The sequence below is a fragment of the Colossoma macropomum genome, unplaced genomic scaffold (genome assembly GCF_904425465.1).
Source record: "Colossoma macropomum unplaced genomic scaffold, Colossoma_macropomum, whole genome shotgun sequence".
In the NCBI taxonomy this organism is placed as follows: Eukaryota; Metazoa; Chordata; class Actinopteri; order Characiformes; family Serrasalmidae; genus Colossoma; species Colossoma macropomum.
The window spans coordinates 30,076,869-30,148,957 of NW_023494806.1; the positions used below are offsets into that span (position 1 = coordinate 30,076,869).

Sequence of the window (72,089 nt, forward strand, 5' to 3'; positions counted from 1 at the left end):
GCACTGACCAGCAGGATATGCGTGTAGGGCCGCACAGCTTCAGAAATGGAATGTCCCATCTGTCTGGAACCCATTATCATGCCTCGTTTGAATTCCCGATAATTCATGTCGCCTTGCCATGAGCATGCTGGCCAGCGATCAACCTCACTCACAAGATAACACCTCACAACTTATGGCGCAACTTACGGTGTGGGCTTTCTCAAGCCATCCCTGAGGTAACGACACTTCATAATCAATTTATATACTGCTATCCAATGCCTTTCGGCACGTCAGTATACTTACTACTTTTAGAAACGAGCAGTACATGAGCAGTATGTGGTAGGCTATTTCGAACACATCCACTAAAACAGTGTTCTTCAAATATCTTCCTGGAGTGCTGCTTTCCTAAAGTGCCTAGTTCCAACTACATTCTGCCACATTGACTCCAGCAATTAAATTCTTCAGAAGTTCCTGATTGGCTGGAACAGATGCATTAGTGTTAGGTAAGGGGGTGTAGCAGTGTGCTTGATTCAGGTTGGAACAAAACTCTGCAAGAAACTAGCTCTTCTGGAAAAGGGCTCGAGACCACTGCACAAAAATATGCAGGGCAGATTCGGTAATACTGATGTTGATACGTGTAGGATAGTTTTTGTTTCCTGAAAAATGAATAATATATTTAATATATGAAAATGAATATAAAATAATAAGATAAAAATAACAATAAAATAAATCTCTCTCTCTTTTCTGAATTACCTACACTCCAGGTGTTCCCCTTCCCTTATTTTTTTCTTCCCCTTTAGACATTATTTGGTATATTTAGTACTAGTGGATGCTTTGATGAATTAAAATTATAATAAGTGTAATATCAAATACATTATTGTCTTTGATAGTATTGCAAATATCTCATTATTTCAACAACATGTTTGTATTTCAGTTTCTTTCTTTTGGTCTTTTCAGGGAATCTTCCTGTCTGCGAGGAGAAAGTTTCAGAGAGAGAATCCAGAAGCATCTGAAGCAACACCATGGAGAAATAGACATGGATTCCCTGACTCATTCCTTTTCCATACTCTTCATTTTCCTGATTCTAACTGTTCCATCTTTTCCTCCTTAAGCTTAGTCCCTCCTCTTTCTGTATACACTGCGAGAACAAAGCAATCATTATGCATAGCATGTAAAACATTCTGTTGTATTTTGAGAATATTAAAATCCTTCAAACAGAAAATGTGAATTCTTGATGCTGTGTCAGCATGTTGGACAAAAGTGCTTACATGGGGCTATAGCATGCAGTTATCTGCCACTGATGGGAACATATTCAGCTTATGTGAACATATGTGAGAAAAAAAGACATAAAGCTAAATATACCTCTATTTTTATTTTCATATGCACATTTATGGATTTATATACAACTATATATTGGTATGTTTTGCAATGAATGATGATTTGTGAGCAAAGAACAAAACAGATTCCTTTATGAAGAGACTAGAGCATTCATGAAAGTGAATGTCTTCTGTCTCATTATTTTAACCCTGTTTTTCAGGAGTATTATCTGTAATATTATCTGTCTCACACCCAGTGGGATCAGCATCGAGCCGGTGATGCTGGTCTATAAATCGACAAACCCTGGGATGAGTGGCAAAACCAGTCATCAACACAGGTTTGTACTTTCCTTTCAGTACAGACAGGTGGTCCTCAAACACTTGCATGATGATATGGGGCATGTAGGCACAGGGAGAGTTCTCAGTCAGGCCAAAGAACATTTTTATTGGCCTTTTATGAAAAGAGAAATACAGGCATATGTGATGAGGAAGCCAGTCACACATGTAAGACCCATGATGGTTAGCATTATTACCAACTCACCCTTCAAACTTGTGTCCATTGAGTTCCTTCCCTTGGAGCCAAGTAAGGATGGCTACGAGTACTTGCTTGTAATTGTGAATCACTTTGCAAGGTTTGCACATGTGCACGCAACCAAGAACAAGTCCGCTGAGAGAAGCTTTAATGATTTTAGTCCTCGATTTGGATTTCCAGCAAGGTTGCACCACAATCAAGGTTGGGACTATTCTGAACTTTGCAAAAAGTGGTGCAGGGGTGGGGCTCTCAAGAACAACCTCTTACCACCCACAGGCCAATCCTGATGAAAGATTCAACAGAACAAATGCTACAAATGCTGAGAACACTAGAGGAGAAGGAGAAAAGCTAACAGGAGGAGCATCTGCCACAACTTGTTTATGCCTATAATTGTACGTAGTATGAAGCTATTGGATAGTCTTCATTCTTTCTGTTATACAGATAGCATCCATGTCTCCCAGAAAATTTCCTGTTCTGTTTTGAAATAGATGAAGAGCCTCTGACCCCAAAGGGTCATGCCAAGAAATGGAGAGAGAGGATGACCAAAGCCTAGCGCATTGCATCCAGAAAAGTAAGACTGTCCAATGCACAAGCGAAAAAGAATTACAACTGATAAATGCATGACAGCTCTGTCTACAAGGTAGCTACTGAAAATGATGAGTAAAAGTCACATATCCTACACTGAAACCTGCAACACTTACTTAATGCCTTTTTACTTTACTGCCTTTTTACTTTACTTACCAGTGTTCCTGCTAGAAATTTTGTTAATGCCAAACCTGTAAGAAAGAGAGAGGTTCCTCAAGGGAAGACACCTTTAAAGGAAATTCATAATCCTGGTAAAGAAAGTGAAGCAGAACCAGACCCAAGACTGATAGATGCTTAGAGAAAGCCTGAGCTAGAGGTTGACCCTGCACTGGTGCCTAGTTTTCCCAGTCCATTACTGAGACTCAGTCTCAGACAATTAAGATATCTATATGTGATAGGAGGCCAACATTAGGTCAGCCTGAAGGCCATACAACTCTCTTAACACCATAGGAGCTTTTGAGGCCACACACTAACTATTACACTCCCCACCCATATCCAACGCTTCACCACAGCTTCATTTTACCCAGTACCTGTGTTAGTATACTAGAAAGTGGGATCTGTTCATAAATCTGCATGATTATTGATGTACAAAGTTAAGAGGCAGAGATTTTTATTAATGTCAGGAGCCATTTTGTTTTGTCTGTGAGCATGTGATGCCTAAAACGTGTGGTCAAATTTGTGTTTTTATTTTATTACTGTTCTTTTATTTCTTTAAATCTGCCATTGTAATCCTTTTGTTAATGCGCTTTAATTCTAAGCTGTCGAACAGAATGCAAGTATGGCTGCTGTTCCCTAGTGAAGCACTGGCTGTATAGTGATTATGTACTGTAGTCTCCCACACCTGGGACCTGTAACATGTACCAGTTAGAATTTATAACACGTCTATTTCAGGCTCTACTTTTGAACTGTGAACTTAACTGTCTGATTATAGCATGTCTTGTATTGTACGTTTCCATTGGTCTCTTTCATGAACAAGTCATTTCTAAAGAGCAAGCAGGTCTTCTCTGTGTTCCCAAAATAATTGTATTAACTGTATCAGATCTAACCATTAGCTCAGACCAGCGCTCATTTGGAAAGATTACTGAGTAACTCCTGAAGTGAAATTAGTGTTACTTCAAAAATAATCTGAACAAAATAGGAATTCAAGATGTTACCTTACATTGCAGTCCACCCTTGTGAAAAAACCACTCCTTCTCTCTCTCTCTTTCTCTCTTTCTGTCTGTCTCAAACCAGCCTCCATGACAGACTCAGACCCATAAGGAGATCCCAGCCAGCTCTACTCACCTTCCGCACGCTGAGCTTTTCCCCACAGGACTGCCATGGGGGCCTAGACACAGCCTAGACACAGAGCCATATTCTTTTTTTTTCCTTAATGCCTCAAATGAGGCGTAGTTTTGTTTTTGCACCCTATTCTTGCTAAACTCTCTATTTTGAGTTTGTAATGAATGTCTCTGAGACCCTGTCTCCAGTGTGTGTGTCCAGCCCAGCTGTCGGTTCCATTCACACTTGTAGAGAATGTGGGCATGAGCCACATTTTGGTGCTAACCCTCTCTCTGATCACAGCATCCAGGTACTCAAAGAAAAGCAACCCACATGCCAAAGAACAAAAATGTGGCAGTGGTTATAGGAGAGAATGTTACAGGAAGGCAGCTGCCCACAGAGTACTTCCTGGTGAGTGGTGGGCTACTTTACTATACGGCAGTCAGGAGGAGTGAAGGTACAGAACTGCTGGTCTTTCCCCATTCCAAATTAGACACTGCCATGTATTTGGCACAAAAGCATCCGCTAAGTGGGTATTTAGGATATGAAAACACTCTCAAGAAATTAAGACAGATTTCACTGGCCTTCTATGGAGGCTGAGGTCAGAAGTTTTTGTCAATGCTGTGCTGTCTGTCAGTCTCCTCCCCCCAGGAAACCGCCTCTAGCTCCCCTCATTCCATTGTCCATGATAAGAGTGCTATTCAAGATCAGGCATGGACTTAGTTGGACCACTGCAGAAATCCACCCAGGGGCATGAATACCTCTTAGTCCTTATTGATCACGCTACATGCTACCCAGAGGCCGTGGCCCTAAGGAAAGCCAATACCCAGAACATCACTTGAGAACTCATGCTTCTCCTCAGTCGTGTGGGCATTTCAAAGGAGATACTGACTGATCAGGGCACGCCCTTTTTTGTCCAATCTAATAAAAGAATTATGTCATCTCTTGAAAGTCAAGCATAACAATCAGACACTGAACAGAATGCTGTGACACTTGGTCGATGAGGACGCCGGAACTGGGACCTCCTCCTACCATACGTTCTCTTCACAGACACATCCCAGGCCTTCACAGTCTTTATGCCCTTTGAGCTCTTTAATGGCAGAAGACCATAAAAAATAAGATGTATTCTTGAAAATCTTTCAGATGTTCATTACATACCTCACTCACCATATTAATAGCTTTGATTTTTTTTTCTGTGATTCATTTTTTATTATTTGTCCATTTAAAGAACAACACCCCCATTCCAGCCCCGACCCACACACACATAGGACTTACAAGAGGTGGGAAAAAAAAAAACCCAAAAAACATAGCTACAACACAGGAAGCTTTGATTTTTTTTGATGACTTATACAAAGTAGATTTAAATCATCTGAAGATATAAAATGAATAATTATAAAATAATCTTTTTATAGTAATTTCTTGTGAGAGTTCAGTATCTGTTTCAAAATTGGTTCATGATTTGATCACCGCTTTGCAAATAAAAGGAATACTGGATATTAAATTTTATCGCAACATTGCTACCTTACTCATTCTGCAATCATCTAACATTATGGATACATCTAACATTTCTTCATTTTTATTTCTTCAGTTCTGCACCTCCCTGAGAAAGTGGCAAGCTTTAGGAGGCTGGAGCTTCTGAACTGAAATCAATAGTATCTCCAGTGAGCTGAGATCCTAGATGTTTTCTGTTCTAAAGATTTGGTATAAATGCAGAATTATTAGGTAGAAAAACTAGGTAGAAATGGAGAAATAAAAATCTATAGTGAGGGAATGTAAGAAAAGCACAAAAGGAAGTACTGTAGAACTAACCCACATTTGCTTCATGTGTCATTTGTTTAATAGGCCAAAACAGAAAGGCCTGTAGTTAATTGTAGTGTTAGTTCTTATCATCAATCGTATTTTACTATGTCTTTCACTCAGGTTAATGCTGCTTTTGCAGTGAAACATCTTGCAGAGCTGCATCTGCACAATGTACAAGAGCAAAGAGAGGCAGAGAGAGAGAGAGAGAGAGAGAGAGAGAGAGAGAGAGCACTACATCACAACATTCACCACTGCAGCTCTTTACGAGTGACATTATCAACTCAACCAATCGAATTGATGATAAACTCTTTTTGCAAATTCAGGTCATCACTCACTGTAGTGTTTCCTCTTTTTGGGTGTTCTAATACTGACACAGCAGCTGTATCAGGTTCCACTGTTCTGGGAAGCTTACTACAAGAGTTTAGATGTGCATGTGGGAATTTTTGCCCATTTGCCTAGAAGAGAATTTGTGAGGTCAGACACTGTTAGAGAGTGTGTGGCTCACAATCTCCACTCTAGCTGAGCCCAAAGGTGTTCAAAAAGGTTGAGGTCAGGGTTCTGTGTGGGTCAGTCAAGTTCTTCCACACCAAACTCACCCAACCATGCCTTTATGGACCTTGCTTTCTGTACGAGGGTACAGTCATGCTGGAACAGAAAAGGGCCATCCCCAAACTTTTCCCACAAATTTGGAATCATACAATTGTCCAAAATCTCTTGGTCTGCTGAAGCATTAAGATTTCCTTTCACTGGAACTAAGGGGCCTAAGCCAACCCCTGAAAAACAGCCCCCTAGCATTAGCCCCCCTGCCACTCTTATCCCTCCTCCACTAATCTTTACAGTTGGCACAATGCAGTCAGGCAGGTAATGCTTGTGGCAAAGGTGGCATCCTATAACAGTGCCATGTTTAGTCACTGAGCTGATCAGTACAAACCTTTCTACTGCCAGTGATTGTCTATCGAGATAGTAAGGCTATGTGCTTAATTGTATCCAAAAATGACCAGGGATAAACAGGACAGCACACCCAAAAAAACACCCCATACAGTGGCAGAGGGCAGGATGCTGTTTTACTAATGTATAACTTAAATACTAATGTATTTAAGTTATAATGAATTGATATCAATGTATTGAAAGGCTTAATACAAGGCTATTAAAGATGTCCAGGCGGTCACATCAGTGGTTACTCCCTCCTGAAACGGCCATGTTGCATTTTGGAACGCAGTATATCCTGAGGATAGCTCTGCCCGAATACTGGAATATTTTGCTGCAGCAGTTATCTGGGCATCTTTGGCATATTGGGGAAATTCATGTTAGTTAAATACTGCATACTACACTGATGTGCCAAAAGTCATGGGACAGGGACTAGTATCATGTAGGTACCCCTGTTGCCCAGTGAACCACATCCCATAAATGCCCCGTTTGTCGCAATGGTATCCCCAGAATCCTCAGAATCCTCCTCAAACCAATTCTGGACAACTTGGGCCTGATGGCATGGTGCATTATCCTGCTGAAATATCACATCCAGTGTACCCAACCCATGCCATAAGAACACACCCCACACCAGTATTGAAACACCACCAGTCTGCCCAGTGCCTTGTTGACATCTGGGGTCCATGTCTTTATGGGGTCTGTGCCACACACAAACCCTACCATCAGCCTGGAACAACTCATACCATAACTCATCAGATCACACTACATGTTGCCTTCTTCTTCTAGGGTCCAACCTCACAAGCCCAAGTGAGGCATTGTGTCCAGTGTTGTGGCATTAACAGAGGCAATATGGTGGGTCTTCTGCTCCCATATCTTATGGAAACTAAAAAATACTGCACTGACCAGCAGGATATGCGTGTAGGGCCGCACAGCTTCAGAAATGGAATGTCCCATCTGTCTGGAACCCATTATCATGCCTCGTTTGAATTCCCGATAATTCATGTCGCCTTGCCATGAGCATGCTGGCCAGCGATCAACCTCACTCACAAGATAACACCTCACAACTTATGGCGCAACTTACGGTGTGGGCTTTCTCAAGCCATCCCTGAGGTAACGACACTTCATAATCAATTTATATACTGCTATCCAATGCCTTTCGGCACGTCAGTATACTTACTACTTTTAGAAACGAGCAGTACATGAGCAGTATGTGGTAGGCTATTTCGAACACATCCACTAAAACAGTGTTCTTCAAATATCTTCCTGGAGTGCTGCTTTCCTAAAGTGCCTAGTTCCAACTACATTCTGCCACATTGACTCCAGCAATTAAATTCTTCAGAAGTTCCTGATTGGCTGGAACAGATGCATTAGTGTTAGGTAAGGGGGTGTAGCAGTGTGCTTGATTCAGGTTGGAACAAAACTCTGCAAGAAACTAGCTCTTCTGGAAAAGGGCTCGAGACCACTGCACAAAAATATGCAGGGCAGATTCGGTAATACTGATGTTGATACGTGTAGGATAGTTTTTGTTTCCTGAAAAATGAATAATATATTTAATATATGAAAATGAATATAAAATAATAAGATAAAAATAACAATAAAATAAATCTCTCTCTCTTTTCTGAATTACCTACACTCCAGGTGTTCCCCTTCCCTTATTTTTTTCTTCCCCTTTAGACATTATTTGGTATATTTAGTACTAGTGGATGCTTTGATGAATTAAAATTATAATAAGTGTAATATCAAATACATTATTGTCTTTGATAGTATTGCAAATATCTCATTATTTCAACAACATGTTTGTATTTCAGTTTCTTTCTTTTGGTCTTTTCAGGGAATCTTCCTGTCTGCGAGGAGAAAGTTTCAGAGAGAGAATCCAGAAGCATCTGAAGCAACACCATGGAGAAATAGACATGGATTCCCTGACTCATTCCTTTTCCATACTCTTCATTTTCCTGATTCTAACTGTTCCATCTTTTCCTCCTTAAGCTTAGTCCCTCCTCTTTCTGTATACACTGCGAGAACAAAGCAATCATTATGCATAGCATGTAAAACATTCTGTTGTATTTTGAGAATATTAAAATCCTTCAAACAGAAAATGTGAATTCTTGATGCTGTGTCAGCATGTTGGACAAAAGTGCTTACATGGGGCTATAGCATGCAGTTATCTGCCACTGATGGGAACATATTCAGCTTATGTGAACATATGTGAGAAAAAAAGACATAAAGCTAAATATACCTCTATTTTTATTTTCATATGCACATTTATGGATTTATATACAACTATATATTGGTATGTTTTGCAATGAATGATGATTTGTGAGCAAAGAACAAAACAGATTCCTTTATGAAGAGACTAGAGCATTCATGAAAGTGAATGTCTTCTGTCTCATTATTTTAACCCTGTTTTTCAGGAGTATTATCTGTAATATTATCTGTCTCACACCCAGTGGGATCAGCATCGAGCCGGTGATGCTGGTCTATAAATCGACAAACCCTGGGATGAGTGGCAAAACCAGTCATCAACACAGGTTTGTACTTTCCTTTCAGTACAGACAGGTGGTCCTCAAACACTTGCATGATGATATGGGGCATGTAGGCACAGGGAGAGTTCTCAGTCAGGCCAAAGAACATTTTTATTGGCCTTTTATAAAAAGAGAAATACAGAAAGATGTGATGAGGAAGCCAATCACACATGTAAGACCCATGATGGTCAGCATTATTACCAACTCACCCTTCAAACTTGTGTCCATTGAGTTCCTTCCCTTGGAGCCAAGTAAGGATGGCTACGAGTACTTGCTTGTAATTGTGAATCACTTTGCAAGGTTTGCACATGTGCACGCAACCAAGAACAAGTCCGCTGAGAGAAGCTTTAATGATTTTAGTCCTCGATTTGGATTTCCAGCAAGGTTGCACCAGAATCAAGGTTGTGACTATTCTGAACTTTGCAAAAAGTGGTGGAGGGGTGGGGCTCTCAAGAACAACCTCTTACCACCCACAGGCCAATCCTGATGAAAGATTCAACAGAACAAATGCTACAAATGCTGAGAACACTAGAGGAGAAGGAGAAAAGCTAACAGGAGGAGCATCTGCCACAACTTGTTTATGCCTATAATTGTACGTAGTATGAAGCTATTGGATAGTCTTCATTCTTTCTGTTATACAGATAGCATCCATGTCTCCCAGAAAATTTCCTGTTCTGTTTTGAAATAGATGAAGAGCCTCTGACCCCAAAGGGTCATGCCAAGAAATGGAGAGAGAGGATGACCAAAGCCTAGCGCATTGCATCCAGAAAAGTAAGACTGTCCAATGCACAAGCGAAAAAGAATTACAACTGATAAATGCATGACAGCTCTGTCTACAAGGTAGCTACTGAAAATGATGAGTAAAAGTCACATATCCTACACTGAAACCTGCAACACTTACTTAATGCCTTTTTACTTTACTGCCTTTTTACTTTACTTACCAGTGTTCCTGCTAGAAATTTTGTTAATGCCAAACCTGTAAGAAAGAGAGAGGTTCCTCAAGGGAAGACACCTTTAAAGGAAATTCATAATCCTGGTAAAGAAAGTGAAGCAGAACCAGACCCAAGACTGATAGATGCTTAGAGAAAGCCTGAGCTAGAGGTTGACCCTGCACTGGTGCCTAGTTTTCCCAGTCCATTACTGAGACTCAGTCTCAGACAATTAAGATATCTATATGTGATAGGAGGCCAACATTAGGTCAGCCTGAAGGCCATACAACTCTCTTAACACCATAGGAGCTTTTGAGGCCACACACTAACTATTACACTCCCCACCCATATCCAACGCTTCACCACAGCTTCATTTTACCCAGTACCTGTGTTAGTATACTAGAAAGTGGGATCTGTTCATAAATCTGCATGATTATTGATGTACAAAGTTAAGAGGCAGAGATTTTTATTAATGTCAGGAGCCATTTTGTTTTGTCTGTGAGCATGTGATGCCTAAAACGTGTGGTCAAATTTGTGTTTTTATTTTATTACTGTTCTTTTATTTCTTTAAATCTGCCATTGTAATCCTTTTGTTAATGCGCTTTAATTCTAAGCTGTCGAACAGAATGCAAGTATGGCTGCTGTTCCCTAGTGAAGCACTGGCTGTATAGTGATTATGTACTGTAGTCTCCCACACCTGGGACCTGTAACATGTACCAGTTAGAATTTATAACACGTCTATTTCAGGCTCTACTTTTGAACTGTGAACTTAACTGTCTGATTATAGCATGTCTTGTATTGTACGTTTCCATTGGTCTCTTTCATGAACAAGTCATTTCTAAAGAGCAAGCAGGTCTTCTCTGTGTTCCCAAAATAATTGTATTAACTGTATCAGATCTAACCATTAGCTCAGACCAGCGCTCATTTGGAAAGATTACTGAGTAACTCCTGAAGTGAAATTAGTGTTACTTCAAAAATAATCTGAACAAAATAGGAATTCAAGATGTTACCTTACATTGCAGTCCACCCTTGTGAAAAAACCACTCCTTCTCTCTCTCTCTTTCTCTCTTTCTGTCTGTCTCAAACCAGCCTCCATGACAGACTCAGACCCATAAGGAGATCCCAGCCAGCTCTACTCACCTTCCGCACGCTGAGCTTTTCCCCACAGGACTGCCATGGGGGCCTAGACACAGCCTAGACACAGAGCCATATTCTTTTTTTTTCCTTAATGCCTCAAATGAGGCGTAGTTTTGTTTTTGCACCCTATTCTTGCTAAACTCTCTATTTTGAGTTTGTAATGAATGTCTCTGAGACCCTGTCTCCAGTGTGTGTGTCCAGCCCAGCTGTCGGTTCCATTCACACTTGTAGAGAATGTGGGCATGAGCCACATTTTGGTGCTAACCCTCTCTCTGATCACAGCATCCAGGTACTCAAAGAAAAGCAACCCACATGCCAAAGAACAAAAATGTGGCAGTGGTTATAGGAGAGAATGTTACAGGAAGGCAGCTGCCCACAGAGTACTTCCTGGTGAGTGGTGGGCTACTTTACTATACGGCAGTCAGGAGGAGTGAAGGTACAGAACTGCTGGTCTTTCCCCATTCCAAATTAGACACTGCCATGTATTTGGCACAAAAGCATCCGCTAAGTGGGTATTTAGGATATGAAAACACTCTCAAGAAATTAAGACAGATTTCACTGGCCTTCTATGGAGGCTGAGGTCAGAAGTTTTTGTCAATGCTGTGCTGTCTGTCAGTCTCCTCCCCCCAGGAAACCGCCTCTAGCTCCCCTCATTCCATTGTCCATGATAAGAGTGCTATTCAAGATCAGGCATGGACTTAGTTGGACCACTGCAGAAATCCACCCAGGGGCATGAATACCTCTTAGTCCTTATTGATCACGCTACATGCTACCCAGAGGCCGTGGCCCTAAGGAAAGCCAATACCCAGAACATCACTTGAGAACTCATGCTTCTCCTCAGTCGTGTGGGCATTTCAAAGGAGATACTGACTGATCAGGGCACGCCCTTTTTTGTCCAATCTAATAAAAGAATTATGTCATCTCTTGAAAGTCAAGCATAACAATCAGACACTGAACAGAATGCTGTGACACTTGGTCGATGAGGACGCCGGAACTGGGACCTCCTCCTACCATACGTTCTCTTCACAGACACATCCCAGGCCTTCACAGTCTTTATGCCCTTTGAGCTCTTTAATGGCAGAAGACCATAAAAAATAAGATGTATTCTTGAAAATCTTTCAGATGTTCATTACATACCTCACTCACCATATTAATAGCTTTGATTTTTTTTTCTGTGATTCATTTTTTATTATTTGTCCATTTAAAGAACAACACCCCCATTCCAGCCCCGACCCACACACACATAGGACTTACAAGAGGTGGGAAAAAAAAAAACCCAAAAAACATAGCTACAACACAGGAAGCTTTGATTTTTTTTGATGACTTATACAAAGTAGATTTAAATCATCTGAAGATATAAAATGAATAATTATAAAATAATCTTTTTATAGTAATTTCTTGTGAGAGTTCAGTATCTGTTTCAAAATTGGTTCATGATTTGATCACCGCTTTGCAAATAAAAGGAATACTGGATATTAAATTTTATCGCAACATTGCTACCTTACTCATTCTGCAATCATCTAACATTATGGATACATCTAACATTTCTTCATTTTTATTTCTTCAGTTCTGCACCTCCCTGAGAAAGTGGCAAGCTTTAGGAGGCTGGAGCTTCTGAACTGAAATCAATAGTATCTCCAGTGAGCTGAGATCCTAGATGTTTTCTGTTCTAAAGATTTGGTATAAATGCAGAATTATTAGGTAGAAAAACTAGGTAGAAATGGAGAAATAAAAATCTATAGTGAGGGAATGTAAGAAAAGCACAAAAGGAAGTACTGTAGAACTAACCCACATTTGCTTCATGTGTCATTTGTTTAATAGGCCAAAACAGAAAGGCCTGTAGTTAATTGTAGTGTTAGTTCTTATCATCAATCGTATTTTACTATGTCTTTCACTCAGGTTAATGCTGCTTTTGCAGTGAAACATCTTGCAGAGCTGCATCTGCACAATGTACAAGAGCAAAGAGAGGCAGAGAGAGAGAGAGAGAGAGAGAGAGAGAGAGAGAGAGCACTACATCACAACATTCACCACTGCAGCTCTTTACGAGTGACATTATCAACTCAACCAATCGAATTGATGATAAACTCTTTTTGCAAATTCAGGTCATCACTCACTGTAGTGTTTCCTCTTTTTGGGTGTTCTAATACTGACACAGCAGCTGTATCAGGTTCCACTGTTCTGGGAAGCTTACTACAAGAGTTTAGATGTGCATGTGGGAATTTTTGCCCATTTGCCTAGAAGAGAATTTGTGAGGTCAGACACTGTTAGAGAGTGTGTGGCTCACAATCTCCACTCTAGCTGAGCCCAAAGGTGTTCAAAAAGGTTGAGGTCAGGGTTCTGTGTGGGTCAGTCAAGTTCTTCCACACCAAACTCACCCAACCATGCCTTTATGGACCTTGCTTTCTGTACGAGGGTACAGTCATGCTGGAACAGAAAAGGGCCATCCCCAAACTTTTCCCACAAATTTGGAATCATACAATTGTCCAAAATCTCTTGGTCTGCTGAAGCATTAAGATTTCCTTTCACTGGAACTAAGGGGCCTAAGCCAACCCCTGAAAAACAGCCCCCTAGCATTAGCCCCCCTGCCACTCTTATCCCTCCTCCACTAATCTTTACAGTTGGCACAATGCAGTCAGGCAGGTAATGCTTGTGGCAAAGGTGGCATCCTATAACAGTGCCATGTTTAGTCACTGAGCTGATCAGTACAAACCTTTCTACTGCCAGTGATTGTCTATCGAGACAGTAAGGCTATGTGCTTAATTGTATCCACCTGTCAGCAATGAGTGTGGCTGAAACACACACTCAATAATTATAAAGGGGTGTACCAATACTTTTGTCCATGAAATGTACATGTAACATACTCATCCAGAATTCTGATTCTATGGAACAACATCAAAAAAAAGAAAAGATATGCATCTATTAGGTTATATAGCATGGTGGAATACCTTGTTTGTATTGATGGTCAGTTTTTGCCACAGAAAACTGAGAAGGCCTGGTTTGATATTAGAAGCTAAAGAAAAACACCCATTTATTATTTGTGACGTGATATATTCTAAAAACTAAAGAATAGACCACACAGTGAATTAAGAGAAAAACAGATAAAAAATGTTATAGATTTTTTCACGTTTACAGCAATATAAAAACGAAATATTATTTAACAAATAAAAATAGAGAAAAAAAAATGGAGAAAAATAATCTCAACAAGTTAACATGTTTATAAAAACACCCAAAACCTAACACCAAAGGCTTAACAAAGACAAAAGTTTAAAGACAAAAAAATCAATCAAGTAAATCAAGTAAAACTAAGAGAGGGAGAAGAGAGACAAAGATAGATATATAGATATAGATAGATAGATAGATAGATACTCCTCTGTCACCCCATATTCTCATGTGCAAACATGTACATCAGTTTCATTTGTAAAAAGTGTTTAGCATCTTGTTTTAACACATATACAGACACGTTGCGTCATCATGATTAGATGGACATCGTTCTTCATTTCCTTAGGTTTAGCTCGAAAAGTCCATGAAATTCCATGATTTTTCCAGCACTTATGATGGAGATACCAACTCCTGTACCATCAGCTGACATATCTGGTGGGATAGACTGGAGATGGGTATAAACAAGTCCTTATCTCATGTCACTGCGACCATCTCAGGGAACAGTCACTCTCCAAGCATCAAAAAGAAAATCAACAGTCTCTAAAGTCTCTGAAAAGAGTAATGGAAAGTTAATGTGCTGTCGTCTGGCCTGTATTCAACTTTATGCAGCTAAAAACAGGCATACGTAGACCATACCGAGGAGAGGTCACCAGCATGTTACTCAGATAGCTTGATTTCTTGCAGTTTTTTATACTCCTGTGTCTCCTATATATAGCTGTTCAGTTTTGCACAGGACAGCAAAAACTTCACTGCCGCAGTCTTCAGGGTCATATCTCCTTAATTACAGTCCTCAAAAAGAACAATCCGAACATACAGCATACAGATAACATCTCCTAAAGATTAAAAAGGAAGACAAAGTGGCACCTTCACCACAACAAGCATTAACTAATTAACATAAAAATCAAAGGAGCAAAAGCCACTTTAGGGTCTCAAGAAGCTAAGCACACTATCAAATATTTGACATAACTTACATTATTGCAATAGATACACTATACAAGCTTAAATATACTAAATTAGAAAGTAAACAAAATATTGAATGTGGAGCATCTCAACTGTTTTCACCATATTATTAATATTCCTCATAAATATTGCTTTGTATGATCATGTATTAGAAACAGGGTAAAACAACAAAATGCAGATTTCTTCTCTAAAAAACAGTTATCAGGATTTTTTTAAATCTGAGCTGGAAAAACAATTCCCTGCAGACTTTTAGTCCCAGAATATGTTAAGGTTACACTCATTACTGCTAATTTCCACCACTGCCCTTAGTGCACTTGTGTGTCTTCACAGTCTTTGAATGCCTGAAACTCTTCCCACACTCCGAACAGTGATATGGCTTCTCTCCAGTGTGAATGCGCTGGTGCTCCCGGAGATGAACCTGTTGATTAAAACTCTTCCCACAATCTGAGCACTGATACGGCTTCTCTCCTCTGTGAATGCGCTGGTGTCGTTGGAGATGACTCTGCTGAGTAAAGGTCTTTCCACAATCTGAGCAGTAATATGGTTTAACTCCTGTGTGAATGCGCTGATGTTTTTTTAGAGTACTCTGATGATTAAAACTCTTTCCACACTCTGAGCAGTAATACGGTTTCTCTCCTGTGTGAATGAGCTGGTGTTGTTGGAGATTTTTCTGTTGATTAAAACTCTTCCCACAGTCTGAGCAGTGATATGGTTTAATACCTGTGTGAATGCGCTGGTGTTGGTGGAGATTACTCTGACGATTAAAACTCTTCCCACACTCTGAGCAGTGATATGGCTTCTCTCCTCTATGAATGCGCTGGTGTTGTCGGAGATGACTCTGTAGCTTAAAACTCTTCCCATACTCTGAGCAGTCATAAGGCTTCTCTCCTGTGTGAATGCGCTGGTGTTGTTGGAGATGACTCTGACGATTAAAACTCTTCCCACACTCTGAGCAGTGATATAGCTTCTTTCCCGTGTGAATACGCTTATGTTCTCGGAGCGAACTCTGACGAGTAAAACTTTTCCCACACTCTAGACAGTGATGCGGCCTCTCGCCTGTGTGAATGCACTGGTGTTCTTGAAGAGAAGTCTGTTGATTAAAATTTTTCCCACACTCTGAGCAGTGATACAGCTTCTCTCCTGTGTGAATGCGCTGGTGTGTTTTGAGAGAACTCTGATGATTAAAACATTTGTCACACTCTGAACAGTAATATGGTTTAACTCCTGTGTGAATGTGCCGGTGATGTTGAAGTGAACTCTGAAGGCTAAAACTCTTCCCACACTCTGTGCAGTGATACGGCTTCTCTCCTGTGTGAATACGCTGATGTTGTTGGAGTGAACTCTGACGATTAAAACCTTTCCCACACTCTGAGCAGGAATACAGCTTCTTTCCTGTGTGAATGCGCTGGTGTTGCTGGAGATGACTCTGTCGATTAAAACTCTTCCCACACTCTGAGCAGGAATACGGCTTCTCTCCTGTGTGAATGCGCTGATGTGTTTTGAGATGACTCTGATGATTAAAGCTTTTTCCACACTCTGAACAATAATATGGCTTAACTCCTGTGTGAATGCGCTGATGTGTTTTGAGATTACTTTGATGATTAAAACTCTTCCCACACTCTGAGCAGTGATACGGCTTCTCTCCTGTGTGAACGCGCTGGTGTTCTTGGAGATGACTCTGACGATTAAAACTCTTCCCACACTCTGTGCAGTGATACGGCTTCTCTCCTGTGTGAATGCGCTGGTGTATTTTCAGAGTACTCTGTTGTGTAAAACTCTTTCCACACTCCAAACAGCGGTGAGTTCTCTCCTTGCTGCATTTCTGTGTGGTACCAGATGATGTTTGCTCAATACCGGAACGTCTTCTGAACACCATCTTCTTATATGTAACCTATTTCAGCAGCTTAACATTCCTCTTGGTGCAATGTCCTAATATGTTTACAGAAGGAAATTTAAGCTGGGTAGGCAAGTGCAGGAGAAGAATTGAAATAGTGCGTATTCATTTCTGCAAGAAGAAAAAAAAATCAACACTCAATGTGCAATGCAACAAAAGTAGTCTCATCCCAATCATGAATGCTCCACTTACATCAACTGGCAGAAACTATAATGAAAGAACAAACTTCCATCTGATGCGGAAATGCTTATCACCTAATCAGCCAAACTCTCCAAATAGACATATAGACCACAGAAATCATGTTGTCATGCTGATGCTGATATTGAAAACTCTGGGGCTAAGCTGGACTTCTCCATGTCAAAAGTGGCTGGAATTATTTTAAAACCGCCACCATCATGTCTTGTGGTTAACCAAATGATATGTACATTTTTCCATTGAATATCACTGGATCCTCTGCTTTACAAGTTTATTAAGGACCTTAAATACGAATTCAGCTACAAGCATTTTTATTTGGTAAGGTTTTAGTGCTTATTTGACTTATAAATCCTGAGCAAACTTCAGCAAACAATATGGCATTTTTGCAGAGAAAACAAACAATTGCAGACGTTGTGTGGGGCTTTGCTTGCCATGTTGCACACATGGCAGCTAGATGAACTCCACAGACAACAAAAACTTGGCAGCAAAGCCTGTGATCGGTCAGTCCATGTTTTTATGACCCCAGCGTTTTGCTCTTGTGTTTGTCACTTATAGATACAAGCGACAAACACAAGAACAAAACGCTGGGGTCATAAAAAGGTACAGGCTACAGCTCTCAGCTCCTGTACATTTCATTATGTTTACTTTATTAATATCTTCCCATGTATTTCTGTTGTTTTAGTAAGCGTTGTTTCTGAATATAACAGTCTATAATTGTTGCTATAGTAACATAACAGAAAATGGGTTCTTGTCAGGCAGCTGCCTAGTAGATCATATCAAATCAGAATAAAGTGATATAATTTCATATTTTTACAGTATCTAATGTATACGATCACTCTTTTATGGTCACTGTCATAGGTGTTATGTGTATGGCAAGATGGAGCTGAGAGCTGTAGCCTGTACCTTTTTATGACCCCAATGTTTTGTTCTTGTGTTTGTCAACTAATAAACCTGGCAATACGCCTGAAACCAAAGCTCTTGTGAAGAATCATGACTCACATAAAGTGGTCACAGACTGATACAGAGGTGTTACACTTTTAAGGTGCACATACCAGCGCTGCGTCGACAACTCTGAACACTCTCAGCGCGTCACAGCATGCCACTCAGCATTTTGTCATTACTATGTTAAATTAAGCCACATCGAGACCACAGAAAGCAATGCTAGGTAATGTAGCTTAAAATTTACAGGAACAGTTCTCAGCTAACACTACAGCCTAGGCTTTTTCAGCTAACTAACAAAGAGCTGCTTGTAAGGTAGTAAACTGATGAAACTGATGCAAGCATGATTAATGATGGTGAATCAACTTTCACCAGCAAAAAAACAAACAAAAAACCCCAAAACAAAAACAAAAAGTAATACAAAATAAATGCAATGGTGATGGTAATGACCTTAACCCTACGATAGACATCACATGACCATGGTATTGCAGTAATGCAGTTATCGTAACAGCCCTAATGGGCCATCATTTCACTCACGAACAGGCGCTAAAGTGCTTCTTTAGAAAAACGAAGAAAATCTGATGTGTTCCCAAACAGTGACATATTTGTAAATAAATAAATAAACAAAAAAATATTAATGTATTATGTTTCACCATTGGCAGATATGTACATGAAGAATATCAGTGCATCCCTATATTTAATGTTTAAACTTGAATATTTAAACTAAATTTGTCCGAAAGCAAAAATGGAAATTTAAATTTGCCATATTTAGGTAGCACATTTTTTTGTTTGTTTATTTATTGATAATTTTGTAATATTAAAAGCACACTTTAGCAGCCATTTTGGGTAAGCCAGTGATAGATATTGCTTGGCCTAATATCAATCACACAGCTACCTCTAAATTCTATCTAATAAATAAAATATCTAACATATAACTTTGTGTGTAAGGCTCCTTAAGTTCAGAGGCATCAATGCAGCCAAGACCAAAGGAAGTGTCATTAGATTTGGACAATTTTCTAATTATAATTGATAATTAATAATAATAATTGATTCTGTGCCCCCCTTAAACTGGTCTGGATAAGACTGGCACCATTAGAATGCTTTTTGTGCTAGATTTTGTGTTTCATGAGAGTGATTCTTTGCATTCATGGTAGTGTGTCCTTATTTAAACATATCTTTGGGTACTCAAGTACTCCATTAACTCCTTAAATGGACAGGGCCTGCCAGCATGGCCAATAATGCCTGATTCCTATTCTGATTATTCTGTTGTCTGGGGTGTTGATTTGGAATAAATACAGAAGAGTCAAAGCTGGCATTAATATCAAAGTCAAAATATTGGTATCAATCCAACACAAATTACCACAAACACACCCACACACACACTGTTTTATGCACTTACCCATTAGCAAAGCTTTATCCAATTCTCTGCTGAAAATCAGTTCCTGATTCTGAAAATTTCAGCCTCTGAATCTGTGTCTGTGGAAAATACAAATCCCCATATAGTCCATATAAGTCCATTTTTATTTAGCTTTTAACACTTTTTAGCTAACACAATTAGTAATAAAGGTTAATAGCGGGAAACAACACACTGCATTGTAAAACTATATCATTATTACACCTCTTTGTTTATTCTGAGTGTTTTTCATTTACAAACTTTTGTGGAAATCATTTGAGTGCATCCAACCTGATTAAAGTGGATGGTGAGAGGCAGAGCTTATGCTATTGACACACCTAAACACATTTACATGTCTAGTAAAGCATTAGAGAAAGATCTAATGTGAAATCCAATAAAAATAATCATGATCAGTTTGAATGATAACAGTCAGCACAAAGAATCACAGTCAGCAGATTATGTAATAATTGTGAAAGATCTGGCCTAGACAAGAATTGTTTAGCTATTAAAACAACATTCCTATAAATTAACGTTCTTAAATCAAAGATCCGCTATGTCAAAAATTAACTAAGTTTGCCATGGCAACAGCCCTATTGACTACTTTAAATAAATGCACCTTTTCACCTCCAACAAGACTTTCAGCAATGAATCTGCATTCAAATCAGATGCCGTATACTGCTGGGACCACGAAGTTCACGAATATTACTACCCGCCCCATCACACTCTATTTACATTCATGCTGTCTGGAGAGAGAGAGTGTGAAAAATAAAGGACCACCAGTTTTCATTAAATACAACCAGACAAGAGGTTCCCATTTACAGGAGACCCCACACTATACAAACTGTTATGCTTTCTTTCACATTGCAGCCTCATATAACTAATAAATTGATCACGTGCTGAGATGTGTGTTAGAGGAGGGAAAATACAAAAATATACACAGCACTGGAACTGAGAACATCTGAACTAGACCATCAAGCTCCTGAACCGCTCTCACACACTACACCCCCATCTAAACAGACCTCAAACAACCACCACAGAGAATTGCTGATGTCACTCCTCCCAGCTCTTAATCTACCAGCCATTGACCAGAAACCCCCACTCAGACATTCACAGCTCTCAGGAAGCACTTCGTATTGTTCTAGAACAAACTGTTATTTTCTCAACACATTCACACAAATATGTTTACCCACCTTGGATATGACGTCAATCAAATCATTTTTATATCAATCAAACTTTATGCATTAATTAAAGCTACATGTTCAATTTGGCATGAAGTCTTTGCACAATTTTTATAAGTGAATGGTTGATAAGATCTGCTTTACATGTTCATGAACTGACAGTTGAACAGTTATGCACATAAAGACTCATCCTCATAGTTTGTTTAAAATGAATAAGTTAACTTGAAAGTATTTATACACAAAACAACAGACGCACATGAGATCTGCCAAAAACCAAAAAACTTGTTCCAAAAGTTGGCTGGAAAGCAAAAAAAGATCCACTCGATAAGAGCTTTATTAACACAATAAGTTAACTGACAGATTTTCCAAGTAGCATATATATCGGAAACAAACATGCTTTACGTTTGCCAACCTAGAAAAACATTATCAACCAAATATTCTGGTCCAACAGCTCACATCACTCAGCCACGTTTGAATGAAGCCGCTTCATCAAATCTTATTTTCAGACTCAAATGTGTCTCCAGCTGTTTGTCTCAGAGTGAATGAAGAACAGTGAGTGTTAAAGAGTCGGACAGCTTCCTACCTTCAACAGTTCAGCTCTTGTTTCTCTTTCTCTAACTATACTGTATGAGCGCGGAGGCGTGGACCGCTGACCACAACACAACTTTCTGCTTCTCCGCTTGAGTGCAGTTCGAGACAGTCATAGTTAAAGAATTAGCGCCACCACGTGGCCTGAAGCGGCTGTACACTGTAACCACGCGGTCACGGAAACAGGCGGAACTGTCGTTATTTTAAATCACACCCGTTTCCGGCCAAGCCCTACCTCCAGCGCTCTGATTGGGCAATAGGAAAGAGGATTCGTGAAGATTTCACACAGAATTCAGGACTTACCATAACATCATGTATAATCTTTGATTTGATATAATATCAAGATTTAAATTAGAGAACAAACACTTTAAATTACACTGTGCAGAAGAAAAGACAACCAGCAATGGACACGCATTTTGTATGTTGTACAGTCTCATTTGGACAGGATGATTAAAAAAAAGTTTTATGCTAACCGTGAATTTAAAAATTTAATGGCAGAAATTTTGAAACATCTTTGGGATTCCCCTTAACTGCCTTTGTGAAAAAATCCAATTAAATGTACCTTTCAAATGGATTTAAAATGAAAAGTATATACTTTAATATTGCCACTTTAAACAAACTGCAATACATATTGTAATTAAGTTATGATAGTTAGATGTGCATTTGCTCTTCCAATTTAAATTTCCAAAAAATTCAACATGAAGCATTCTTTAAACAAATGCTCTTAGGAAAACTGACACCCAGATTTGATTGCTAGTTAGTGATTTAAAAATACAAATAATAATAATAATTGGTCATGTTGTTTAAGGTAAAAAGATGCTTTGATTTAATCCAGTCCACAGGGCCATTGCTGTAGCCTTTGAAATACTAGGAGTGTCTTTAATATCCTTTGAGGTGAGAAGTGTTCTACAGTTCTGGTTACAGACTCATTCAGCTCTGCTGTGTCAAGGAACAGTACAGGAGGTCATTTTTACCAACAGTGATCGACCTGTACATGTACATTCTTTGAATAAGCTCATTGGATATCTGCATTTTTGCACTTGATGTCATGCTTTTATTGCTGCTAGCTAAACATATTTCACTATACTGGACTACTTATCATATATTATGTTTATATTTACTCAGAGGATTGGTGTTTATTTAGGTTTATTACTCTTACTTTTACTTGCAATACTTTTCCTTGGTTGCTGCTGTAATGTGTGAAGTTCGTTCTGGGATTAACAAAGTGATCTATCTTCTATCTGTCTATCTATCTATCTATTACTGTTTAGACGATTAAGTCTATAAAAGCGAAAGTCTGAGTTATTAATCAGAGTTTCCTCTCACATGGCCATTTACCAATGACAAAATCCTATTTTATGTGTGGATAAACTGTATGGGCTTACACGCATGCTATCTAAAGTGACTAGCTAAGGCCCTTGCAATTGATATATGTAATAGATTTAAAATTTAATAAACACCCACCATTGTAAACCAATATTTAATATATTCAATACTAATTTTATTCTAAACAAAGCAAAAGAGCCGTAAACAGTACATTTTTAGCTAGAACACGCTAGTAGTCAGCTAATGGCTGCTTCCTCAGGCTGAAGTTGAGTTGTGGAAAACGGAGGTTGCAGCAGGTTTCAGGAGGCATGTCCAGCAATGTCATAATGTCTCCTCTCTCTGGAGAGTCCACATGGAGTCTCCACAGAGGGAAAGTGTCACTTTGACTTGCACTGGCTCCACCCCATTTCCTCCATTACACACACCTAGGCAGCTCATGTCCTGGACTCATTAAGACTTTGATATATGCCTCTTTGTTTAATCTGTTTGTTTGAGAAGTGTCTGTGTTTCTAACCTTGAGTTCCAAACTGTTTGTCCTCCGTTTGTTCTTGTGTTTTGACCCCTGCCTGTTGTGATGTGTTGGATTATGCCTAATAAAGCCACAATCAAGCCTGTCTCCATAATGCCAGCCTAACCCCTCATCTACACTGGGGAGCCAGAGCTGCAGAGGGACTTCATGGGTGAGTTTCTCTGCTATTTGGCCCACTTTAGCGAGTCATTCTACAGAGAGCTCTGGCTTGTCAATGCCTGTTCTCAAGGCTCCGTCCAGTGCTCCAGAGAGCACTGACCTGTAGACGCCTACTCTCATCATGACACCCCTGAAATATCATGCCTGTGTTGGCTCACCAAGACACCTCATCATCAGTTTGAGCACCCCTAGTGAAACAAGTTAGCAAATAGTCTACACACTTAAACACAATTTCTTTTGCACATTTTGGAGCGCAATTAATATTTGCTGGACTTGAAAAAAAAATTAGAATATTGTATGTCACATTTGATGTTTTTCCAGATTTAAGTTCATCAACGTTACGACCCGTCTAGGGCAGGCCGCAGCATAAGTGTCTCCCCCAACTTCCCATTCCCAACTCGCCAGACCAATCACACTCAAACACATATTACCAGTCTCATGAGTTTTATTATGGATTAAGGAAGCTTAAGCTTCAGGAGTGGTCTCAGCCAAAAGAACAAAGAAAATGATACCTCCCCAATCCACTAACTTACCTATACAAAATAAAAGAAACAAAAATACAAAAACATAACCTAACTCCCTCAACAAAAACAAAGACAAACCCCAAAGAAAACAAGGCTGACGGTTATGACAGCCAGGAGAGCAAGGAACTGAGGAGAGCGAAAGCTTACGCAAGAGAGAAGAAAAGACACCTTGCAAACAATACATTGTTGGACGTAACAATCAAGGAAATATTACTTGTGCATAAAATGTGCAGAAGCATGCTCTCTGTAGATGTATTAACTTTTTTCACTTAAAATATCAACAAAACATTTTGTGGTTAAACCTCTGCAGTCTATAATAAATTCGTCTCTCAGTCCGGGATATGTACCAAAATCATTAAAACTCGCAGTCGTTAAATCCCTACTTAAAAAGCAAGATCTTGATCCCAATGAACTCGCCAACTATAAACCAATTTCCAATCTCCCTTTCATTGCTAAGATCTTAGAAAAAGTGGTCTCAGCATCAACTGTGCTCCTATCTACAAGAAAACCCTCTCCATGAGATGTTTCAGTCTGTCTTTAGACCCTTTCACAGTACTGAAACAGCTTTAACTACAGTACTAAATGATCTTGTGTCTCTCGATAGTGGCCATATTTGCATCCTAGTCTTTTTAGATCTCAGTGCAGCATTCGATACTATCGGCCACAAGATCCTTGATAAGCTGGAAAATCTGGTTGGCATGAAAGGACAGGCTTTGTCGTGGTTCCAATCTTATCTGACAGACCATTATCAATTTGTCAGTGTTAATGATAAACACTCTGATCGCACGCTAGTATAATATGGTGTCTCCCAAGGATCTGTGCTCAGGCTGCTGCTTTTCTCTCTGTACGTGCAACCTCTTGGTAACATAATTCGCAGGTTCGGCGTTAGTTTTCACTGCTACGCGGATGATGCACAACTTTACATATCTGCTAAACCAAATGAGGCTCTAAATCTAAATAATCTTGAAGAATGTGTTAAAATTATCAAAAGCTGGATGACCAACAATTTCCTTCTTCTTAATCCTAACAAAACTTAGGTCCTACTACTTGGACCCAAAGCAGAGATCTCAGCTCTCCAATTTTGAACTCAATTTAGATGGCCATACGGTCATTCCAAGCACTACTGTAAAAAATCTAGGCATCATCTTCGATTCCAGTCTCTCTTTTGATACACGTTTGCAACATTGTTAGAACCGCATTCTTTCACTTGCGTAACATTGCTAAACTACGTAATATTCTAGCCCTAAAAGATGCAGAAAAACTTGTGCATGCATTTATAACCTCCAGACTGGACTACTGTAACACCATTTTAGCTGGATGCTCCAACATTTTAATAAATAAGCTCCAACTGATCCAGAATGCAGCTGCTAGAGTCCTTAAGGACCAAAAAAAAAATAAATCATCTCCTGACCTCTGTTCGGGACTCAGACACACTCTCTACTTTCTTTAAAACTAGACTCAAAACTTATGTTTGCACAAGCATTTTGCTAATATCAGTTGTTGCACTATTAACTCACTAATATCTCTCCATAATTGGACCTGTCCTGTCAATCAATTTCTCTCTCTCTCTCTCTCGCTCCCTTTATTTGAGCCCCTGAGCGACATCTGACTGAGTCGCCACATGTGAGCCACCAGAGCTGCTAGAGTCACCAGAGCTGCATCTCTGTTGGCTGATCTGCACCTCACCTGCATGAACTGACCTTCCTGCTGATGCATAAACTCAAACTATTTAATTAACCATTGCTCTGCCTGTTTTGCCCGTTTTGTATTACAATATTTTATACTAGCACTGTTTGCTATCCGGTGTCCACCAGGGGAGGATGGGTTCCCCTTTTGAGTCTTGGTTACTCTCAAGGTTTCTTCCTCTTGCTCTTAGTGAGTTTAGTTTCCTTGCCACTGTCACCATTGGCTTGCTCATGGGATCTTGGACCCGGTTTGACAACACCTGTTGTAAAAAGCGCTATATAAATAAACTTTGACTTGACTTATTTGACCAGGGGTGCCAAAGTTTGGATATGACTATATATCTACAATTTCAAATTACAGCAGCTTTGCCCACCCACGTTGGAATTATACAGAATGTAACACATCTCGCACAAAAGGAGATATTCTTTTTATGCATCAAACAGGGTCAAAAATCCCATGGTGGTCTTCATGACATTTAATGAACATGGGAGTTATGACAGATGTCCCCATATGCAGAGGTGGTAAGTAACAAAGTACAAGTACTTTGTTACCGTACTCAAGTAATCTTTTTTTAGGTATCAGGACCTGAGTATTTCTGTTACTTAATACTTTTTCTTTTACTCACTACATTTCAAAAGAAAAATCTGTACTTTTTACTCACTACATTTTCCAAATAGACATGTTACTTTAGTTTTAATGATTTATTTATCTCTCTGTCTACTTATGTATGTATTTTTCTGATCAGACAATTGTATTCAGGCACCCATTCATGAAGCCCAAATCAGCACATCAGCTGTTTGATTAAACTTTCATGTCGTGACGGTAACCCGTGTTTTTGGCTTCAGTAATTACCAGGTTTAAGTTTGTACATCTTTACCTTTGTACATCTTGAGTCTTTATAGCTTATAAACTCTCTGAAAGTAATGATTAGAGACGTCCAAACTCACACACTTGGACAAAGCAGTTCATCTTTTATGCAAATTAAATCTAAATTAAAAACAATGCATACACTTCATACAACTGAATGACCATTACAGCAATGGACATGCTGGGGCCAAACCAGACCTTCCCAGCTCTCCATCATGTCCTCCAGGACTCAATTCCTGAAGGAGTAAGATGGAGGTCTATGCTACTCATCCAGAATAAGTGAGATGAAGGGCTGTCAAACCCACTTAGAGAGAGCAAGATGAAGGGTCATGCTATCCAGGCAGACAGAGCAAGATGAAGGGGCCGTCCTACTCACCCAAAGAAAGCAAGATAGAGCCTAGGTGATTCAGGATATTCATTTTATTGCAACATCGCTCTCATGTCAAACAGCAGACATGTCAAACTAGGGACTTATCAGGCCAAAGTGCTGTGGAGATTAGTGTTTGCCCCTGTCTAACACTCTAAATTCAGTTCATGAATGCATTGCTATGAACAGATGAGCTGAATCAGGTGTAATTAATGAGGCAGTGTGCTGAAGTTGTTTGGCCTGCGAGGACTGGAGCCTATAAATGATTGATATAAATGATGAAAGTTGTGCAGTACTCGAATCATATTACAATCATTTTCTAAATGTATGTATAGTTAAATTGCTTTCATATTACTGAAAACACTGACTGTAAACTTTTAAACTGTAATATATTTAAGAATAAGAGTTGCCCTGCTTCAAGGTTTTGCACTTGAACTGCTTCCTCTACAGTTCACCACGTTTCTGAGAAAATGGCAGGCTTCAGGAGGCTGGTGTGTTTGAACTATAATAAAATGTTATAGGAGATGTCACCAGTACTTCACTTCAGATAGCTTGATGTTTTGCAGTCCTTTATACTCCAGTGTCTTCATTACAAAGCTGTTCAGTTCTGGCCACCACAGCAAAACATAACACTGCTGCAGTCTTCAGTCATATCGCCTTCGTTACAGTCCTCAAGAGCACACCAAACATACAGCATACAGAGCACATTTCCTAAAGTTTAAAAGGGAAGACAAAGTGACACTTTCATTGCAATAAGCATGAACTAGTTAACATGTAGGAAACAAACACACAAAAGAGGGTCTCAAGTACACTGTCAAGTGTTTGTCAAAACATCCATCATTACATCGGAAACACTATACTAGCTTCGATGTCTGTGTTTAGCACATGAAATTATATTTCATTTTCCACTTATGTTTTAGAAACAATTTAAAACAACAGATTGTTTTCCCCTAAAAACAGTTTGAAACCTGGGCTGGAGGCACCATTCCCTGGAGAACTTTACTTTGGGAATGTGTTGAAGTTACACTCATTACTGACCATTTCCTGGTCTTGGTGCACTTGTGTGTCGTCACAGTCTTTGAATGCTTGAAACTCTTGCCACACTCTGAGCAGTAATACGGCTTCTCTACTGTATGAACACTGGTGTTTTTGGAAAGTACTCTGACGACTAAAACTCTTCCCACACTCTAAGCAGTGATACGGCTTCTCATCTGTGTGAATGCTTTGGTGATTTTCGAGATGACTCTGACAATTAAAACTCTTCCCACACTCTGAGCAGTAATATGGCTTCTCACCTGTGTGAATGCACTGGTGTTCTTGGAGATGACTCTGTTGATTAAAACTCTTCTTACACCCTGAGCAGTGATACGGCTTCTCATCTGTGTGAATGACCTGGTGGACACTCAGGGGCTAAGCTGGATCACAACTTGTGGTTAACATTTTTCCTCTGTACATTTTTTCCAACCCTGCATCGATTACCAGGGGGCTCAGTGAAGGAAGATGAATGGAAGACAGCATTCAACACTTTCTCAGGGCAATATGAGTACCAGGTAACACACTTCAGCCTCATGAACACATCAGCAGTCTTTCAACGCTTCATAAATGAGGGGTTGAGAGAGACCCTGGACAAACATTTACACGTCTACCTCGACAATACTCTATAGTCGGTTGATCGAGGAACACATAGGACACATCAGATAGGTCTCCTAGAGAATCATCTCTTAGTTAATGTTGAGAGGTCTGTGTGCCACACCAAGATCGTCACGTTCTTAGGGTTTGCTGTGTCCAAGGGTACCCTTCGCATGGATCCAGTGACGATCAAGGCCGTGATTGACTGGCCCTGCCCCTCCTCTGTTCAGCAGGCTTAGTCTTCTCCGGGCTTCTTCCAGTGGTTCGTACAAAATTTCAGTACCATGGCAGCACTCCTCACCTCTCTCACCCGGAAAAAAACCCAAGGCCCTTTTGCTGGACCTTGAAGGCACAGAATGCCTTTGATGATATAAAGACATGACTTGTGTCGCCACCGCTTCTTCAGCTGCCTCATCCTGAAGCGTCCTTCAAGAGCCCCGTCCCCCATGGTCTCATATCTCCTTGGACTTCATGTTGGGCCTAGCGTCATCAAAGACCACTGTGATGCCCAGCGATCAGGTATCTGATCAAGGGCCCCAATTGGTCAGCAGGTTCTGGAAAGTCTTCTGCCAGCTAATGGGGGCCACGTTGAGCCTCATTCTGGTGCAATAAAGGTGAAATAAAGACCAACACATCCAGTATTTTCTGCTGATTTCTGGGATTTATGCTTTGGGGGTCAATGAGCTGCTTGGTGACTGTACCACCTTCACAGCCAGACATCAGTTTATCTAATACTATATGGTGCGTTTTGGCTACTTTTGTGTTTAAAGCAAGCCTTTTATTTTATACACTTCCAACCCTTAAATCTCCTAACAGTTCTCCCTACATTTATCTTTTAAACACTGACAGCAGTGATAATGCAGGGCTTGTTAATACATGTAACAGAGTAGTGAGATTTAGTACAAAGATTTACAAACTGTAGGCCAATGTGGGGACAAGTTGTTTGTGAGGAAGCTGCATCAATGCATTTTTTTTTCCAAGAGAGAGAGATCTAAATGAAGCGTGTCTAAGTCATCGTGAAACAGAGAACAAACTACAATCATTACATTTCATCAAAATTTCTAATCTTTCCATTTTTGACGAGATTTCTTGACGTACATTTGATCAAAATAGCAGGAATAACTGTAGTAAGCGCCAAAGAGGGTAATGGACCATCTGTAAAGTGTGGGTATTGTTTAAAAACATAAAACATTTACCCAGATGAAGAGCCGGTCTGCACAAATAATATGAAAATGAATAACTATCATGAACAAGTTCTTTACTCTTAAGAGATTCAGTTATTTTTAGCAGTTTCGGTAGTCTAAACATGTATGTAGTGGACTTGTTGGAATTGTATCATATTTTATTAAGCCTTTATTAAAATTTACTGCTATTTTTACGAAGAAATACAAACATATAGTGCAAAACGACTTAACCCAAACCAGCTATAACTTTATTGAGATGCACCGCACAAACCTACTCGAGTCTCGAGTGAGATGAAAGGCCTTTGAAGGATCTTTATCATACCTAGAGAACCTAAATGATTGCGAAGTAAATTATTGAGTAACTTCTAATTTATCATTTGTAAATGCTGAGCCTAATAACTATAAACTGTTCATCACAATTTTGACAATCCTGCATAGCTGATTTCGTTGAATGAAGATATTTGTGCAAAATATCTCCAATTCAGCTGAGTGGGATCATACAGGTTGTGGTAAAGAGTTTATACTTAGTGGGATGAATGTTCATTAAACTGAAGACTGGAACATTTTCTCCTGATGAACTCAAGAAATCATTCCTTCATTTAGTTCTTGATCACTGTAGCACTCTAGATATGATCCTCAGAAGGCATTTGATCTTTACAGATGCTGGTAAAGCTTTCAAGATTTCATCTTGAAGTAATGTCAAAAGAATGTAACAAACTGCATAAACCATGATGTTTGATCACTGACATCACAGAACTGCTCAACTCCACTCCTAGAAATCTACCACCCTGCAGGGTTTAGTTCCACCACACCTGGGCCTACTATTCGTATTGGACTTTTTATTACTAAGAAATTTCCTCAAAATTCGAGTCTATTTTTTCAAACTAGATATTATAATAGGTCTGCTTTAAATCAGCATTTGTCAGATGTGTCTCTATACTACAAGCAATTTTAGATTTGTATATCATATGGACGCATCTCAGTAGGTACTTCTTATGAAGAAAAAATCATTATAATTCAAAAAAGGCATATCTTGTCCACTACCTGCACATTTAGACCGAAAAAACTACTAAAAACTGAAACGTGAATATGCACTAAATGTCCACCATAAGCCTTATTGTAACTTTACTGACCTGTCACAAGTTAGCAGACTTGCAGCTGTTCTGTTCTGCAGTGTGGCTCTTCTCCTTATTCAGTTAAATCTGTTATTAATAACTGTTTGGCAACTTTGTTATTTTGGCCTGTGTTTACACCCTGATAGCAAGACGATAGTGGACCACTGTCGGCCCACTGATGGCAAAGCTGGTGGTGCCCTGGCGTTTTGCTCAGCATTTTCTGGGCAGCTCCCCAGTGTTTAAGCAGAGTATTAGACAAAGTTCCACTTATCACTGCTCATTTTCCACTCACTGTCTAATTCACTTATTTTTCCTTCCTTCCTTTATTTAGTTATACTTTGTAAATTAGTTTAGTAAATCATTTTAATCTAGCACAGAGTCAGCAACAACACTGTAAAAACAAGAACTTGAAATTGTTCACCTTAATATGACTTTTAATTCAACTGAACAAAAAATATGTAATTGCACCATAAACTATATCAAAGTAATTGACTCAACTAACTTTATTAAGTTTCTTGTCAAAAGTTGGCCTCACTATGTAACCTATGTCGGCAAAATATACAAACTGTAGTTGAGCCCTAGTTGAGGCCAGGCCAACTACTTTGAGCATGCTCATTATGACTTCTTAGCCTAACGGGGTCTACGGAGCAATTCTGCAGGGGTTTTCGTTTTTTGCTAGAATTTTCGTCCACCATTTCGAGACTGATTTCCCGCCTGGCAAGGATCTCTTTGGTACTACTGAAGTGAACCTTCCAACGCCCAAATGGTGAGTGTTTGATTAAATAATATCTAGAAATTCTAGTTACCTTTGCCGTAATTACATGTTTACATTTTCACTTAACCGGTCGTGCTTCGGATATTCAACGCAGCACCGTAGCTTCCAGTAAGGAACGCTAACAGCGAGCTAAAGCTAGCTAACCTAGCTAGTTATTTCGCAAACGTAAACGTTGACTTAATTGGCAAACGTGATTGTGAATGGTGGGACTGAAAATTTACATGACTTCATATACAGTACACTGGTTAAATCCCCCGGGCCCCGGTAAGCGGTGATACCGGTAACAACGCACCGTATTCGGGTCATTAGTAGTTAATACTTAAGTCTTTATCTGCTAATACACACGCCGCCGTTAGCTAGCTACATTGCTAGCAGCTACGGTAACGAAGCACTGCTGCCGGAGCACCGCTCGCCACGGTCTGGACGTGTAATGTTATTTCTGTCATGTGAATTGAGTCGCCAAATTTTTTTAACGCGTTTAAAATCTAACGTAAATTATGTTTCGGACATTGAAATGTTAAGTTTACAAGCCCAGCCAGCTCCGTGGCTGCTAGTTAGCATTTAGCAAACGTTAGAAACGGGCGTCTTCAGCTAGCGTTAGCGGACTCCGGACCAGGTCCGGTGTTCTAACAGTTTGTCATACCCGTCCAGCGAACCTACCGAGCACGCGCATATCACTAGTTTTAGTGTTGTAACTCAGCGTTTTAAATGTTTTACTGTGTTTTTAATGTTAATTCAGTACAGACTCAGCTAAATTTTACTAATTACGATTTAGACGAGGTTGAAGTCAGTTTCTTATTCGTCAGCTTCTTCGAATTTTCCCATTCCACCTTAAATGGTGCCAGTATTCTGAACTCAAACATCACCATAATTTGCACTAGTGGAGCTGGTAATATGAACAGAAAGTGTAGATACAAGGATGTGGTAGAAATGAAGTGGCTGGTTGGTGTATGTTGTCTTTGCGCTTTATTTTTATTAGGGTGATTGTTGTACAGCAGTATTTCAGTCTGAATTTGGTACAACTTCCTGGTTTCAACAGGTGACCGATCCAGAGGATGGGCAGAGCAAAGGTGTCAAGATGGGTATCCTCACTGCCCACAGTAGTCAATATTGCCATTGTGTTGGAAGAGGCCATTGTCCTCACAGATCTTCCAGACCTCCCTACTGCGTTTGCCTACCTTTTCGGCCTCCTCTATGCCTTGAACATGGAGTTCCCGAAAGAGCATAAGTACACTTTGGAAGCTATTCAGCACATCTTCATGGAACTTTCCACCAGTTGCTCACAGCGTGTCAGGAGCTTGAAAACAAAGCTCTTACTCTAAGTTAGAAGCTGATCTTTTTCTTTTAGATTCATTTTCTTATTCTGTGTGACATTTCAGGACATTTTAGCAAATGAAGCTCTAGAAAATGAGTGATGGAGGACCCTCTTTGATTTTGACATGGTCAACATTTAGGTTTTTACAGTTACTGTCGTGCGGTTTTTGAGATGAGGGCATTTTTGATGAAAGGACATGAGAGCTTTTGTCTATATTGTGGAAGAGGTGAACATTTTGTGACCCTTCAAAGAGAGGTGCTGTTGTGCTCGAAGTTGCTGTTGTCTTGCCATTGTTTACTTTTGTGTTTATGCCTTGAACATTTCTCAACAAAAAGTATAGCACAGGGCACAATTCTACAATAATAGAAGTCAGTGAAATCAAACATGGTAATATCATTCGGGATGATTAGGTGTTTTACCTTAATCTTAAGTGGAATATTTCTAAGACAATATTGGGTATAGTACATGTCGCTGCTGTCGGAAGAGAACCTTGTATGTCCATTTTTGTAGTTTTTCAGTTTTTCTACATAATTTCTAAATGCTTGTTGCCCTTTACATTTGCATGTATGAATTTCATGAAAAATTGACCAAAAGAAACGGCCCAATATAACTTGGAAAAAATTCTGGTTCCATTTACTTACATTAAAAGTATTTTTTTTTTTTTTTCCTTTTCCTACTAAGTCATCATTTTGGAGATACAAGCTTTTCTTCTGACAACAGCTATATGCTTCAGCCCACATGCCATTTCACATGGTTAACCAGTGTTTTCAGCAGAGTTTTACTGCTTTATCTAGGTAAATATTCTAGTATTAGTATTGTGAATTTTGCTTATACTTTACACTTTGTAATTAAATTACACTGTTGTTTATGCTATATGGGCATGTTTTCTTGCAAATAATACTAAAACTAATAAGTCTGGTTCCATTGACTTGCATTAAAAGTAAAGTATATTTTTCCTTTTCCTGTAAAGTTACCATTTTGGAGATGCAAGGTTTTCTTCCAACAACAGTGAAATGTTTTCAAAGACTAGTAGACTAGTTGTCAGTCCTGTTAGTTAGTTAAGTGAATACTATTTTGGAAAGCCCAGCTCCAGAACATAACTTGATGCATAAATGTCAAGTGCAACACCATTAGCTAACATCGTTTTAACAGTTGGCTGGTGCTGAATTGTAGTTTGCATTGTACATTTTGGATTTGATTATTGTTGATCATAACGTTTGAGTTGCGCTAGGCTTATGAGCATGAACATAAGCCGAATATGCTGCTTTCACGAAAGCACTGCTGACAGGTTTTACAATTTTATTACTGTCATGTTTAAAATAAACATGTTAATTGAACTGTTGTTTTGTTTATTATGTTAAGATAATTAGGTGGCACAACTTTTGTTTGGAATTGTTAGTATGTTAAACTCAAATTTTTACACTTTTATACATATGAAAGATGAATTATCTGAACAAAAGACAGTAAGTTAGCGCAACTTTTGTGTTTTGGAGTTTTTAGCATGTAAAACTTAAAATTTGAAGGTTTTATACATAGGAAAGATAAATTACTGAACAAAAGCTAGTTAGTTGGCACAACTAAAGGTGTTTTTATTTTAAACTTAAAAGTTTAAGTTGGCCTCAAAACTCAAAAATTTAGTGCAGTAAGTTGCCTTGAAATTTTGAATTTTCTTAACTTTTTCATTTTTACAGTGAACATTCTCTATAAAACCATTTTACATCAGCCCTATTTTTTTTTTCTCTCAGTTGTTTGTATTACTTGTCTAAGTTTATTTTCTAAAATAAAAGTCTCTGTGCATTTAAAATCTGTTTGAGGAGATTAAAAACTAGCTAGAGCTTGTAATCTGACAGTAATCCGGATGGCTCTCACATGAGGGCTCTCCTCAAGATTAACTATGCTATTTTAGCAAAACATGCACGCCTATATCACAGCTGTACATAATACAACTCACTAATGTAATCATTTAAGCACTATTTGTGCACTCACTGTACTGCTGTGGTCGACTTCCAGCAGGAGAGGATCATCTGAAGGCTGCATCCTATTCAGCGCGCATTCACTCCAATAGGGGATCAGAAACCAACACCGACACGACGAGTACAGGCTGCTCGCCTCCCTTTCCGCCTTAAATGGTGCTGCACTTGCATTCTGACACCTGTAGATGGCATCCTAACACTGAGAATCACACGTCAATAAAATGCGGTGTATTTGAAAAATAAAATCCTGAAGAAGAAGAGGAAGAAGAAGAAAGAAAAAGAAAACATACTGAATTATTTTTTACCGTGTCTCTCTGAGCTTAGGCTGTAAGACTAGAGTGAGGGCAAACTGCACGTTGTTTATCCTAAGGCATTATTTGCTTATTCTTAAAACGTCTCAAAAATTTTACTGTATTTTTTTTTTTACTATTCTATGAACATATCTGAGAATACAGAGTGTGATCAGTTTACACTTTTGACTCAAATCCTAGAGCGTTGTCTCTTTATTCTCTTATGGTCTAAAAAGAATCTGATAAATCTGATAAAAGTACTGTAGCATTTACCAAAGGAAAAACATTTTTCAAATACACTACAATGCAATAAAAGAACTTTTACTGCAGTTTTTGTTCTTATTGTGACCCTGTTGACATAGCATGTGAGGGGATAGAATGTGTGGCCAATTATATTACTGCTTATTCTACTTAATTGTCATTATACCAATACAGGGTTGTACAGTATAATGAAAAATGGTTAGGCTACTTTTCTGGTACAGTGATAAAGATGCAAAAGACAAAAACTCAACAATAAGTGCATAGATAAATACAGAATATGTACATGAGCATATAGTCATAATAATATTCATAAAGTGTACAGTGCAGGTAGATAACAATTTGCAGCTTAATCTTCAAGTACAAAGTTTACAGCATAAATTTTCAAGTATTGAGAGTTTCAGCTAAATGTTCAATGTGCATACAGTCCCATGAGCTCGTGGAGCTTGGTGTGTAGGTATGCCGAGTACACTGGAATGAACAAGGTTTAGATCAGTAAGAGTACGTAGTGTGTTTATTCATGTTTAGGTTGGTTTTGCTGGTGTGACCAGTTTAATAACGTGTGGGTAAAAACTGTTCTTGAATATGGTGGTTCTGGATCTGATGTTCTGGTGCCTCTTTCTGGATGGCAGAGGTTGAAACAGGGAGTGGCTGAGGTGTGAGGGGTCAGAGGAAATTGCTGGCTTTCCTTTGACATCTCTTGAAATAGATGTCCTGTGTGGGCGGGAGAGCAGCTGCGGTAGTGTGCTCTTCAGTTTTCACCACCCTCTGCAGGGCCTTGTGTTAAGCAGCAATGGTGCTGCCATAACAGACGATGAAGTAGCTGGTCAGGATGCTCTCCACAGTGGACCTGTGCTGAGCTTTTGTGGCAGGTTGACTCTTCTCAGCCTTCAAAAGAAGTGGAGGCATTTTTGGGCCTTTTTGACAACGTGTGATGTGTTAAGTCACCAAATTAGATTCTCAGCTATGTCGACACAGAGGAACTTGAAGCCGTTCACCTTTTCCACCATCGTCCCTTCAATACTCAGTGGTACGTGCACTCTGCTCCACTGAGCATCGGGGGACGATGTTGGAAAAGGTTATGGTTACGTTCTAAGGTTATAGATCATGTCCTGTAGGGCATTATCTCCTTATAGGCTGTGGGCCAAACCTTGAAAAGTATAAATAAACAATCCCTGGTGAAGAACTGCATTCTTTTTCATATTTGCATCTGAAATATGTTTGTTAACAAAACCAACTATGAGAGCTTGTGGCTGCACAAGCACCAGTGTTAGTGACTGGCTTCGTGCAGAGGCTGACAGGACTGACGGAGGACCAACATGGCCAATGATGGATATTCCTATTAAGGAGATGCACAATGTTTCACAACCCTGGTCCAGAACACTGCCCTGCATATTTTAATGTTTTCACTGCTCCCAAAAAAATGGATTCAGCCAATCAGAACTGTATGGAGCCCTGGAATAAAATAATAAAAATTAATTAGAGTGAACATTTTGCAGTTCGTACGCAAAGTTTTCTTTTATTCATAGTTACGATTTCTTAATTCGTTCCCACAATTAACAATTTGTTCCCCCGTTTTCTTTTAAATGTGCTCAAGTTTTCTTTTTAATTGCACGTTGTGCACATTTTTTTTTGTTTTTTTGAATTCATGCAAACAAAATAAATGTGGTAGATAAAAGTTGTTTTACTTGTCATGTGCACAAGTAGCTGACAGCTTCCTGAAACTCTCACGGGTTTTGATGTCTTAGATTGATGAGATAATTATGGAGCCCTGGAGGGGACAGAGGTAAAAGTAAAAATTAATTCGAGTGAATGTTTTGCAGTTCCTGCACACATTTTATTCGTGGTCATGATTTCATAATTCATTCCCATGATTAAACCATTTTTTCTCGCTCTTGCCCCCAAATCAAAATCAGACCAATCCAACACATCAAAAACCTCAGACAGTCTCAAGGAGCTGTTAGCTACTTCTGCACATGACAAATAACATGGCCTCTATTAGCTACATTTATTTTGTTTGCACACAAATAAAAAACCAAATAACCTTCCCTCAATTAAAAAGAAAACATGAGCACCATTAAAATAAAACGAGAGAAAGAATTAAGAAATTGTGATCACAATTTTTTAAAAGATGTACCCACAAAGTAAACAAAATGTGAGCGTGATTAAAAGAAAACGAGACAATGAACTGTTAATTGTGGGAATGAGTTAAGAAATCATGACCATGAATAAAAGAAAACGTGTGTACGAACTGCAAAACATTCACTCGAATTCATTTCTGTTTCTCTGCATACTTTATTAGCCCTCTTTTACCCCATTCTTCAATAGTCAGGGCCCTTAAAAGACAGAGTAGATATTATTTTCGTGGTGGATCATTCTCGACACTGATGTGGTGATGGTACAAGTGGATCAGATGCAGCAGTGCTGCTTTCGGTCACTCCTGAGGCTCTGAGCCGAGTACATGAGTTCTGGCTCATGCCCATATGGGATGCATGCACACTTGGTTTGGAATTCCTAGCCGGTGCTGGGGTCACTCACATAACATACTGAAATGCTAATCACTATATACAACAAACAAACCTCCCTTACTGTATAGCTGTATAATTCCTCTGAACCACAATGCTTATTTATACAACTGTACAAACATTCATATCGTTCTACAGTGTACTGTCAATAATACTTTACTGTCTCAGACTCTGCATATAAGTACACATTCACATTTACCTTTTTAGCTCGTTTTATGTTAGCCATTTTATATATATTTTATTTATTTATTTCACTATTTTACTGTCTTTTTTCAGTTTAGTATTTCTTATCTGTGTACTTGTCTGTTTAGCGTGTTACATGTGCTCTCACTATGACAGATTTTTTGCATGTCTAACATACTGAAATAAAGTGATTCGAATTCTGAAGTAGATGACAATATGGAACAACAAATAAAAATAAGTCTACATCTATTAGGTTGTATAGAGTGGTGGAATACTTTAAACTGTTGTATTGCACCCATTCATAATAACTGTGATGCGATATACCCCAAAAACTAAAGAGAAGACAACACAGTGATTTTCAAAAGGAGAACACATTATAAAATTTAATAAGAAATGTTTTTTCAGGATTACAGGAACATAAAGAAATATTATTAAAAAATTAAGAATAGAAATGGGTTACATGTTCACAACACACATAACCTTATTTGCAAAGGATTAACTATGGCAACAGTTTTAAGGAGGCTAAAACTAAGAGGGAGGAAGAAAACATAAGTCAGCTGTCTTCCGAGGTTCCTTATTTCGACCAAACTGAAAGGCAGCATCGCACATACCCTTCATGAAGAAGGCATCCCCATAATACTGTTCACTGGCTGAGAGTTAGATCGCTTGTAACCAAAATGGTCACCCACTTGTGTTTGTTCTCGTTAGTGTATTGGGATGGTGGGGTGTCATTCCTCCGTTCCACTAGGGGGCTATAGGGAGGTTTCATTATTTGTATTAGAAATAGAGGCAGCCAAGCTAGGAACGTTTGAGAGTTGGTCAACGAACACATGTACGCTCCGCTTGGATCTCCTTGGTAGGAAACTTGTGTTTATGCTCATTGTAAGTAATATAATTTTGTTGGTTTAATTGTTTATACCTTGACTAAGTGCACTTGCTTGCAACTCCTTGGGCTAATGGTAAGGGTACTGTATTGTTCACATTCATCCATCTGTTTACACAGAGGAAGATTTTACATAGTAATGTTTGATGGACTGGTTTTGGGTGGGAAATGGGTGGTGTAATGTTGGAGACCTCAACACCCTCAAAAGACTCACCAGGGCATTGTCAAGGCCCACCATCTTTCTTCTAGGCCTACTAGGCTAGTTGGAAGCTGTAACTCCTTCCAACTCCAAGTTATAACAATGGACACCAAGGACCGCCATTCCTCTTGGTGGGATCAAATATTTACTTAATAATTATTTGAGATTTATCACCAACTCAGAGAATCTCACATCCAGATATAATTCTCTTGTACATAGCTTATGGGACTTTATTGTGGCCTGCTTGTTCATTGGGGATTTGTGTGCAGGTGGATTGGTATTGATATGATATTGCATTGTGAATACAACACAATGAAAAAACATGACAGATGGAGTGGTCGTTTCTGGTCACCAATGTGTTAACAAATGTAAGTTATTTCTGTCTCGTCTTTACTCTTTTGCTGTATTTGTTTAACACAGTTGTGTTCATGCAATGCCTACTAAGGTTACTTTTCGGTAAAATGCTCCCCAACAAGAGAGGACCCTTTGAAGGCAGTGACTAGATATGCAGATTCCAGAATGGAACGCATTATGGTTATGTTCAGACTGCAGGCAAATCAAACCTTTTTTTTCTCAAATCAGACATTTTGAGACGACTATCCGACCTGTAATTTCCAAGTGATCAGATCAGACTTGTGTGTCCAGACATCACCAACCTATCTGCATGCGTTGCTGTAGTAATGCCATAGGCGTCAGTAAATACGTAGCTGTGCTGGTGATGCAGAATTCAAACTCGGATGCAGGAGAGATCTGAAAAATTCTCTGGCATAGGCATGATGAATCTTTGGCCCTCTTTCTTGAATCCCAGCACTTCCATCACTCTGGATTTAACATCATTGTTTGTCATGTTGCAAGTGACGCAAAAGACTTGGAAATCCAATCTAAGCGGCCAGAGTGTCCAAACTTGGATTGGTTCAGAAACATAACTGAACATGGTGTCACTGGTGAGATTCAGTCAAGAAAAATCCCTTATGCACATCTTAATGATGCCAGCAAGACTCACTCTCGGTTCCAACTCCTATACCACTGGCTGCTGCCATGGCTGGTAGGAGAGACTGAAGATGGCCATAGAGGTTCTTATCTCATGTCATGGCACCCTTTTCAAGGAACAATCATTCTCCAAGTATTACAAAGAACAACAAAATATGTCAAAGTCTCTGAAGTGTGAAAGAGTAATGGAAAGTTCATGGGTGAGGGGAAGTCTGGCCTGTATGCGATTTTATGCTGTGTAGAACAGGCATGCCTAGGCCATACTGAGGAGAGGTCACCAGTACGTTACTCAGATAGCTTGATATATTGCAGCCCTTCATACCACTATCTCTCCTTTACAAAGCTGTTCAGTTCTGCCCAGCACAGCAAAAACTTCATTGTTGTAGTCTTCAAGGTCGCATCTCCTTCAATAATCCTCAGCAAAAACACTGAACGTTCAGCATACAAAAACATCTAAACATTAAAAGGGAAGACAAAGTGGTGCTTTCATTGCAACAAGCACTAACTAGTTTATGTGTAGGAGCAATGTGTAGATGTCAAAGGAGCAAAAGAGTTACTCAAGGAGTCTAACACTGTAAAATGTTTGTCAAAACATCCATCATTTCATCAGAAACGCTATACCAACTTATACATACATTAAATTACAAAGACCCTGTTATTATTCAATGTGGAGCTTCTCAATTGTTTTCAACATATAACAAATGAAACTAATCTTGGGGAGAATCTGAAGTACCACATCTCACTGGTTGCCTTAGCTGTGCGCTTGACATGTTCAGCACAGAGAATTATATTTCATGTTATGTTCCGTATAAAACATGTGGCTTTCCCTCAGAAACAGTTTGAAATCTAGGCTGGAAGCACCGTACCCTGGAGACTTTTACTCCCAACCATAATGTGTTATGGTTGCAGTCATTACTGCCCATTTCCACCACTGCTCTTAGTGCACTTGTGTATCGTCACAGTCTTCAAGTGCCTGAAACTCTTCCCACAATCTGAACAGTAATACGGCTTCTCTCCTGTGTGAATGCGCTGGTGTTGTTGGAGATTATTCTGTAGCGTAAAACTCTTTCCACACTCTGAACAGTAATACGGTTTCTCTCCTGTGTGAATGCGCTGGTGTTGTAGGAGATTACTCTGATGATTAAAACTCTTCCCACACTTTGTGCAGTGATACGGCTTCTGTCCTGTGTGAATTCGCTGGTGTATTTGAAGATTACTCTGTTGATTGAAACTCTTTCCACACTCTAAGCAGTGATATGGCTTCTGTCCTGTGTGAATGCGCTGGTGTATTTGGAGATGAATCTGTTGATGAAAACTCTTCCCACACTCTGAGCAATAATATGGCTTTTCTCCTGTGTGAATGCGCTGGTGCCGTTGGAGAGAATTCTGCTGAGTAAAACTGTTCCCACACTCTGAACAGTAATATGGTTTCTCTCCTGTGTGAATGCGCTTGTGTCGTTGGAGATGACTCTGTTGATTGAAAGTCTTTCCACATTCTGAACAGTGATACGGCTTCTCTCCTGTGTGAATGCGCTGGTGTGTTATGAGATGGTTCTTCTGATTAAAACTCTTTCCACACTCCAAGCAGTAGTGATTTTTCTCCTTACTATGTGTCTGTGTTTGTTTGTGAGATGTGTTCATGTGGAGGGTATCAGATGATATTTGCTGCGTACAGGAATGTCCTCTGGATGCCATATGTATCACCTGTTTTAGCAACTCAACAGTCCGCTTGGTAGAATGTCCTGACGTGTTTACAGAAGCACATTTAAGCTGGGTAGGAAAGTGCAGGAGAAGACTTGAAACAGAACATCTATGTCTGGAAGAAAAAAAAGGAAAAAAAAACTCAATGCAACAAAAGTAGTCTGATCGAAATCATGAATGCTCCACTTACATCAACTGGCCAAAAGTGTAAAGAAAGAATTCTGTCTGCAATTTTATTTGATGTGGAAAAGTCAAACAACTAATCACCCAAATTCTTCAAAAAGACAGAGACCTCTTAAGTTGTGTTGTCATGCCAATATTAGAAACTCCAGAGCTAAGCTGGATTTCTGCATGACAAAAATGACTGGGATCATTAGAAAATTGCCACCATCATGTCCTTGTGTTTTTCTTTTTTTTGGGTAAAGTCTCAGAGCTTATTTGATTCATTAGGCTTTGATCCAAGTCAGGAATAGACCATTTCAGAGCATAATAAATTATGCGATCCTTCAATCAAACCTTAACCCTTCACAGCCATGGGCTCATCCAAACAGCTAACTGAGGATCTGACACTTATGAAAAATAGACACTTATGAAACAAAAGAAAAATATAAAATACATCTGAACACTTCCTGCTTATAAACTTTAAAACATTAAGAAATCAAAGTAAAGAACAACTGTTGAAGTCAAGGCAAGATCTGGAAGACTGAGAAATATCTCTGAAAAAACTGCTTGTAGACTGTCAGATATGGAAAGCAAGACCCCTGCCTCACTGCCAAAGATTTGCAGGAAGATTTGGCTGACAAGCAAACAGTGATGCACTGGCCTACTGTGCAGTTTTGTTGTACAAACATCATCTACATGAAAGATTAGCAGAACGTAACCTTAACTGTGATCCCATCACAATTGTCTATTGCTGAAGTTTGCAAATGACTCCAGAGACATTTTAGATTCAAGTGCTGTGGTCTAATGAAACAAAAACTGAACTCTTTAGTTACAGAGACTACTCAAACCTTTGCACAAACACCATACTTCATTTTAGCTTTTTATTTTTCAATATATTGAATTTAGCACAAATGGTAACCTTGTATTAAAATTAGCTGCAATGTGTCGTTTATGTTTACTCCATACAGACTATGTATTAACCTTTCATTTATAAAAATCAACAAAACATGTAATTTGACCAGGGATGCCTAAACACCTGGTTGAGTTTTGACTACTCTTGTGCTAAAAACAAGCTGTGTTTATACACCTCCAATCCTTAAATCCCATAACAGTCCTCCCTACGCTTATCTCCCAAACACTGCTAATGCAGGGTTTGAGAGTATTTCTTGTATCAGAGTAGTTTAGTACAGAGTTTTCCAAACTGTGGGTCAGTGTGGGGACGAGTGGGTCGTGACGAAGCTCCAATTATGCTATACTTTTTTATTTGAGAGCAGATCTAAATTAAATATATGTTTTAGATCTGTAGGGGTAATCAGGCCTTTTCTGCACCGCACTACACCGCTGACGCTCTCAAAGCACTCCCGTGTTGTCAGTGTGACCTTTAACATACACACACACACACACACACACACACACACACACACACAACTGAAGTGCAATTATCGAGTGACATGTGGTCGTCACTTAAAGCATACAGTTTGGATCAGAACATAATTAAATAAGACATGTAATGTTCAACTACATATTAATGAACTGTTCATACTGAAGGTACGAGTTAAATGGATTATATCTAAATGCAGGACAATTAAGTGTTCTTATGGCATTCTTCCTATCCCACAATCTCCCCAATGTTTGTTTAGGCATGTATTGGGGAGAGAGAAGGAAAAAAAGACAGCGATTAGCTTTCTCCAAGACAGAATAAGTCATTTTCTGCTCATTGGTCTAGCTTAATCTTGGTGACATACAGTCAAATAAAATGGTTATATGATTGGCAAGTGCATGTTGGTCATTTGTAGCAAAATGATGAAAGATTTTTTGTGTCTAACTTGCATCTTCATTTTAGACATGTGCTTAATGTTAACAGCTTTTGCCAGAAATCATGGTTTTGTGTTTGCTGCAGGCAGACTATCACAGATAAAGTTTCTCCTGTCAGTCATGAAAGACTTCAATCTACTGTTTTCCCCTGCGCGATGTCTGTGGTTTCCCCTTCTCAGCGTCTATGGTTTCACAATTATAAATAAAATCCCCAGATAAGGTGTAGTGTGACCCTTATTTGAAGGGCAAAACTGACCTGAGAAACAGGCTGAAAGGGGGTCCTCTGGCAGCTTGTCTGCACATTATTTCCCTACCAATGGGCCATCATTTCCCCCATAAACAGGATCTGAATTGCTTATTTAGGAAACCATTTATTAAAGAGGTTATGTATTACGTATCAGCATTAGCAGATATGTTCATGAGTATCAGATATCAGTATTATCCCAAAATTCCCAAGTCAGCTCTTCCCTACATTTAATATTTAAACCTAAATTTTCATTGATCAATACCAAAAATTGAATTTCAAATGACATATTTAGCTAGTGCATTTCAATCTGCGTTTGTTTGTTCATTGATGTTTTAAAACTGAAAGCACATTTGAACAGCCAGTTTGGGTAAACCGGTGATAGTTGTTGGGCCTAGTAACAATCATTAAACCATACCTAATAAATAAATATCTAACCTATAACTTCATGTTAAATGCTCATTCGATTAAGGGGCTTCGAAGCAGCCAAAGGAAGCAGAATTAGATTTTAATGGTATAAACTAAACAAAACTAATTTTGGTCATTATGCAATAAACTAAAAGCTGTATTTTATAATATATTGGATAAAGTTTCGGTTTTGCAATGATTTAAGTATCACAACAAAAAAAGTTTATCTAAAGCTAAAGTTGAATTTACAACTATGACCGCCAGTGGTATCAAAACATAGTATTCCCATTTCAGCATTAAATAAACAGAGATAGCCAGATCATTCTGACTGACAGAAAGTTGTGATGTATTTTCATTTTTAACTAGCGAGAATTGACTGTTGCACTGTGGGTTTCAACTCCAGTCCTGGGGGTCCTCTACCCTGTACAGTTTCAGCTATTCACGGCACCTAACACACCTGATCCAGCTCATGAAGAGCTTGATAATTACCTGCTGAGCTAGATCAGGTGTGTTGGGGCAGTGAATACTTTGCAGGTCAGTGGACCCCCAGGACTGCATTTGAAAACCACAGGACTATGGTACACAAAAGGACAATGTGGTGCCATTCCAACAACAAAAGAGGTCAAAACAGCAAAACTATAGTACTGAAAAGAAGAACAACACTAATTACTTGACAGAAACCACCTATATGTATGAGATGTTCCATAGTTGACATAGTTAATGGGACCAAGTGTGGTAACGATGTCCTTTTGCATACTAGTTTAATAGACAACAAAACTGTTACATTATTTACGAAGTCAAATTACACAGATTTTCTCCATCTGATTCTGTGACCTCTTACATTGGTCTTGACACAAGTGGCACCATTCAATCTTGAACCAACTCTTTATAGGGTAGCTTTTGGTACTTAATGAGAGCAGTTTTTGTTTAAACGTGTTTATGCTTATGAATACCAGAAATGCATGGGTAATCGAGCACTAGATTAACTGCTTGAGGTGATTGGAATTTGAATACTGAAATCTCTATTTGTGTATTTGTTCTATTTCAGCACAGAACGACAGAAAATATATAGATTAAAAGCCACTGCATACTAAATGTGACGTGAATAAACAACATGAAAATGCAAAATATTCTGACACGTAACATTTCTTCTCAAAGAAAGAGCGAATGGTGACACTAGGCAAGTTACTTTCCATTTTGGACAAGTGAAAGTAGCATGAAGAGCTTCACTGTTTCATTTAGTAAGTCTGCACATTACATGTAGCCACCCTAAAACACAAGTGCTTAAACTTGAGTGTGTTGCTAATGAAGCATGGTTAAGGACGTAACTAAGAGGAGCCTTGCCACTGAAAATCTGGAGACCCTTCCAGCTGTTGAGCCAATCACTCCCATTCACACGTTCAAACCCTTGAAATTCACTCACAACAGAAACAATGTATCCACAACCTTCCACTAATGCACATCCTTCAAGCTCACAGCAGAGACCGTCTTACCACCTTTTATTTTCTGAAGGGAGCAGCAGCTAAAGCAGCGTTAGCTCAGTTATTAAAACAGTCCATCTCAGCTCGCTCTTTCTGTTTCTTCCAAGTGTCCACGGAAAGAATTCTATAGTTTAATGCTGTTCAAAAATCCAAACTTTAAATGCTTCCTGAAATCTTCTGTTAATGTAATTGCGGGAGCTTCTAAAGTCAGTTTTTGTGTAATTGTGAGCTTCTGTGTAACTGAAGACAAATTCCTTGTATGTGTCAAAATACTTGGCTGAAAAAGAATTTTGTTGCATGAGGTGTTGATTTGGAATGAATACAGAGGCATCAAAGCTGGCATTACCATCAATGTCAAAATACTGTTATAAATCCAACACAAACTAACACACTGTTTAATGCACTTACCCACTTAGCAAAGCTTTATCCAATTCTGTGCTGAAAAACAGTTCCTGAATCTGAAAATCTCAGCCTTGGAATCTGTGGAAAGTCATTTATCACCTGTAAGTTCATATAAATCCATTTTCATTTAGCTCTCAACACTTTTAAGACAACACAGATTGTACTAACGTGAAACGACACACTGCACTGTAAAACTGGATCACCAATACACCTCTTGGTCTCTTAGCTTTTTTCCTTTATAGTCTTTTGCAGAAATCATTTGAATGCATCCAATCAGAATAAAGTGGTAGGAGAGGGGCGAGGCTTATATTAGTCACACCTACACTCAATGACAATGAATCTGCATTCAAATCAGACACATGTACTGTTCAGACCACAAAGGGCTGCAAAAATAATTACTTAATAGTGAATGACTACCTGCCCATCACACTCTTCACATTCATGCTGTCTGGAAAAACAGTGAACGATCAAGTACCACCAGTTTTCAGTTTCATTTAGATCAGAGATTCCCAGTTCCACTCCCAGACACCTCACACTCTACATGTTTTTATACTTTCCCTTATCTAGCACTCCTAATTCAACTCATAAACTGTTCAGTGCTGGATTAGAGAGTGTTAGAGAAAGCAGAAAAAAAGGTGCAGAGCATGTAGTCTCAAGGACTGGGATTGGAAAAATCTGAACTAGACCGTCAAACTCATCTTTACAAAAACACACGGCCTAAGCCAACGATCATAAGGTACTTATGTAACAGATTTATATTGGATGTCTTTGGAACTAACTTGCCAAACAAATCAATATCTATACATAAGCAGATAGAAATCTTTCTGCATATGCAAGTCTGATGAGATATACTATAAAAACTACAGTCTCTAAAAACTGTCAATGTTACATATATGGATCCCATCAATTCTATACGATTAGAACTAACAGATTTTATTCCAGTTTGAATTAAATATGTTCTAAGCAATTAAATCACTTTTTAGCAAGAGACACAAATTTGTTAATAGCATAAGAAATGTTTTTGTAAAGCTGACAGACCATTTGGTACACTTTTTTCAGTGTATTATATACAGAATATTACAAAATGATACGAATATTTGCAAAAATTTAACATGTATACAGTTGTGAAAATAGCATTATGTTACAGAGGAGTTGCTGTAACACAGTAAGGAGGTTAGTTTGGTTTAAGTTTAAAGCACAAGGTGTCCTCAATCTTCTACCAGAAGAAAGTGGTGGCTGGAAGATGGGTCAGCTGTAATTTTGCTAGATCGCTTCATCACCCTGTTGTTATAGATGTCCTGAAATCCACCACCATCTTTGCAGTCTTTTGTGTGCTGAGCAAAAGGACAACAGCTGTTCAACTTGCTTTCTGTAGGCACTTTCATCCCCATTGGCTATGAGGCCCACCACAGTGATGTATCGGCAAACTTCAGGGTCTTCACAGCTGGTTCCTTAGAGACCCAGTCATTGGTAAAAAGACTGAAGGGATGAGAGCACACAACCTTGCAGGACACCAGAAGTGAGGGTCCGGGGGTCTGATGTGTGTGTTCTTAGCCATGCTAACCTGCTGTTTCCTGTTAGTCAGGAAGTCCATGATCCACCACAAACTGAACTCTAGCGTAGGTTCCAGGACCGTCAAGATGTTCAAGCATGAAGTGCAGGGCCAAGTTAACCGCATCTTCATGTTTTGCTGAACATGTTGATGAAAACTAGTGCTAGTTGGTGACAGCAGTGTTTTAGGGTGGACGGAGAGACCCTGTCTAGCCTTGAAGCTTTTCTCACCTTCTGTCTGCTGAGAAGCCTGTTAATGTCCATATCTTTGATGGTCAGATGAGCAGGGGGGCAGAGCTGGGAGAGTCAGAGTTGGGGATAATATGACATCACAGTGTCTGTATATTCATCTAGGCTCTCTGTAACCTCTTCAAAAACAGTCCAGTTTGTGGACTCAAAGAAGCCCTGTAGCTACTCTCTGTGGTTCTTTCAGCAATGTGTCTTTTTGTCATTTTTTCCATAGAAGTCTCTTTTTCTTGGGAGGCTAAAGTCTGAAGGAATTACTTTTCTAACCAGTGTCTGGGTGGTGTCATTTGGCTTCCACCATCTCCTTAGTAACCATCAGTAGTGATCATGATCATTAGAGCTAGTGAACTCAACAGGAGGGTTAACCCTCAGAACTGTTCGCACCTCTGTGCTCTCGAGTGTGTGTAGATTATGTTCTTACCTAAGAACAAATCCCAAATAAGAAAACTTTGTTGAATGTCAGAATCTTCGTGAAAACCGTGTAAGCTTGTTTTAAGAACAAAGTCTTCTTAAGAACGGTTGGTCAATGAGGTGCAGTGAGTGTTAAAGAGTCGGACAGCTTCCTACCTTCAACAGTTCAGCTCTTGTTTCTGCTCCTCCATCAACACCGTATGAGCGCGGAGGCGTGGACTGCTGACCACAACACAACCTTCTGCCTCTCCGCTTTAGTGCAGTTGGAGAAAGTTATAGTCACTGAATCAGCGCCACCACCTGGCCTGAAGCGCCTTAACGCTGGAACCACACGGTCACATAAACAAGGCGGTTAAACACCACCCGTATTCGGTTAAGCCCCGCCTCCAGCGCTCTGATTGGTAAGAGCAGAGTGAAGGAGGAGTCATGATGATTTACTATGACGTCAAATATGATAATTGATTTTATGTAGCATCAAGATTCAGATTAGAAAACAAACGCTTTAAAATACAATGTGGAGAAAAAAATTAACAGTAATAGATACGTCTTTGTCTGTGGTACCATTTCATCTGTACAGGATGACGTAAAAAAGTGTGTGTAAGTTCACCATTCTCTAAAAATAATGTTAAAACAATGTTCCTCAATAAACCAGCCCTGTCTCCCCATCCCATTGCCCCTACCAACGAATCAGCACTATTCCCAAATCACGAAGGAAATGAGCAGCATTGTGTTGAGTGACATGTCAATTGGCATAATTGCAGATGGTGTGTGGGAATTTCTTTCTCTCTTGTTATGAGAAAAAGAAAAATGATTAAATCCTTTGCAATGATAAGAATTCAGATTATTTTTCCATTCATCTTCAAATATACTTTTTTTTTACAAATTCCGTAGTTGTTGTTTATAATAAAGATACACACATGGCATCATATTTGCTAGTTTAGGTTAGTGAATGTCCGTTTTACAGCTTTTGGTACATTGAGGGATTAGCATTCTAATGTTAGCTAATTTTAAAGTTTCACATGAATATAACTTAAATATGCATTAACTTCTTCAACCATGGCTACTTAGCTACTCGGCTGTCTATTTTAGTTTTATTTATTAATGTTCAGAGAATTTTCCATCTAAGACTTTTAACATTGAAATTCATTTTAAACTGTAAAAGTTTGGCTTTAGCACATTTCTTATAGAGGGCATCGATTCTTGAATGGAAAATTCTTTGAACATTAATGAATAACTTAAATATAACTGAAATATACATTAATCTCTGTAACCTTGGTTACGTAGTTGATACTGGCTATTTTTTACATTTCCACTGTATGCAGAATGTTGCAGTGTTATATTTTACAATGTGGAAAAATGTTATGAAGATACCAGAAAAGATCAGGCTAACTGGTTAATCATGTTTCCAGCTACACAGTACCTGAAGGTAAAGTCTTTGTAACTACAGCTTTACAAGTTAGAAACAGGAACATCTGATGACCATGTGAAGGCAGTATCAGCTAGAAGGAATTTAGTCAGATCTTTGAAGACTGTCCAATGAGAAGGGTGAGAGACATTCCTCTTGGATAAACCTCAAATTCGGCTGAAGTTGTGCAGTATATGGAGAAATCCTCCTATATGGACGCTTATGGGCACACCTAGTTCTGGGTTTGGGCAGTCGAAGGATTACAATACTGGAGTTACAGTCGCGTGTTTATACTGTGACCCTCTAACGCATCACACATCAGCCTTTGTACACAACCAAAGGGTGCTTATATACTGTGAGCATGCCCTGAAGACCAAACTTTAGATTATTAGTCTGTGGAACCTCATATTAAGATTAGATATCATCTGTCACTGAGGTCAAACTTTAGAGGGAGTGTGCAAAAAAACATTAATTTGCTGTCACAAATTCAGTAAAACTGGACAATGTGTGCCTCCAAAAGTTAAAATTTGTCTGTGAAGCTACTTAATGTTAAATAACATTACGTAAAGGTTCTCTAAAGGTTCTTAAAGTATTAATATATTGTTTTAATTAGAGAATGATGAGAATATTTACTCAGGCTTGGTCTAAAAAAGGTGTTTTTACATTATCCTGTCCAGATGATAGAGTTTTTAAAAATGTCTTATTGCATGAAAGTGTGCCTTGCTTGAAAGGTTTACTGCAGATTATAATTTAAAGTATTTGTTTTCTAATCTGCATTTCGATACGGCATAAAACCAGGATCAAATATGCTGTTACCCCATCAAAGCGCTGGAGGTTTGACTGAATACGGGTGGGATTTAAAATAACGACAGATCCGTCTGTTTCCGTGATTACGTGGTTCCAGCGTGAAGCCGCTTTAGGCCAGGTGGTGGCGCTAATTTTGTATCTAACTTTCCCCAAGTGCACTAAAGCGGAGAAGCAGAAGATTGTGTTGTGGTCAGCAGTCCAAACAGCGCTCATACAGTGTTGATGGAGAAACAGAAAGAAGAGCTGAACTGTTGAAGGTAGGAAGCTGTCCGACACTTTAACACTCACTGTTCTTCATTCACTCTGAGACAAACAAGGGGGTGTAGAGTGTGAGCCAGTTCAGATGTTCCTAATCTGAGTCCTGGAGACCATACTCTCTGCATATTTTTTGCGTTTTCTCTACTCTAACACTCATAATCCAACATTTATTCAGTTAATTAGTTCAATTAGGGATGCTAGATAAGGGAAAGTATTAAAATGTGTATACAGTGGGGTCTTCAGGACTGTAGACCTCACACTATACACAGGATTCCAGTAATGGATCTTTGATTGTAGGAATGGGAATGTAATGTATAGGAATATCCTTTAATCGTCTTCCTATCTAGGGTAGAACAAGATCAAGATACAATTTGATTTTTAATATTTTTTGTGTTTAAAAAAAGGCCTTGATTATACAGAGCTATAATTATATAATATGCCCATTGTTTGGAAAAAGTATCAGAAAAAGTTCTTTAATAGAAATAAAATCCAGTTATTTAGGCCTGGGCGTTTCAGTAGCAGAAGCCCCTCCCCACCCACTTTAATCTGACTGGATGCACTCAAATGTGTAAGTTTGATCTGTATATGAGAGAGGCTTAAAAAAGAGCAAGGGGTGTATTGGTGATACAGCTTTACAGTGCAGTGTTTTGTTATGCTAGTACAACTTGTGTTAGCTAGTTGCTGGAAAAAGAGCTTGCTTGATGACGTTACAAATAGCTTATTTCTGCTCAGCAGACTTGGATGAAATTTTATAAAGTAAATTAATTTTTTCATTCATAAGCTGAGCTTCAGAATCAAGTCTGAAAATGTAAATGAGTCATCAGACATGTTTGATGCTGCTGCTGTGATTTTTTTTGTTTTTTTGTTTTTTTTTAGAGATTCTTGAGAGCTGTATCTGTTTGAAACATGCCCCAAAACATCACAGGCTCTACAACTGGAAGGGTTTCAAAATTCTTGGACATGCCACCATTTTTCACATGAAATTTAAATGAACCGTCACTTAGTATTTGCTGCTGAGGTTGTGTTTATCGCTTTTCACTCAAATATCAACAAAATATGCAGTTTGGTTATGCTTGTTTATCTCGTATGTAGTATTATTAGGAGTAGTTAAATTATAGTTTAACAGTGTTTAACTGTGTCACTGTTCCAGAATGGCTACATTTAACATTGAACCAGCATTCAAACCAGCAATCAACACTTCATTCAAACTTGAATGAACATTTGTAGCTTTTGTCTTTTGCTGTATCAGCAAGTTCAGTGTTTCTGTTTGGTAGCATGTAGCATTGGAGAGGTATTGTTTGGATTGATTGTGGTCTACCTGAGAGATTGGACTCTCTCCAAAGCTTTCATCAGATCAAAACACTGAACACTTAACAAATAAACCAGCTTAAGTATATTTATATTTTTCAGTGCCAGTTAGATGTTATTCTGAGCTATGGAAATATAACTTCAGGGAGAGGTCTACATGCAAATAATAAACAAAACCACTAATGATCTTACAGCTTAGTAAACCTGAAAATACAAAAGAAAAAAAATGCATCCAGCTGCCCTAAGCTTTGTTATCTGTTAGAATAGAATCATGGAATCATATCAGATACTTTTTATAGTAAGCCATTCACAAGAAACATTTGATCATCTTGACCATTCTTATAGAACACAGATTCTGATTCTGATTTGTCATTGACTACATACAACACTATGACAAAACTGTATTATATACCTAATATATATTTTGTACCTAAATAACACATTGATTATTGATTTGGATTAGATCACCTTTGTTGCATTTCACATTGTGTTTAGATTATCTTTTCTTTTTTTTCCTTCCAGAAATAGTGTCCTGGTTCTAGACTTGCTCCTAGTGTCCACTTTCCTACACAGCTCAAATTTTCATCCCTAAACACATCAGAACGTTCTAGCAAGAGTAACATTTAAGCTGTTAAAAACAGGTAAAATAAAAGAATATGGCGTCAAGAAGAAGCTGCAGTACCCAGCAAACATCATCTGGTACCCTCCACAAGAACACCTCTCACAGACAGACACAGAAACGAAGCAAAAAGAGAAATCACTACTGCTCAGACTGTGGATTGAGTTTTATTCAGCTGAGTCATCTTAGAAACGCACCAGCACATTCACACAGGAGAGAAGCCGTATCAGTGCCCACAATGTGGGAAGAGTTTTACTCAACAGGGTTCTCTCAGAATACACCAGCGCATTCACACAGGAGAGATGCCGTATCACTGCTCAGAGTGTGGGAGGAGTTTTACACGACGAAATACTCTCCAACGACACCAGCGCATTCACACAGGAGAGAAGCCGTATCACTGCTTAGAGTGTGGGAAGAGTTTTAATCAACTGAGTTCTCTCCATCAACACCAGCGCATTCACACAGGAGAGAAGCCGTATTACTGTTCAGAGTGTGGGAAGAGTTTTAATCAACAGAGTAACTTCAAAACACACCAACGAATTCACAAAGGAGAGAAGCCGTATCACTGCTCAGAGTGTGGGAAAAGTTTTTCTTTGCAGTGTAACCTCAAAACACACCAACGCGTTCACACAGGAGAGAAGCCGTATTACTGCTCAGAGTGTGGGAAGAGTTTTACTCTACAGAGTACTTTACAAAAACACCAGCGCATTCACAAAGGAGGGAAGCCGGCATTTAAATTTTCAGGCAATCAAATCCCTTGATGACACACATGTGCACTAAGAGCAGTGGTGAAAATATGTAATATTAAAGGCAGTGATGTAACCTTATCACAAGTGTGCCCAATCCCTGGGCCTGGAGGTCTACCACCCTAGAGAGTTCAGATTCAACAGACCTGGCTGTTTTATTCAGATGCCCCTGAAGGCCTTCATTATCTGGATTAAGTGTGATAGACTACGGTTTGACCTAAACTCTGCAGGGTGGTAGATCTCCAGGACCAGGATTTGGCACCCCTGCTTTACCACATTCCAGAAGTCTTGAGGGAATGATTCTACCAGCCCAGATTTCACAAATCTAAATAATTGTTTTAAGAGGGGAAAACCACTTATTGTTATTGTACAGTTTCTAAAGTATGAGCATAAAATGAAATGTCATTCTGTGTCTAACACCAAGGCAAGCCTAAACCCTGTACACCAGGCACAGCATTAGGGCTTCTAGGGGGTCCTGAAGCACCTCCTGAAAATCTTTCAGCATTCCTGGTAGCAACCCCTGAACAATATTAATTTGTCTATTCAATTAAATTGTTCAAATAAAACCTGACTATGAGCATATTTTTTTTCACCTTTCACATGTTATGCATAGACACAATTAATCTGTGTACCACGTACACATGCATTCACTGAGAGCTCATAGTAGACTGCTGATACAGGATCAGTCACGTTTTAGCTTACTCATAATCAAAACATTAGCTGATGGCCTAAAACACTCGTCTTCAGTTACTGAAAATAAATGTTCTCTGTACTTTCACAAGATTGTCACAGTGACAAGACAATGTAAAAAAAGTAAACAGTGGAAGGCAAGAGATACCAACTGCTGCCACTTCGAGCCAGTAAGTTTCATCAGTAACTCTTGATGAACTGCTGTGCACTGCTTCAGTGCACATAAGTGTGTTTATATTGCTGTAGATGGTGATCATCTTTATGGCTGCAAAGACCAATGCAAAACCATGATGGTACCATGACAACAGCCTTGTTGGTACATCACTGCTACGATTATATTTTTGGAATAAAACATACAAATTTGAACACAACGATATGCAAATCATGTAGACCATATTTTTAAAGGAAAATACTACAAAGACAACATATCAGATGTTAACACTGATAAATTTTATTGTTTCTTGAAAAATATGTGCCGATTTTGAAATTGATGCCAACAACACGTTCCAAAAAAGTTGGGACGGGGGCCTCTGTGTTTCATCACCTCTTTTTTTAACAACACTCTGTAAGTGTTTGGGAACTGTGGAGACCAACTGCTGTAGTTTTGTAAGTGAAATGTTTTCCCATTCTTGTTTCATAAAGGATTGCAACTGCTCTTCTTTGTCGTATTTTTCATTTTATAATGCGCCAAATGTTTTCAGTGGGTGATAGGTCTGGACTGCAGTCAGGCCAGTTTAGCAGTTTAGGACTCTTAATACAGAGCAATGCTGTTGTAATACATGCAGAATGTGGTTTAACATTGTCTTGCTGAAATAAGGCCTTTCCTGAAAAAGACATCATTTGGCAGCATATGTTGCTAAAACATGTATATATCATTCAGCATTAATGGTGCCTTCACAGATGTGCATGTCACCCATGCCATGTACACTAATGCACCTATATCATCATGAATACTGGCTTTTGAACTGTGCACTGATAACAAGCTGAGTGATCTTTAGCCCGGAGGACAAAAAGAATTTCATATGTTGATTTGTTGGACCACAGGACACTTTTCCACTTCCCCTTAGTCCATTTTAAATGAACTCGGGCCCAGAGAAGGTGGCAGCGTTTCTGGATCCTGTTGTGTATATATGGTTTCTTCTTTTCTTCTTTCATTTTAGAGTTTTAATTTGCAATTGTGGATGCAATGATGAACTGTTTTCACAGACAGTGTTTTTTTGAGAAGTGTTTCTGAGCCCTAACAGGGATTTCCACTACAGAATCATGTCTGTTTTTAATGCAGTGCTGTCTGGGGGCCCAAAGATCATAGCCAGCCAATACTGGTTTTTGGCCTTGTCCCATGCATACAGAGATTTCTCCAGATTCTCTGAATCTTTTAATGTTATTATGTACTGTAGATGATGAAAAGCAAAAGTTCTTTACTATTTTATGTAAAAAACGTTATTCTTGAATTGTTGCACCATTTGCCTGTGCAGTCCTTCACAGAATGGTGAACCCCTCCCCATCTTAACTTCTGAAAGACTCCACCTCTCTGGGATGCTTTTTTATACCCAGTCATGTTACTGAACTGTTGCCAATTAACCACCAGGTGTGGAATTACACAACTTTACCAGTCTTTTGTTGCCCCTGTCCCAACTTTTTTGGAACGTGTTGTTGGCATCAAATTCAAAATGGGCATATATTTTTCAAAAAAGAATAAAATTTCTCAGTTTCAACTTTTGATATGTTGTCTTTGTACTATTTTCAATTAAATGCAATGATATGAAAATCGCTTTTTTTATTTACATTTTGCATGGCATCCCAACTTTTTTGGAAATGGAGTTGTAGAATGAATTGTAGTTCAGGGCTTGAGGTACACAAACTAAAACACTACCTAAATGTATGACCACACACACATTAAAGGGTGACCACTTTGCACATTGCTAAAATTTGGCACGTTTAGTTTTGAGGAGCAAATGTTCATGCAGTATTAAAGGCTAGTCTAAGTCCTGATGAACAGCTGGAAAACATCTCAAATCTTCTTCGCACTGATTTCAGCATGTTGCTAGACCATTAGACTGGTGATTTTTGCACCCGGTGTTTAAATATTGACACCACAGCAGCAACAGGTTCAGCACCCCCAACTCAAAAGCTCAAATGTTTTAGCACCCTGTCAAAAAAAGTCTGACAATACCGTTGCTTTATACCCATTGCGATGGTGTGGTACTTTAGATTACCCCAGTCCAGTTCTCAAAGGCTCATTTGTATATGTGTGTATATACAGTGAAAGCAATTGAGAAGCTTCACATTCCATAGTAAGTGCTTATTTGTGGTCTAATTTAATATTTCTGTTTAACTAGTATAGTGTTTATAGTGTAGTACAGTATAATCTTTTTTATGTTTTCTATTTCATGGATCCTACAAGTATCAATTTTGCTGCCTAACTAGGGAGCAGCACAGTCTTTTCAGCAGAGCAGAGCCACTTGGAGCAGTGGAACATTAAGTGCCTTCCTCAAGAGCACAACCAGCTCGACCCAGTCAGTTTTGGGGCCTTATGGTTGCTGGCTCACCTCTCCTACCACTAGGCTGCTGACCAAGTCAAGTCTAATCTAGGTTCCCCAGAAGCATTTTAGTGTTACGATCATCTTACCTGGAAGAGAGAGTGTTCAGGGAGAAGCTCGCTTTACCACTTAACAGTGTTCTTTATGCTGAAATGTTTTTGGGAAACCCAGCTGTGAATGATCATTCTCTTTCTCTCCACTTCATATTAGTATTGTTTATCTTCCCAAAAAACATGATCACCCTAAAGCCTTGACAACTATCCTGGTGTGCTACTAACACAGTGTCATTAACAACCAGTAAGCAGATTAACAGAGTACACCATTTTTTTCTAATTTAGTGCTAATTCATTTCATACAGAAAAGAAGGCCTTGCTTTAGCTGAAGGGCTGTTTCGGATAGCTGAGAGCGAAAACACTGTGTTCTTCTGAGCCACTAAGAATGTGACATGATTTGAAGCCTCTGGTATTTCTTTTTTTAGAGCATTTAACAAATTTATATATATATATATATATATATATATATATATATATATATATATATATATATATATTTTATTGAGTGATTTTATTGTTGTTTTTTCACCAGCATTATAAAAGCTGTTCTTGTTTTATGTATTCTCTCAATAAAATGACAAGGTGAGACAAAGAGGTTTTTGGACTGTTTATTTTTAGCTTATGTACTTCGTACATCCAGCATTTATCAGCATACAAACTGAAGATTGTGCCACTCTGTCCTTCTCTTTTTGGGATATTTTGGTCTAAAACACAAAGCTCCAAAGTCAGATACTCCAAACACACAGAGTAAAAATCATCAATATTTTACTTAAGTTCATGTACTTGAGTAAATACAACTAGTTACTTCCCACGTCTGAGTAGTTTTTTTTCTGAAACATTACGTTTTTCTTAAACAATATGTTTTGCCCCACAACTTTTGGAGGTGTGGCACCACCCCTGGACCTTAGGTTTGTCCCTAGCTAACAAAGTTTTGTCCTTAGAAGTTGCCCTAATGTTCCAATTTGGTTGTGGGAATGTTGCTTTGTAATGTTCCCTTAATGTGAATTTGTCCAGTTTTCTTAACAGTTTTCTCAGAACATTTGTCTTATGTTACAAGAAGTAGAACATTCTAAGAACGTTAAAAATTATGTTGTCAGAATGGTCCTCTAACATCGCACTGGAATGTTCCCTCAATGGCAATTTGTCAATTTTTCCTAATGTTCCTAGAACATTTCTCTGAAGTTACAAGGATATTCCCATCTCAACCTCATTTTCAAAGACAATTTAATGTTTTAGGAATGTTGTTTTGTTGTCTTTAACATTCTGACAACATTCAAAATGATTAATAATGTTCTGGTTGCATTGGAATGTTTCCTCAACATAAATCTCCTCAGTTTTTTTTAAATGTTCCCAGAATGTTTTTCTTAAGTTAGTACAATGCTCCGCTGAATGTTACAACTGAACATTCTAGGAATATCTTTGAATGTTCTTAGGTTTAAAGTTCCAGTTTTCTTAATGGACTTAGGACATTCATTGCAAGGGAATGTCCAGTAAAACGTCTTCAAAAACTTTATTTTAACAGGCAGTCAAACATTAATAAAGGTTTTAGGCATGTCAGTCGATCTGTTTTTCCCTACCCTGTGCTAGATATGCGGTGTGCAGCCAGCAATGCTCAGCACCAGTACTTCTGATTTTTTTGAAAGAGTATTATTTTAATGTTTCATTAACATTTTGTAACATTTTGTCTGTAGTTCGGTTAACCATCCGCATTTGCTTAAATACTCTTGTCTTCATATTTTATTCACGTTACACATTATTTCGACATAAGGGAAAAGGTGAGTAATACAGAATCTTTGTATGATACTTAGTGATGCTCAAATCAAATCATTTGAACTGTTTAAGCAAAATAATTCTGATTCAGAATTTCAACACGTTTCAAATATGATGTCACAGGCTTGTTATATCAGCAATGTTTAAGCATTCCGCATGAACTGATGTATTTCATTGAAAATAGTACTAAGACAACATATCAAATGTTAAAACTAGAAATTTTATTGTTTTTTGAAAAATATATGCCTATTTTGAATTTGATGCCAACATGTTCCAAAAAAGTTGGGACAGGGGCAACAAAAGACTGGTGAAGTTTTGTAATGTGAAAAATATGGCAAATGAGACACTGAACAGTTGAGCAGCTGAAACCCTATATCAAACAAGAACAGGGGGGGTCACGTGATGACGCCGAGCTGAGAGGTTTAGAACCGCGCCTCTCCTGAAACCTTCCACCGAAATGTTTTAATTTTACTCACGCTTTGCATAACTTTTAAGTGCAGGCTAGGGTTATTTTACAAGAGTTGCCGAGTGAGTGTAAATTTCGATTAACATGGCAGAAAAAACATCCAAAAGGGACAAAAAGGACAAACGAACCGTGGTGGCTTCAGACCAAGATGGCGTCAACGCGGACAGCAGTGATACTGACCGAATTATTAATGACATTACCGCTAACATCACAGCGGCTATGGACCAAAAGTTCGGCCAGTTTGTTACAACTCTGGATTCGATTGCCATGAAAGTTCAAGACAACAGCGCTCGGCTGACTGAGGTAGAAACGCGGGTTTCCAATGCGGAGGATAAGCTAACTTCAGCCGAGTCCGAATTAGCTGCCTGCAGGAAAAAAGTGGAGGAACTGATGGGGAAGATGGATGACTTGGAGAATCGGAGCAGACGGGACAATGTTATCCTTACTAATTTACCCGAAGGTGTAGAAGGACGGCAGCCCGTCGAGTACTTTGAGACATGGCTTCCACAACTTCTCGGGCTCGTTTGCAAGATTGACCGCCTGAAGATCGACCGAGCACATCGGCTTGGACCAAAGCCAGAGCCGACATCTCAGCGACCACGGCCAGTTATCATCAAATTCCACAGCTTTCGGGACAAAGTCAGAGTGATGTCTGCCGCTAAAGCTAAGAAGCAGCTGACGTTTCAAGAGCACCGGCTGCATATTCAGCAGGACTTCTCTGTTAGTGTTCGTCAGAAACGCCGAGGGTTTAGTCAGACTTGCAACGTACTCCAGCAGCGTGGGATAAAATTCGCCATGCTGTACCCGGCTACTCTTAAAGTTTTCACTGATGCAGGTGCGATGTCTTTCTCCTCACCCAAGCAGGCTCTGGACTATCTGAACGCCGCCGGCTATGGTCAGTCTGTGTCTAAATAGGGAAGAGGTAGCCGCTTCTGCTGGGCTTTGCACCGTCACCTAATGGTCTGCTAAGTACGCTAAATGTTTTCTACGTTTAAAGATGACGTTAGTTATAAGCTCAAATCTGAGGTTGCTGCTGTCCCTGCGGCATATTGCGGATGACTCTCATGTGTAAGGCACATACTGCCATAGTAATTGCTGTAAGAGCTTTAATCAAACGTTAGCCTATAGAGGACAGAGTAAAAGTTAATTGCTAACCCTTGTTGTGTATATATATAGCAATATTGCATATGTTTATCATCATACACTATTGTGTGTTACTGCATCTGTTTTGTGATTGGATTCTCTGCATCAAGGGTTTTTATTGTAAGGAAAAGTGTGGTTGGGAGCAGGGGAGATGGCGAGCAAGGTAACCGCTTACTGAAAGCTTACTAGTATCTTTGGCCTTGCGGTAAGGGCCTCTCAAACATGTGTCCCAAAGAAATCACATTGGTTTGGGTTGTTTGTTTTTATGTCAAGTTCAGATGTTCTACGAAGTTATACTATGAGACAGCATATTGTTATAGTTGTTTGAGTAGGGGAGTTATTTCTTTTTGGACAGTATTTCAGCCATCCATTTTTAAGATAATGGCCATTGGATGCCATAGTGTTTTGAGTTATACAAACATATGAGTGATCTTAAGATAAAGAGCTGGAATGTGAAGGGATTGAATAGTGCCATTAAGCGTAAAAAAGTTTTGTCAGTCCTAAAAAAAGAGAAGGTGCAGATAGCGCTATTACAAGAAACCCATTTAACAGATAGTGAACATAGCAAACTAGCCAGAGATTGGGTTGGTAAAGTGCACTTTTCATCTTTCAATTCTAAAAAAAGGGGAGTAGCTATATTACTCCATAAGCAATTTCCTTTTACACTTGATGAGGTCATTACGGATGGTGAAGACAGGTATGTCCTTGTTACTGGATTCCTGTATGGGGAGCACGTTCTCTTTGGGTCTGTATACGCCCCTAATGACTATGAGAGTATTTTCTTTTCCAAGCTTCTTAGGGATGTGTCAGCTCATGCAAAACCTTTTATTGTTCTAGGAGGTGATTTTAATTGTGTACTGAATTCTGAGGTAGATCAGAATCCTCCTAAGAAAAATAACTCAAGTAAAGGTCTGGCTTTACAAGCTTTATGTTCTGATCTTACCCTGTATGATGCATGGAGAGTAACACAGCCTAAAGGAAGAGACTTCACGTTTTATTCTGCCCCACACAAGTCTTTTTCAAGAATTGATCTTTGTCTTACATCCAGGCCTATACTGGACAGACTCAACTCATGTGAAATTGGCCCGATAATGGCCCTTTCTGATCATGCCCCTGTTATAGTTAGTATTGCTCCTCCATATAGGGATCCAGCTTTTAAGTCATGGAGGCTGAATGCTTCATTGCTAAGTAGTCCATATTTCTTAAAATATTTGGAAGATCAATGGAATTATTTCTTAGAGATGAATGACAAGGAAGAAGTAAGCCCTTCATTGTTATGGGACACTGGAAAGGCATTTATAAGGGGGTCTATAATTTCATATGCCACTGCCAAAAAAAAAGAGACCATACAAGCACAGTTGGATCTCGAGGCTAAATTAAAGGAACTTGATAAGAAATTTAAGAACTTACCCACTAAAGCTCTCTATAAAGAACTGTTAGCTACCAGATCTGCTATAGATCAAATACAGACACAGAGAGCAGAGCTAGCTACTTTCTATGCCAGACAAAAATTATATGAGTCAGGGAACAAACCAGGTCGACTCTTAGCTTCTTTGGTCAAGAACAGGTCACATTCTAATATTATTGCTGCACTTAAAAATCCAAGTGGACAATTGCAGATTACAACTAAAAACATTAATAAGACAATGAGGGATTATTATGAACAACTGTATAAATCATCCGTTGAAACACATGGCCCAAAAATACACAAATTTTTAGAAAAGATTTCACTCCCTGCATTATCTGAGGAGGATAGGGAAGCTTTAGGCAGGCAGATTTCCAAAAGGGAGGTTATGGATGCTATTGCCACACTTAAAGCAGGAAAGGCTCCTGGACCTGATGGGTTTGTCCCAGAGTTTTACAAGAAATGTAAAGATATGATTATCAACCAGCTTATGAACATGTTTTTAGATTCATTCAATAAAAATATTATGCCTGCTTCACTATACGAAGCAAACATCTCCCTTATATTAAAAAAGAATAGACCTAGTGATGAATGTTCATCATACAGGCCAATTTCATTAATAAATGTTGATGCAAAAATTTTGGCAAAGATATTGGCTAGAAGACTTGAGAACTACTTACCACATCTTATCTCACCGGACCAGACAGGATTTATTCGTGATAGACTGTCCGTCTCAAATGTAAGGCGACTTCTTGGCATCACTCAGTATTGCCAGACAACACAGTGTAGAGCTTTAGTTATTTCTATGGATGCTGAGAAGGCATTTGATCGGCTCGAGTGGGAATATCTGTTTGGTATACTACGTCGCTTCGGACAGGGGGATGAGTTTATAAAGTGGATAGAGATTCTTTATTGTTCACCTCAGGCCTCAGTCATAACGAACGGCATGCGTTCCCCACCGTTTGATCTTAAACGGGGCACTAGGCAAGGTTGTTGTTTGTCGCCCTTGTTGTTTGCCTTGGCGCTAGAGCCCCTTGCAATATCCGTTAGAGACAATGCAAGTATAAAAGGGATAAAAATAGGTCAGATAACTCACGTTATAGCTCTGTATGCAGACGACATTTTGTTATTTCTTTCCGAGCCAGAAAAATCTATCCCAGCTTTAATAGATTTGATAAGAGAATTCAGCAGTTTTTCTGGTTACAAAATCAACTTTGACAAGTCAGAAGCAACCCCGCTTGGGAAGTTCGAAGATCTGACCTCCATTCCATCTTTTCCTTTTAAATGGTCTTTGGATGGATTTAATTACTTGGGAATACAATATTCCCCAAATTTAAAAAAGCTTGGTTCGCTAAATTTTTTCTCAATACTTAAAACGGTTAAGGAGGACATGGCTCGATGGATGGACCTACCAGTTTCTTGGATAGGGAGGATAAACTTAATCAAAATGAATATTCTTCCTAGGATATTATACCCTCTACAGATGATCCCACTTTACATTATAAAGAAAGTTGCCATTGATTTTGAAAGACACATAAGCAGATTCATTTGGCATAATAAGAAACCAAGACTTAGGCTATCAAAGCTTCAGCTTCCTAAATATAAAGGCGGACTAGCCCTACCTAATGTACGTTTTTATAATTGGGCTTGTCATTTAAGAACTATTGTTGACTGGCTTTTGCAAGGATCAGCAACAGGCCTAGAATATTGGTTTGTTCATCCAGTCTCTCTACAAAGTATTCTCACTTCAGGCAAAACAGCTATACCTCATGAAATCCAAAATAACTTCCTGATTCACAGTACTTTAAAAGTCTGGTGGGATATTAACAAATTTTTTGGAAGGGGTAATCTATCATGGGCTTTAACTCCACTTATTATGAACAAAGCTTTTCCCCCTGGTTTGCAAAACAGTGTTTTTCATCAGTGGCACAAAGCAGGTATTCGGTCTTTATCTGATCTGTATCAGGGCAATATGTTAATGTCATTTCAACAACTACAAGAAAAATTCAGTTTGCCATCAAAACACTTTTTTGGATACCTTCAAATTAGAGACTATATACAGAATGCTATAAAACTCCCGGTAGATCAAGACATATGCACCCCCATAGATTCCTTTTTAAAACAGGCTGCATGTCTCAAAAATGTTATATCTTCATCTTATACTATACTACTTTCAAACCTGCCAAGCAGTCTGCAATCAGTGCTATCAGGCTGGGAAAGGGATTTTGGCAAACCACAAATAGATAAAGATGCATCAAAAATTATAAGGAACATGGGAAATGTACTAGTCTGCAATAAAACCCTAGAAACACAGTTTAAGATATTGTATCGGTTACACTACACACCTTATATTCAAAATAAAATTGACCCACTAAAATCATCAGTCTGCCCAAAATGTAAAAAAGAGGTGGGTACATACTCACATATGTTTTGGTCTTGCCCCATTATTGCCTCCTTCTGGAATAGGATCAAATTAAAGCTTGAAAGGATATTCAGTTGCAACATAGAGAGTGACCCCTGGTTTTTTGTGCTTGGAATGGTTAAGGATGAGACTAAACTTGCATCTCGTCAGATCCAGCTCACTTACAAATTATTGTTCATTGCTCGTAAATGTATCTTAATTAAGTGGCTAGATGACAGACCACCCACAATTAACCTTTGGCATAGTGAAATTCTGAAAATTCTTCCCTTTGAGCGCTTATATGCTAGAATTAAAGGTAATGATACAGAATTTGAACGCACCTGGTCTCCATTCCTTTCCAGTCTTCCACGTCAAATATGTGAAATTGTTGAATGTGCTCAGGTTTGGCCGAGATGTTGTACTTGACATTGTTATGAAGGCGGATGGCTACGTTTATTTATACGTGTTTGTTTTTGAATGGAATATCTAGAATGTCTACCATTATGTCTAGCAAGCTGTCTCTTGTTGTTAGTGGGATGGGTTAGAGGGGTGGTTCTGTAGTTTCTTACCCTCCTCTGTTATTAGGTTTTTTTCCTTTTGTTTGTTTATTTATTTATTTATTATTATTTTTTTTAATTACTTAATTTATTTTTATTTATTTATTTTGTTGTTGTTTTCTCTTTTTCCTCTATTTCATAATTGATAATTAAATAAAAATTGTTATTGGAAAACAAGAACAGGAAAACATTTCACTTTCAGAACTACAGCAATTGTTCTCGTCAGTTCCCAAACGCTTACAGAGTGTGCAGAAGAGGTGATGAAACACAGTGGTAAACATGCCCCCGTCCCAGCTTTTTTGGAACATGTTGTTGGCATCAAATTCAAAATGGGCATATATTTTTCAAAAAACCAAAAAACTTCTCAGTTTCCCTATTTGATAGGATGTCTTTGTAGTATTTTCCTTTAAAAATATGGTTTATATGATTTGCATATCATTGCATTTTTTTATTTACAGTCCACACAGCGTTCCAGCTTTTTTTGGAAATGGGGTTGTACTTTAAATGTACATTTCAGAGGTCTACTCCAAATTCATTTCTTCTTATTGCCATTGTTACTTTACTGTGTAATTTCTTGATAAAGGAAGAAATACTCAATTTGTCATAAGGAATTAATAGGAAATTTTGGGTTTAGTGTTTAGCATTTTTAGAACTAAATGCAGTTTTAAGCTGTGATTAAAGTTTTGAAGTTTTTCTGAGATTAACCTGTGTGAAATGTGCAAGTATGTTCCACCATCAACTGATGTATTGTGAGTATGATGCTGACGATGAGGAGGAGGAAGACCAGGAGACAGACAATGATCATGAAGATAATGAGGAAGATCAGTTTGGGGATAAGTCCAAGGTTCACAATGAAGATCATGACATTGATGGCCTTTCTGACGATGCATGAATGCTATCACTCAGAGAGGTTTTCTCTCCTTGGCGGATGGCTGAGTTTATTCCCAGATTGAGTCCATCACCCCACAGATCAGAGGGAGGGGGAGGAAGAGGCAGATGAAGATGATTCTGAAATGATGTAGTGATGTAGAGGAGCCTCTTCAAAGAAGGCGTCGACTCCAGTGAGGAGAACAGGCAAAATGAGGTCATGCCACACCCAAATGGCATGACTGATGTGCCTGATTCACTTCAGAAGGCGCTTAATGGCATCTCTGTGGCTCTTGACCTGGCTAGAGTTCTCATGCCATTTACTAAAAAGCTTTAAACTCACATATCATTGAATTCATGCCCTTCTTCAATTCCAGACCTGTTTCTGTAGATTAGTTTTCTTAGATTGCTTACACACTTATACATTTCTGAGAACAGTGTCTCTGCTCTCAAATGCTTACAAATATTCTCAAAAGTCTACACACATTTTTAATTAAATATTGAGAGAAAAATGAAACCCTGGCTGAAATACCCTCCTAAAAATGAACCATTTACAGCCAAATCACAGACACAACTTTTATATGAATTTGTGCAACAAACTGGGTTTTTCACACTGCAAAGAGAAACTGAAAGCACTGTCACTGCTCTCGTTGTTGTACACATGGGCTACAGACAATGAGTAGAATTTGTATAGAAAGGTAATGATTCTTTTTATATATTTGTGCACTTTTGATGATGTTTTGGTGTTTAAATAAAAGAAAATTGCATTTTTTTATTTGCAAAGTTTTGTAATGTATATTTGATATGCCACTCCACTCTTCACCACTTATTCATCCAGGTGGATATCAAATGTTTCCAACGTGCTACAACTTCTTTTTGTTCACCCAGATTCAGCTGCCAGATCTGGCCCTGTATTAAAATCAATGGATGGTTTGACTCTGACCCACATCTGGCTGCTGGATGTGGTTTGTGCCAGAATGGCATATTCCAGCACTTCAACTACTTCCTATAGGCCACTATTAATAATAGTACTACTACCAATTATTACCACTAAATATGACTACTACTAATAGTAATGTTAACTGTGTGTAATAAATAAGTACTCAACATGTTAATGAGTAAATTTATTTTAATGGATTACATATACTCAGTGCCGTCAAGGTCAAATAATGTAAGTAAATTAAAATGTACAACAAACATGATTTTAATTTCCTTCATTATTTGATTTTATTTATCAGAAATAAAGGACATATAAAACTCATTTATAAAAAAACAAAACTTTGGAAATTGTTGTTTCTTCCCATAATTGACTCCTGAACTTCCACATGGCTTCACTTTGCATGCATCTTCTTTGTCTTTGAGAAGAGGCAAAAAAGTGGAGTAAATGAGCTAAATATTAATATTTCATTTTCTCTTCACTGCCACTGTGAAAACACTTTAGTAGACTTAGGTCGAGAACTGGAAAGCCGGTGTCCAGCACTGTTTGGTGATATCCTGCTCAAATGCACCAGATTTAACTTATCAGTTAATGAACAGTGTTCTTGATTAGGTCATAGGAATATCTGTGCTGGAGGAACCTGAAATGAAACTGCCAGCAGCCATCCAGCTGCTTAGAGCTCTGTGGCTGCCAGAGTTATTACTGTACCATTACGTTGTCCATGATGCTCGAGTGAATAAAACCCAACCCATTCAACTCAAATGGTTTGAGGAAACCGGCTGCCTTAAATGGTTTAAGTTAAATAACTATAAAATAATTTGACCATAAATGATTATCTGAACTGAGCATTGACAAAACGTGTTTATTGTTGTATACACTTAAGTAAATTGAGTTAACTGAACTAACTCTATTCAGTTTGTTAATATTAACATGAAAATTTTGGATGTTATAGTTGTACTAACTCAGTACAACTAAGTAATTGTAAATTCAACTCACTGCTAGGCTAAACTAGGCCATCATTATAACAAATTTATATTATACAGTGGAAACACAATAATAACAGACCATGATAACCTTGTCTTCTTCAACTTAATTTTATTTTCGATCTCCTTGCCAAAAACTGATAGCTTAGCCTAGAGTGCAAAAGTAGCCTCTGTGATATTTCACTACAACAAAACAACACTCAGCAGATGGAAACTTGGTAACTTACATTTTGCAATGCTGATTTGCAAAGCATTGATCTGTGGCAGCAGGCCCGCTTGCCTCCGAGCACGTGGCAGCAGGTTTCCAGAGCTGCTGCTCCACCTGAGGTGGTTCCCAGTGCAGCTCCTGTGCCAGCTTCCAGAGCTGGACGCCTCTGGTTCCTGCCCTCTAGGCAGCTCCTGTTCTTGCAGCCCGGCCGCCCTTAGAGTCCCCTGCTAAGCCACTTACAGTTTTGTTCTCCCTTGTGTCTAGCCAGTGTTCTACCCCAGGTTTCTGTCACTGCACCTGTGCCTCTTAATTTTGATGTTTTTGGTTTTGTGTCTGACCCCGTTCCTGTCACTATCCCTGTCCCTGTTTGTGTTGTTCAGTCCCTTGTCCAGTCCCATGGACAGTTTAGTCTATGGTCCCAGTCTGGTGTCTTGTCCCCTGTTTAGTTTCCTGTTTTTTGCTCATGTTTCATGTTTCTCTGGTCCCTACTCCTACCCGGCTCCCACTTCAGATGCCTTTTGTATTTGCGCCTCGGGAGCGGTGCAGTAGAAGTGGGGGTTCTGTCACAATTTCCTTTGTCCCTGTCTTCGTCTGTGTCTTCCTCTGTTTTGTAGCCATGTGCTTTCTGCCATGTGCTTGTGTCTTGTTTTGGATCTTGTTCTCCACCCTTTCCTCCCCCTTCCCTATTAGGATCCTCACCTGTTTGTATTCCCTGCCTAAACCCTCTCCGAGGTTTTCCCTATTGTTTGTAGGTATATTTAGCCCTTTGTTTCAGTCCATAGTTGTCTAGTCTACTTGTCACTTTGTCGCATGTAGTTGTGTGTTTCCTTGTTTTAACCTTGTAGTTTGTTACTTTGTACTTTGTATTATTGCTAGTTTGTTTTGCTTATTAAAGTCTGCTTGCACATACATTCAGCCTCCTTGCTCTACAAACATGACACCAGCATTTGTATATAGAAAATCCAAACTTTTCAGTGGGCTTCAGTAGCGTTTAGGACTGATAAAATTTTAATAATGCACTCTGGGTAGACAATTTCACACAATCAAAAACAAATCTAATTCATGTCTGATTTTTAAAACAAGAAATGGTCTTTTTCTGCTTCATTTCAAATCAAGATAGGGGAGAGCAGGGCACAATATATCATGGGTAAAATGGAACTTTTTATGTAATTAGACTCATGTAGCATGTGTTTTTAATCATCTCTTCATGTTCCCATAGGCAGTTGGTCTTGGGAATGTCTTGATGCAATGTCTAATCGGTGACCCACCAATGTGAAATTGTGAAAACAAACTTTTCACAAACTCACTGTTTTCCAGTTAAAAGGTACAAGGTGTACTGTGACTATGCTGGGATCGGTTCACATGTAACCGAGGAGGGGGCTCCACCACATCCACCTGCGCATAGGAAGAGGCTATTGAACCCCTTCAAGACAATGATGCTACTCTACAATTTCTAGTTCTCTATTTCCCACATCATAATTGCACTGGGCACTACTCAACGTGCAGGAAGCTGAGAGAGAATGGCTCCAGTACAAATGGAAGTTCCAGGTTTGGCGCTCACCTTGATGTCATCCATGCACACTCCCTCCCAGTCTCGAAAGCAACCAAAAAATGAAATCTATTCTGAATAGTCATTATCAATATTCTAACATGTTTCTGGGTACCTTGTTAATAAACCCTGGAGCACAGAAGGGGCATTAGCAGAACCATATGGCACTGGATAAAGGACATTTTCTTTTTCTAGGGTGCATGGTATCAAGTAGCAAGTCAAGGGCACAGTCTCATGGTCTGTGGTGTGGCAACTGGTTAGCTTCTTTCTTAGAAAACACTTTACTATATGACAGGATGTTAATGGAAAGTTGGGTATCTATGCTTTCCATGAATGTGGCCTGCACTGGCAGATTAAAACAAGTATTAGTCTCTCATGCAATTATCTCCCCATTTACTAATTTTAACAGTTTCTCCATGAAATTTGAGGCTAATGCCATGTGAGCTATGAAAACCCAAATCTGAGAGCGTTTTCAGGAGAGTATATTACAAGGAAAGATATGCATTCCTCATGCAGCACTCCAACTTGCATGACCAGTTCACATGTATTTTCAGCCACAGCTCCCTCTTCTAATGGGCGATCATCCACGATTTGCAACTTCAAAGAGGCTTGAATTGAGTCAGGGCAATCTGCCACTTTTTAAGTATAGCTCTGTCAATGAAGTTACTGACTGCTCTTGAATCTATTAATGTGGAAACAACTCTACATTAATGGTCATACATGTATTGTTACATTGTGAGTGAGGCAATTAACTATCACCATTGTTGGTCCTCTTCTGCTAGCCGTGCCCTCCCCAACTCAGTGGGCTCTGGCTCTGAAGTCAGAGATTCAGGTATTTCAGTGGATCGTCTATTTGATTTCAGCCTCCATTTTCCCCTAGCAAGCTGTCCAGCACAATGCCCAGAACTGGCCAGATTGATGCAGGTTCTACAACACACTAGCTCAGCCTCCTGTAGTATTAAACATCATTTACTTCACGTGTCATTTGTTTGATAGGCCACTAGTTAAGCAGCTGATGAAGTCTAGTTTTTAATATCATCAAACTTATTTTAGTAAAGGTCTTAAACTGAAGTTTAATCTGCTTTTGAAGTGAAAGATCCTGCAGAGCAAAGAGAGTCAGAGAGAGAGCCCTAGATGACAGCATTAACCACTGCAGCTCTTTATGAGTGACTGACATCCACAACTCAACCATTTTGGAAGAAGATACACGCTTATTACAAATGCAGTACATCACTGCAGTGTTTCTTCTATTTGGGTGCCGTAATTCTGGCACAGTGAAGAATGACAAACACACACACACCAACCAACTAAAGAAATACAAACATAAATCTTTAACATTTAACATGGTTATAACATGCTGAAATGCAAAAGTACATATTCACTATATACAACCAACAAACAGACTTTAAATGCAGATTGGACTGGTTCAGGAACATCACTGAACACAGTGTCATTAAATCTCACCAATCAACAAAGATAGTGTCGGTCATGCACATCTTATTGACATCTGCAAGAGTTGCCCTCAATCAGGCCCAAAGACGTGAACATCCCCAAATGGTCACCTTTCACCAAGTTCTACAATGACAGAGATACCCAGATGTCTGGTAGCATAAATTGGAGATGGGTGTAAAAGTCCATATCTCATGTCACAGCATGCTTCTCAAGGAACAATCATCATTCTCCAAGCATCACAAAGCACAACAGTCCTTAAAGTCCCAGAAAACAGTAGTGGAAAGTTCAGGAGTTGCAGTCTGACCTGTATGCAACTTTATGCCACACAGAACAGGCATGTGTAGGCCACACTGAGGAGAGGTCACCAGTATGTCAATTAAATAGCTTGATGTCTTGCAGTCTTTTATACGCCGGTATCTCCTTTACTTAGCCGTTCAGTTCTGCCCAGCACAAAAAACATTGTTGCAGTCCTCAGGATTATATCTCCTTAACTGTCCTTAACAAGAACAGAGAATTGCTGAAATGCCAAATTACATATTTACTATAGCATACAGAATACATCTCCTAAAGATTTAAAGGGAAGTGACTTTTTCATTGTAACAAGCATTAACTAGTTAACATGTAAAAAAAATCAAGGGATCAAAAAAAAGACTAAGCTAAGCACAATGTCAAAGAGTTGTCAACTTCCAATGTAACTACCTTAGATATACTAGAAACATATTATTGAATGTGAAGCTTGTCAATTGTTTTCCACCACACTACTAATATTATTATCAAAATTTTATTTCCTGTTATGCTCATGTTGAAGAAAAATTGGATTTCCCAACTAAAAACAGTTATCTGGGTTTTTGAAATTGGGGCTGGAAGCATGATTTCATGTAGACTTTTACTCCCAAAATGTCTTACGATTACACTCATTACTGCCCATTTCCACCACCGCTCTTAGTGCACTTGTGTGTTTTCATAGTATTGGAATGCCTGAAACTCTTCCCACACTCTGAGCAATAATATGGCTTCTCTCCTGTGTGAATGCGCTGGTGTTGTTGGAGAGAGCTCTGACGATTAAAACACTTCCCACACTCTGAGCAGTGATACGGCTTCTCTCCTGTGTGAATGAACTGGTGTTGTTGGAGAGAGCTCTGTTGATTAAAACTCGTCCCACACTCTGAGCAGTAATACGGCTTCTCTCCTGTGTGAATGCGCTGGTGTCGTTGGAGATGATTCAGACGATTAAAACTTCTCCCACACTCTGAGCAGTAATAAGGCTTCTCTCCTGTATGAATGCGCTGGTGTATTTTGAGATTACTCTGTAGAGTAAAACTCTTCCCACACTCTGAGCAGTAATGTGGTTTAAATCCTGTATGAATGTGCTGGTGCTCTTGGAGAGAACTCTGACGATTGAAACTCTTCCCACACTCTGAGCAGTAATACGGC

At 39.0% G+C, this 72,089-nt stretch overlaps 1 protein-coding gene across 4 annotated transcripts; it reads right to left on the reverse strand.

Moving 5' to 3' along the window:
* Window positions 1–13,988: 13,988 nt before the first annotated feature.
* LOC118827368 (zinc finger protein 420-like) lies at window positions 13,989–48,679 on the reverse strand. Of its 4 annotated transcripts, none has more exons than XM_036598704.1 (3): window positions 48,648–48,679; window positions 19,534–19,610; window positions 13,989–17,111 (listed from the first exon to the last, which is right to left on the reverse strand). In XM_036598704.1, the coding sequence occupies exon 3, from the start codon at window positions 16,980–16,982 to the stop codon at window positions 15,393–15,395; it is 1,590 nt and encodes a 529-aa protein (XP_036454597.1). In that variant the 5' UTR covers window positions 16,983–17,111; window positions 19,534–19,610; window positions 48,648–48,679; the 3' UTR covers window positions 13,989–15,392. The 4 variants fall into 4 exon arrangements, with proteins under 4 accessions (XP_036454597.1, XP_036454596.1, XP_036454599.1 ...); XM_036598703.1 differs by lacking the exon at window positions 48,648–48,679 and adding an exon at window positions 21,289–21,385; XM_036598706.1 differs by lacking the exon at window positions 48,648–48,679 and adding an exon at window positions 21,289–21,341 and having other exon boundaries at window positions 19,534–19,604.
* Between the last annotated feature and the right edge of the window lie 23,410 nt (window positions 48,680–72,089).

Coding starts and splice junctions, on each gene's coding strand:
- LOC118827368 (XM_036598704.1), bottom strand. CDS start 16,982: ATGGTGTTCAGAAGACGTTCCGGTATTGAGCAAACATCATCTGGTACC.